Genomic DNA, 72089 nt, shown 5'->3' with positions numbered 1-72089 from the left:
AATTCCATGCTAGGTATCATTAGGAAGGAGACTGAATATAAAACTACTAATATTATAATGTCATTATACATATCTATGGTGCAGCCACGTTTGGAGTACTGTGTACAGTCCTGTTCAAAAAAGATATTATACAACTGGAAAAGGGCAACCTAAATGATCAGGGAGCTAGAGCACCTTCCTTACAAGGTAAAGCTTACACCATTTAGAAAATAATGTTTAGAAAAAAGGTGACTAAGGGAAGGCATTTGGAGCTTTTTAGTTTGGAAAAGAGGCAACAACGGGAAGACATGGTAGAGGTATTTAAAATTATGCATTGTGTGGAGAGTGGATAAAGAGACGTTTTTCTCCCTCTCTTCCAACACTAGAACCAAGGGTTATCCCATGAAACTGATTGCTAGGACATTTAGGATGGACAAAAGAAAATACTTTCCCACACAGCACATAAACTATGAAATTCTCTGCCATGGGATGTGGTGGTGGCCAGCAGCTTGGATAGCTTTGAAAGGGGCTTAGACAAATTCATGGAAAATAGATATATCAGTGGCTACTACTACTACTAGGCTACCTCCAGGAACAGAGGCAGGATGCCTCTGAATACCAGATGCAAGGGAGCAACAACAAGAGAAAGGCATGCCTTCTTCTCGTGCAAGTGGGTTTCCCAGATGCATCTGGTGGGCCACTGTGGGAAACAGGTCAAAGGGCCCGGGACCCAATCCAGCAGGGCCCTTATGTTCTTAATGTCAGCTTAGAACACTCTAAATGTTGTTTATGGGTTTTGGAGTTGCCTTTGACTATGGCTGAGGAGCTAAAATTGGTTCAAAATGTGGATGCCAGGGACTTTTATGCACAGCAGGTTTTACCATGAGTTTACGGGGAGAATGTACTGTGAACCCGAAGTTGTCTCCAAAAATCGACACAAATCATGGATTTTTTTTTACCTTGGATCTAAACTGGGTTATACTCTAACGCACAGTGAAAAACCTGAATTGTGTGTGAACTGCTTCCCCATAACTCGCAGGGACTAGCCAATATGTTAAAGCACCCCCTCCATTCCGGAGGAGATGAGAGTTAAAGACCCCGTGTAAAAAGCTTTCTGGTTGTTAAGCCACTTTGAGCACTTTTACTGTGGAGAGGCAACCTATAAATACTCCGTATAAATTGATAAGCTGGTGATGGAATACACATATTTAAAGTGACTCCCAAGTACTCCTTTAAGCCCCTACAAGGTATTATTTGTTTATATGTAATAAATTTTAAGGTCTTAAAGGAGTATAAATACTCCTATAAATATAAAGAAGAATTATTCCAGAGCCTGCAAATGGACTGGTTGTTCATTCATTCCGAACTGAATTAAAAGTGCTGCATTTGACCTTTAAAGCCCTAAACAAGAACAACCAAAAGGCTGAGATCAACATCAAATGCTCTGCACTGGAAGTACAATACAGCAGGTGCACATGACTGAATCACCTCCTTCATCTTGGTTTCAGAATGGTTGTTCCAGTGATAACTGGAATTGTCTGCAGATTTAAGTTGGATTTTGAGTTGTGTTTTTGAGCTCATTAAGATAGGTTCTGTTCTTGCTGTAGTTTATATCATGCTTTATTGCTGATATCTTGGTGATTAATTTTAGTATTGTTTTGGAATTGTCCTTGATAGTTGATAAAATAAAATAAAAATAATAAAGCTAACTAGCTGGGCCGATTTAGTTCTCGGCCCCTTGTTCTCAGTCCTCCCCCTCCAATGTTTTTTTTTCCTGGCAGGCTGCCACTTTTTCCAGCCCCTCCACCCACCGCCCGCCCACCTCTGCTTTCTTCCCCTGCCAGCCAACCACTGCTGCTTTCTTCACCACCACCACCCCTCTTTCTTCACACACACACCGCAGCTTTCCCTGGCACTGCTTTCTTCAATGCCACCCGCTGCTTTCTTCACCCCCACTGCTGCCTTCTCGCTTTCTCCGGTGCCACTTTCTTCACCCCCTACCACCACACTGCCTTCTCGCTTTCCCCAGCGCCGCTCTCTCACCTGTCTATCCATTTCTGCCCAATCGCACACACACCCCCGGCAACTATGGCCTGCATTCAACTTCTCAGTCCTTCTATATGTAGGATTGCCAACGGAGGACATGATTTATAGAGGACATGTGATTATTTTGGAGACCAAACACTTTTTCTTTTTTCTTTTTTCTGCTTTAGGAGAAATAGAGACTATTTTAGGGTCCAAACAACTTTTTTGGCATGTGTTGTGGTGTCCAAAGTTCTGTGGAGCAACTGGAACATTTTGTTCATTCATAACACTTTGCACTCATGAACAGATTCTCTTCCTTTGTCTCATTCCCCTACCGGCATCTTACTGACCAGCCATCCAATGGTGAAGCCAAAGTGGAGGTTCTGTTAGAGGTTGTTGATTCTTACCCACAATAGGTAAAACAGCAGAGCACTAAGGAATGAGCACACACTCCAGTTACAGAGTAGGTAGCAGAGGATGGTTGGGATATTGCAGCTATTTAGAGAAAACACATGGAGATCCTTGTATGACTAAACACTAAATATTTATTGGTTAAATACACTTAGATAGGAAAGACCTATATCTAATCTAAAGGACTACATCAGTGATTCTCAAACTTGGGTCCTCAGGTGTTATTGGACTTCAACTCCCACAATCCCCAGCCTCAGTGGCCTTTGGTTGGGGATTATGGGAGTTGAAGTCCAATAACACCTGAGGACCCAAGTTTGAGAATCACTGGACTACATAATGGATAGGTAAGGCGAGAGAGAGATGTTGCCATCTGCTCTCTAGGAGGAAAGGAAGGATTGTGACTCAGCACAGGAAGTGCTGCAGAGTCAGTTCAGGGGTCATAGAGTAGGGACATATAGGGAGACCCTTACTTACTGTCTCTACTCCCAATGCCCCTAGTGGGCATTAGGACAGTTGGTGCAAAAGGTCGATGCGCTGGAAGTTCATCTCCAACGGATTCTGCTTCAGCAGCAGATTGCAGAGCCATGTGATGCAGGAGCACAGATAGGTGGGCCCAGCAGGTGCAACTTGCTTCCTTCATGTGGCAGCGATGGTGGTGATGGTGACAGTAAGAAGTTCGCAGTTAGCTACCTAACTTTACTCAATTAGCAGCTACCACTCTTGACTGAGTAAAAATGCACCTATTAAAGTGATGAATCTCTTCTATTTATCATGAGGAGAGCAACTGGACCTGTCCAACCCCAGCACGGCATTCCTTCAATGGCTGATGCTGGTGTTACCTTGCATTTCTTTTTAGACAGGAAGCCCTTTGGGAACAGGGGAGCATCTTATTATTTATTTATTTATTTTTCTTTGAATACCACTGTGAAATCTTCTGTTGAAAAGCAATCTATAAATGTTTGTAGTCATAGAAAACAGCAAGTGAGTAGGAGACTGTCCATGCACTGCCTAGGATGCAGAGGTTGGCTCAGTAGCTAGCTGGCTACCCTGCTTTGAGTCAAGAGGTGAAGTTGCTGGCCTAGACCGCAAACTGAGCAGACATACAGCTCACCTGGTCATCAGCTTCACAGTGGTGAGCTGTATTTACTCTCAAATTATCCAATTTCTTTAATCAAAATATGCATATATAAAACCAATAAATGTATGCAAATTTTATGCAATTGGAGAGTTTGGGGAGACTTTTTTTTGGTGAAAAGTGTCATCTATTTCCACTTTTTTGGTGATGGGTATTGATTTTTTTTCCACAATCTGGACCTGGCAACCCTATCTACGTATGTGCTGTCGCATAAGTGGGAGTTTTCCCACTCTGCCCACATTCCAGAAGCACTCTGGAAGAGAGGAAACACATTGCTGAACATGTTGCCCTTAAAACACCCCATAATAATTCCTTGTTTATGTAGACAATGGTCAACAGCCCTTCTACAAAAAACCCCCTAAGTTGCAACTTTAAGAGACACAGATTGACAGACTGACTAAATGTACTCGAGGAAGCCCAACTGAAATTAAAGACATGCCTAACTTATCCTTTTAATTTCAATGAGATCTCCCAGAGTAAATTTAGTCAGGATATCAACTAGTGGCTGAAAACACATTCATATCCTTTTTGAATAAAAGTTTTTTTTGGTGGGAAAGATACTCTTGGAGCATTCCTTTAAAGCAATAATAAACAGACCGCATAAGCAAACACATCTGTTTGCCACTTGTCTAAAAGTGAACATGATATCTGCCTGAAAGGGCAGAGAGATTTTTATGTCAGGATAATGAACAACGGGTGTCACCCACCATTAGGATCAACAGCAAACATTGTGGCTTCTGGCAAGAGAAATAAGACACAAGGGTCAGCTACTAACAAATACATGTTGCTCTCTGTAAACATAGGGCAGTGGGAGGGCATGGGATCCCTGCATTGATCCCAAAGTGTTTCCTGGTCTAAATGTAAGACTAATGTTGATTAAGCAGTCTTTTGTTTAATCTCTTCTAATCACAGAGAATGAGTTTGCAGTCTCTGCAGTGGGAATTATCTGTGACTCGCTGCAAATGAGAGCAAATTGAATGACAACTGGCAGTCTAGTCTAATATTATGAGTTTATAGCTGAATTTGATCATGGAGAGGAAATAGGAAAAAGAAACATGTGGACATGCTTTGTCAAAAGTGGGTCCTCAATGGAGCTCTGGAGGCAGTGTTCTTCATTGTGTATGCTGTTTACTGAGCAGAACAATGAGCTTGAAATGGTTGCACAAGTGGAAGCAGTCCTCTCACCTTCTTAGCAATCCCATTCTGGTTGCCATTGTGAGATATCAAGATCTTTCCTGGTGTATGGAGATAGTACTGAGAATAGTTTAAAATTCAGACTCATACACAGCCAGACTGGGTGTGTGTAAGGCCTGGTTTTCCACTCTGGGATCACTGGCAAAAACTTGGCCTGAATTAGCCTCATATACAAACTAGTTATAACTGCAACAAAAAACAAACAAATATGAACTGTATTTCTATACAGAATGGCCTGGGAACTAGTGGCAGCCTCCATCAACCCTAAATGTGGCTCCCTGACTAATTGTTTATTGGGCCTGTGAGAAACTTTGGCCAAAGCTGAATATTCTGCACAGACCCCCTGGCACTATGTGGGATGACCATACTCACTATGCAGTGTTGAGCTTTGCCCAGCACCATGGGACTCCTTTAAGGGAAACGGAGCCCTCTTGAGTCCCTGCACCATCTGGAAAGGCTGGGTGGTGTAGCCCTTCCCAGGGCTTTCCTCCTAGAGCTCTTAAGAGAGGTCTCCAGCTTTCTTAAGGGGCCCTCCCAGCACGGAGGGGGAAAGTGCAGTACTGTGTTGAGGCAGCAGAATGGGAAATGGCTCTCACATTAAGGCTTTTTGCCAAATTGGCCCCACTTGAAAAATGGTAAGATCACCTTCCGGGAGACCTAAAACGGTCACCATGCAGCTCTGATGAGTACAGACTCTAAGAACATAAACATGAAATGTTTGTATTAATTTGCAGTTGAAGGGTTCTAGGGCTGACACACCACCCTCCATATCCTGCCATTGTATTTCCTATGTGTAGGAAGCACTCCAACACCTACTCTGATGGTCAGTCTGTGTTTCTGCATGGGAGTCCTGTGCAAAGAGCCATACGATTATTAAATCGATGAAAGGCTGTACTATAGCCACAACGCTTACTATCATGGGCCTTTTTGCATCCTTGCATATGATGGGATGCTAGGTATTCACCTTTCAACAGAGAAGGGGTGTTTTTAAAAAAATCAAGAACAATGTACAGTTGTGTTTCACACTACATCTGAATTTCCTCAGGAGTGAAGAACTTGCTCATTCTAAACAGTGGGCAGACTGAGTCACGCAGTGGTTTCCCTCTGCAAAATGAGCCTGGGAAAGCTGGCAGGGGACTCATGTACATCCCTGACCTTATTTATTTGTTTGATGTCTATACCACTTTTAATTAAAATAAGTCCATAGCAGTTTACAATATAATTAAAACAATGCACAATTAAAATACAAACAGTACAGATATTAAATGGAAATATGAAAATAATATCTCTCTATTTAAAAGTTTAAAAACCTATATAAAAAAGTAACACAAAAAACACAAAGTAACAGCAGCAGCAGTTAAAACCAGTATTCTCATATAAAAGCCTGGGTGGAGAGCCACATTTTAACTTGTTTTCTAAAAACTGTGATGGAAATTGAGGAATGGATGCCAGCCGGGAGAGCATTCCAAAGCCTGGGGGCAATTTTTTAATGTATGTATGTATGTATGTATGTATGTATGTATGTATTTATTTATTTATTTATTTATTGTTGAATTTATATACCACCTTTCATTAAAAACAATCTCAAGGCAGTTTACAAAAGTTAAAAAACATACAATAAAATGACAATTAAAATATTAAGTTAAAAATATAAATACAAACAAAATTTAAAATCTATAAAATACAAGCATAAAAACTATAAACGGGTAAAAACACAGAGAAGCAGCAATAAAAACAATCATGTAAAAGCCTGGATAAAAAGCCAAGATTTAACAAGCTTTCTAAAAACTGTGATGGAGTCTGAGGAGTGAACAGCCACTGGGAGAGCATTCCAGAGTCTGGGGGCAGCAACAGAGAAGGCCCTGTCCCGAGTGCACGACAGCCGAGCCTCCTTCATTGTCAGCACCCGGAGCAGAGCCCCCTCAGATGACCTCGTCGGTCGAGTGGACAGCAGCCCTTGGGAGCAGGCAGTCCTTCAGATATCCAGGGCCTTCTCTTTTGCATGTTAATCGGAAGAATAAACGTTTCCCTTTTTAGTCTGAGGTAAACCACAGCTCTGTGTTATCTAGGTAGGAATTATGGAACTGTGGTTTATTAGGCAAGTCAAACTGTCATTCTGAATAAACCACAGTTCCCTGGATTTGTATGTAATCTGATCTATATCAACCTGAGAGTAGATGCTTTCACTCTCCTCCTCTCACATACAAATGAGGAGAAGGAAGAGCACATGGCTCTCCCAGGCTCATTCTCATGATGAGAAACCATGGTTTCTTGTAATGTTTAAATTTGTTCACTGCATGGGCATCTACAGGATGTTTCCCAGGGGTGGGGGCAAAAGTTGCAGGCCTAGACTAACTTATCTGGGAGTAAGCCCTATTAAATTAAATGAGGACTTCTCAATTGGAGGGGGGCAACTGCCTCCCTTGCGCTCCCCAATGCCCATGATCCACTGAGTGCCTATTGTTATAAACAATTCAGTACATAGGAATCCACAAATCCCATTGCTCCAAAAATAAGGTATTTATTTGTCCTTATACACTGCTGTAATTGTGAAGTAAAACAACCACAGCAACATCAGCACCAGATCTTAAATCCATGAGATTTTGTTTTGTTTTTTGCCATTTGACCAGGAATTAATCCCTTAGGTTTTGCTCAATTCCAACCTCTCTCCTCCCCCACAGCATCATCTCATTCCACATGAAAACTACCCCTCTCCTCATTCTCCCACACTGAATTCTGAAATAGATCCCTGGACTTTATTCTTCTTTGTTTTTGTTTTCTTCTTCTTAAAGGTTACCTCTTAGCAAAGGTAGCTTCATTATTGGCAGCTACAGTTCTCTTAAAAGCTTTGTGATTCACATTATAAATAGGACAAGTTCATTATACAACATAATGTTTAAAAAAAAGAAAATAGCAATTGGATTTTTATTTTATTTCTACAATACCCTCTGACATGGAGTTTGTTTTCCAATGCACAAAACAACATCTGCAGGTATCCACTCCCCCGCCCATGAAGAGATTAAGCCCCTCTAGCTTATTCTGCACTCTGTTTGATCCCCTTTTATCTCCTCAGCCATGTTCCCTATAATGAAAGTGACATTCGAGGGTGGCTGTTTGCCTGCTTTCCATTTCTTTCCAATTAATTAACATCTTAAAGGCTGGAGTGGAACTATTCTAGTTACATTTTGCAATTTGCCTATGCTTTGTTTTTCTTTTAGACCATGTTCGGGTCAGCAAATGTTCAGTTATATAATTTGGATTGATTAATCCACCCTGCCCATTACAATTCCACTTTAAGAAGACAGAAATGCAATAAAACCAGTTGTGTAAAGAATCCATTGCATCATATACCTGTGACCTCAAAAGGCTTCTGAGAACTCTTTTTGCTAGCATCTTTCTAATAACATTTGGGGATAGGGTGCCAACATTTCATTGCCAGAATGAGGGGCACAAGTTTGTGGGGGCTGGCTGTGGGGGCTGGGAGGTGTATGCAGTGGTAATCAAGAGCCTGAGTATCATTGACGTATATGTAATTGAATTATATGCTATTGAATAAATGAGGGACAAATGCTGTCCCTATAGGGACCAACATCAGTTGGCAACCCTATTTGCGGGGAACAAGTGTCAATCTACCATAAACTGCATGCTGTTATATTTAGCTAAGTTGCTTGCTTTTGATTTTTTGAAAGATATTACTTACTGTGGAAGCATAAAACATCATTCTGCTCATTGCATGGCAGCAAACTCAGCCTTGCCACTCAGGGCCATAGTCGGGATATGTGGGTGCACTGCTTCTCCTGGAGCACTGATTTGTCTGAACTAATTCTTTTTTTAAAACACAGCCCTTTAAATCTGTACCACTCTTATAGGTAGCATTACAACTTTAAATCTGTGCTGCTGCCGCTACTACTACAACTGCTGCTACTGGCATTACAACTTCATTTTAAGTAATGAAAACTTATTTTTAGGACTGGTAGGTTTCTGGTATTGTTTGATACTATTATGATTATTTATTCTATTTCTTCCAAAAATGGCTCAGGGCAGTTTAAACAGAGAAATAACAAATATATAAGATGGATCCCTGTCCCCAAAGGGCTCACAATCTAAAAAAAACATAAGATAGACACCAGCAACAGTCACTGGAGGTACAGTGCTGGGGATGGATAGGGCCAATTACTCGCCCCGCCCCGCTAAATAAATAGAACCACCATGTTAAGAGGTGCCTCTTTGCCAAGTTAGCAGGGGTTAGTGTTTTTAATCCCTGCCTGGCCAATCCAAGTTTTTCCCCAGGCTCCATCCTGATCTTATTTATGATGGCAAGCAAAGGCAGGAAGTTTGAAATAAGTAAGAGAGATAACTTGGAAGTTCTTATTGATGGAAGGATTTTTTTTCATTAGTAGGAAAAAGTTTCTAAACCTAAAAATAACAAATGTATTATTATTATTATTATTTTACATTTATATCCCGCTCTTCCTCCAAGGAGCCCAGAGCAGTGTACTACATACTTGAGTTTCTCTTTCACAACAACCCTGTGAAGTAAGTTAGGCTGAGAGAGAAGTGACTGGCGCAGAGACACCCAGCTAGTATCATGGCTGAATGGGAATTTGAACTCGGGTCTCCCCGGTCCTAGTCCAGCACTCTAACCACTACACCACGCTGACAATGAGGGGAAGAAAAATGTAAGGGGAAGGGAAGAACATTTACTGCTCTGATTCAACATTACTGATACTAACTTCATAGATATGGATTTGGGAAATCAGGAAAAGGTTTTTCCATTAATTTATTTGAAGCCCAACCTGGACATGTGACAGCCTCACCTCTTAAAGAAGGGACCTTTCCTTTGTTAAGAGGGAACATTCATCAATGTGACCCTGTAGCTCTCAGATATTATATTGTACATGTGTGCAGGTATCTAGAAAACATGCAGTGCTTGGAGGAGACAGACAACACACTTGGCTTCTGGTCAGAGCCACCACTTGGTTAGTTTTATAGCTGTTACCATGAACTAAATCAGGGGGACCAGTACAAAGGGAGCACTTTGCACAAACAACAATGAGCCAATGAGCTAGTAACACAATAAGAAGGGCAGATGTGCATAGGTTTTCAGGCTCCTGATAGGTATGCTACCTAGGACTCCAGGGCAAACCCACTCTAGGGCAACCCATCAAACAGCTCCACTGCTCCAACTGGGGCTGAAAGGACAAGGCACTAACACAAGAGGGGCTTTCCATATATAAATTAACATGGGGGTTTTCATTGCATGTTGATTGGTGCCTCCTCTGCATAGCTCCTGTGCGGACATCGTGGGTGTGTAACGACTGAGTTGCTAGGGACTCCGTGACAATGGCTATCATTCTTGTCTCTTTTTTTCAATTTCTGTGTTTTGCGTTTGACATTGCTGCTGGGAAGTATAGAATCCCAACTATTTATGCTGGTCTAAGCTCCAGTGTAGAAGCGGTCATCTTAAATAAACCAGAGGATTGCCCTCTCTGCCCTAAATTTACATTATGGCTGAGAAAAAACTTGAGATAATGCTCAATTTCTAGGAGATAAAATAGACAGAGGATTACCAAAAAAAGCAAACAGACCAGTTTTGTTCACAGAGGGCCAAAATCAGTTGACTGCTCAGTCCCCAAGCTGCTTTGCTAGCCAGATGCAAGATATGGGCTTCTCTGTCAATATTTAATTAAAAGCTGACACATTTATTTTGTTCCAAGCACAGTGTGTGTTTATTGAAAGGGCATTCCAGAGGGAAACAAAGGTTGCTGATCTATTTCATGGTGACAAGGCAGAGAGACAAGAGCAAAATGATGACTGTAGAGTTCAATTGCACTTTGTTGTTTGGCCATGCAAAAGGAAACTCAATTTCCAAAAATATTTTCTAGCGCATTTTTAAGTGCTCGCTTTCAATTCAGTCGTTGACATACAGAGCAAGAATGCACTGGTGCAGTAGGAGAGCATCCTAATAGACCTTCCCAACTAACTGCACCCGTGCAACAGGGAAGGAGCAATTGTTGACACCCTCCCCTTCCCCTTCTAGGGATGTGCAAACCGGCTCGACATCAAACAGGTTTGATGTTGAGCCGGTTCAGTTCGATGGTCCAGGTTCGAACTGAACCACCCACTGTTCAGTCCAACCCCGGACCGAACACCTCCCACCTGTTCGGGGATTCGCGAACAATTTTTTTTAAAACTGGAAACCTTTTTTAAAGCATTTACCCCTTCTGGGGGAGTTGTTGGAGGTGGCACGGGGGGGTGTCCATGGAGGTTTCCACTCCCCCTGCCAGCCTCAATGAAGCCCAAACTGGCCGATTCGGCCGGCTCTTCGGCCCTTCCCCCTTGGCGTGGTGGCCATTTTGGAGGCCGCTGTGCCTGTGCAATTGGCCTCTGAAAGGGCTGCATTGAGGCCGGCGGAGGGAGGGGGAAACTCAATGGACCACCCCCCACCTCCTCCAACAACTCCTTGGAGGGGGTAAGTGCCTTTAAAAAAATTTACAGTGACAAAAATTGTCCGTGAACCCCCCCCCCGACCGAACCAAACGGGGCGGGGGTTGATGGGGCACAACACCGAACTGGCCCAGTTAGGTTTGAGTCCGATCTGGACTTGAACCAAACCATGCCAGCCGGTTCCATGCACGTCGCTATCCCCTTCCCCAAGAAGTGCTCTTTGTCACTCAAAAATATGTGCCTGAGGGCTGTGCAGCCCTTGAGGACATTTTCACATGGCACTGGGGCTTTCTGGGGGAAGGGAGGATTTTGAAAACTGCCACTTCCCCACTGCACCCGTGCAGTTAGTTTGGAAGTCCAGTTAGGGTGCTCTCTCAGTGCACCAGTGGTTTCTTGCTCTGTATGTCAGCCAATGAGTAGATAAACTAGAAAGAAATGGGAAACTGCAATCACATTTATTAACAATTTTTTAAAAAATACAAAAGGCCTTGCCTTATCGATAAATACAAGATCTGCCCCCTTTTGTATTTATTAACTGAACCAAGACTCATAAATACTATCAATAAACAAGCAAATGAACAAACAATGCAAAGGGTATATCCGCCCATCTCTTCAGAGAGAGAGAGAGAGAGAGAGAGAGAGAGAGAGAGAGAGTATAACCTTAAACTAAATGAGGAAATGAATCTAATGTGTCTGCAAGAAAAAGTGACCTCCCCTGTGTCTTCTCTGAAGTCTGTTTCCCAATAGATGTATCCCAGAATGTTTTTTAAAGATTCTAGAGGGAAGCTCCAGAAGTTAATATTCTTTGTTAAGACCTGTATCTCCAGCCCTCCATGTTTGAAAGGAAAGCTCAAGATGTAACTTATAAATGAAAATCTAGCTAGCTGGGGGAGCTGAGCTATTCTGGGTTGTTGTTGTTTAAAAAAAATATTGTAGTTATTTTTATTCTTATTTAGTGATGGACAAATGTCCCTGGATTTGATTTTGAATGGCTCACCTCAAAACTTTATTTCATCTCACTTTAACTGGGGCCCAAATTAAGCTCATTTAAGTTCTCCTCTATTGTGATATAAAGCCCTCAGTTGTGAACTCTGGAGCCCTTGTTATTGGGGTGGGGGCGGGGGGACTTTAGGACTAGTTACCAGAAGGAGCAAGGAGCAAGGCTGGATTTTCCTTTCCTCAGCTGCTACTTAAGAAAAATGAACTGAATATTTTCAGTTAATTGAATAATTTTGCACTGGGCTCTGCCCAGAGACACACTAACCACTACTGACTTTGCACCAGGACATATCAAATATCCCCAGGCTTCATGTCTGGACCCACCAAACCCCACTATGATCCACCCCTTGGCTCCACTGCTGGGCCTGGACTTGAGATTCTTGAAGGACTTCGTGACATGCCATTGGGGGTTGGGTACAGTCATATGGTAGGAACATAGGAAACTGCCTTAAATCGAATCAGGCCATTGGTCCATCTAGCTCTGTATTGTCTACACAGACTGGCAGTGCCTCTCCAAGGTTTTAGGCAGGGGTCTTTTCCAGGGCGCTTTTCAGGCTAGCTGCTCATCAGCAGCAAAGTGCCTCTGTTCGGGCCTTCGGGCCGTAGACAGCAGGGGGAGCAGTCTTTTAGCAACTAACAACCCGAAAAAACCCAGCAACTTTTTCACGCTGGATATACAACATCCTTGCTCTATATCACAGCGATTAAATTTGCAACAAGGCACTGGGAATGTGAATGGCACCCTGCTGTCCCCGTAGGGACTGCAGTGTCACGACACAGGAAGTGTGGAAGCACACTTCCGAGATTTGTCCTGGCCCCGTTGTAGAGTCTAGTCTGCAAAGCACCCTGGGAATGAAACTGGGACTTCCTTCATGAAAAGCAGATGCTCTACCACTGAGCTACTGAATGGCCCCATCTCCATGAATGCTTCCTTCATAGTTCCACAGTGTCTTTATTGCCATAGTTCTTATTGGTCTCCCTTGCCCTTTTCTAACACCTCTTCCCACTGGCTGTTACAGGTGAGTAACAGCCAGTTACTCTGGCTGTTGGCAACTTGGGGTATGTTTTATTTATTTTATTTTATTTATTTTACATTTCTATATCCCGCTCTTCCTCCAAGGAGCCCAGAGCGGTGTACTACACACTTAAGTTTCTCCTCACAACAACCCTGTGAAGTAGGTTAGGCTGAGAGAGAAGTGACTGGCCCAGAGTCACCCAGCAAGTTTCATGGCTGAATGGGGATTTGAACTCGGGTCTCCCCGGTCCTAGTCCAGCACTCTAACCACTACACCACTGCTGGCGTGTTGGGGTCTCTTGGGACAAGTTGCCCCCTTCAACAATGTAGCCATCAACATTCTTAACCTAAAGTGATAGCAAAACAAAAATTTCTGCCTTCAAAAGCAGTCTTTCTTACAGGTTGTGTTAGTGCTCTTACCTATTTGTCTCTTGGTCAGAATCACTATAAAATAAAGTATCATTCAACTATTTACTTTTAAAAGAAATCCTAAGGTAAGGCATCCTTGACAGCTATAAAATCAGCATATTCAATACAGTTTCCATGATAGCCCGTAAAAGATACTGTACTCCAGTCTGCTGTAACAACGTTCAAGTGTATTAACCACAGAACTATATTTAGCACACTATGACATCTTTTCACACTCCATAAAAAGTGGGTTTGGGGGGGAAGAATTCTGAAACTCACATCCATGCTTTGAAGCTCAGCTGTGTGCGCCCTTCAGAAATCTATACTGTCATTGCGAAGCCTTTTAGGCATGCGCTACTTAATAAACCAATGGAAAGAAGATCGTTGGGAAATGTAATTAGAAAGGATTGAAATGTGACTTCTGAATCAGGCACATTTGAACCATTCCCAACAGACAATGTTTTTTATATATGAAAAAGGTCAAAGGTCAAAGCAGCACATGTTACAATGCAAGCAGTAACTTTGCCTTTTTGATGCACCTTCTCTTCAGCTTTGTGAGGCTATTAGCACAGAATGTTTTTATGCAGGTTGTTTTCTTCTGGCAAACTAAGCCCAAACGGTAAGGTAACATGCGTAGGTTGATTGTTAAAGGTGTAAAGCAATGAAGCAGCAGGAGGCATTTGGCTTTATACAATTATAACATTATTTCTGTATAGATACGCTCAAAGATTCTAGTCGGCAGATACGTTGGACTTGCAGGTGAATCTGGCAATGACTCCCAAATGACAGCTGTCATATATTTTCATATTCTGGGATGCTTCTGCAATTCTCCTCTCCTGAACTTCTCCCAGATTTTGAAGTGCTGGATTACTTGATTTCCTTTCAGAAGAATCAATGTATTAGGAACCCTGAACTATTCCACTGTTTACTTCTGAATTGTGTACAAAGCATGTGCTTGAGCAGCTGTAGCTTTCAGTTCTTTCCTTCATTGCAGGGGTGTGAATGGATAAAAAAAGCCCAGGGTCCCCAGCTTCTGAGGGCCCTCCAGGTCCATCCCTCCCTATTTTCTTCATTATCTCCCTCACTCTGAGGGGCCACCAGGGAGAGGAGTGAACACGGGCCCCCTCTCCCCTAGCTATGTCCCTGCTTCATTCACCCCACCCCACACATAAATGATGCTCAAAAAATCAACCCTTGGGTGAGATTACACAATTTGTCAGAAAGTAAGTCGGACGGAACAGGAGGTTGCTGGGGAGTATGTGCTTCCAACGGGCATGTCATCTGAGTCCGCTCAAGTCCACCCAATATTTGCCTTCCACCCAATATTTGCCCAACATTCTCTGCCTATCAGGAGCGTAGAGAGACTGGCAGCAGCCCGTGTGCAGCCGCGGCCACTGCCGCAACCCCCTTGCCCCACCCCCTGCATCTGACATCAGACGCAGGGGCTTGGCTAGCCACACCCCCACGTCTGATGTCAGATGCGGGAGACATGGTCTCCCTCCCAAATGGGGCCGTGTGGGCCCGTTTGGAAGGGAGATTGGCCTGCGCTGCGTTGGGCAGCGTGGGCCAGAGCGACTCTCCCTAAAGGCAAGGAGAGCCATTCTGGCCATGCTGCCAATGCAGCACAGGCCAATCTCTCTCCTAAACAGGACCGCACAGCCCTGTTTGGGAGGGAGATCGATTGGCCCTGCTACGTTTGCAGCGAGACCACGAGCGGCTCTCCCTGCCTTTAAGGAGAGTCGCTCCAGCCCACACTGCCCAACACAGCCCCATTTGGGACCGAAATAATGCCCCTGTGTCTGGGGCCGTGCTTGCGGCCCCTGATTGGTGGTGGCCCAGGTTCTTTGAACCCATTTGCCCAATGATGGCTCTGCCCCTGCTCCCTTTTTCTACCCATCATTTGAAGTTGGGCTGGGAATGTTGGGAGAATGTCAGGCAGAAGGCTTGGGAACCAGACTTAAGTTAGTTTAGATGACACACCCTCCAGGGATGCATGTTCCATGGGAACCTCCAGTTCCCTCCTCCTTACTTTCTGGCAGATCATGTGAATCCATCCTGTATGTAATTGTACTGAGGTGAATTTGCATTCATAACTACTGTACTTGCAGGTCAACTCTTTTGTTCTCCAGCAGTCCAGGTCTCCTCTGAATAAGGTGTCGGTGGTTTTCTCTCTCTCAGGGTATTGCAGAGCTATTACAAAGCCATTAAGTCATCAGAAGTCTGGTAAATAGTCGTGGCCATCTCAGGAAAGTGGAAGATGACTGATGGGAAAGTGGAAGGTGACTTCACTCCCCTTCTCCCCCCCTGCAAGGTGGGGGTTGAATAAGTGAAAAGAAACAGGAGCTGCAGGCTAGAGGCACAGAGAAGGGATTTTTGGAGAGCCTGAAATGCATAAGGTAACAGGAAAACTGAGGCACTTTACAGTGCAGGGTTCTCCTCTCTGGGAATCTGGTGTAGCCCACTGCTGTTCTTGAAAGAAAACTTTGTTATTTCAAATTACCTAATGTTCAGCTGAAATGTTTGTAAATAAACCAAATATTACAAAAACACCTAAAGCTCCTGGTGATCTCTCCTCCAAAGGAAAAGAGAATCTTAGTAGCAATGGACTCCTGAAACTTCTCAATATTCAAAGAAGTGTGAGCTGGGGATGCCAAGCAATAAATAGAGTTGTATAAAGATTCTTTCTGTGTGGTGTTTTACCAGTGTGGAAGAATGCACATACAGGAAGCGATTGTTCAGAAAGAATCCTGGTTCTGTCACATGCGTTAGGCTTGCTGTTGTGCAGTGTTTCATCAGTGCTCAGAAGTGCATCAGTAATGCAGAGGAGGAAACGGTGTATATGAACATAAGGAAAGCGCAGAAACTGCACATTCTCCAATTCTGGAATTAATTTTACAGGTTTTCTAGCTCAGCTCAGTGGCAGCCAGTGCCACTGGCGCTGGGAGGCAGAGAGCAGGGCAGGTGAGCACAGAACGGCCTGCAGCTGTTTCTCTTTCCTTTGGCCCAAACCAGGCTTTAATTGAAGCCTCACTGGCTGGTCAGTTCACCCAGTCTCCCCAACCCAGCAAATGACTAGCTTACATAGCTCCAGTTAAAGCTGTGGTGGGGGTGGGTGGGATGGAGAGTGGAGGCAGCTGCAGTCCATTCTGCTAAGACATCTCACATCTGAGATTTAAGTCCCTCCTCTTGGGTCCCAGAGCATGGTCTAAGGGCACATGACAGAGTCACCTTGCTGAAGCTAAACAGTTCTTGGTGTAGTCAGTGCCTGGATGGGAGACCCATGTCTGTGGGGATGGGGCCGCATTACTGTGGTAGAACATCTGCTTTGCATACTGAGAACCGAGAATATAAACACCCCTTAAAAGAGTCAGATCTCTCCCAACACATCTCCATACTCGGTTTTGCTGCTCATGATCACCTGGCTAGCCAGGGACTATTCTAATCCAGGGGTATCCTATTCCAGAGTGCCCTGCAGTGGCTGGTTTGCCCAGCCAGTACTGATTAGCCTGGGACGTAAGATTTATCCCGTCTCTCCTTGTGTGGAGAGCCATAATGGGGTTAGCGGGGAAAGTGGCTCCCTGCAGACAATCGCTGAACCTTCCCTGGGCAGCTGGATTGGCCGCCCACACGATTACCAACTCCGTTGTAGAGCTGGTTGGGGTGGGGGGGATCAGGGGCCTCCTGGCCCCCAGAAGTCCCAGAATGCCATGTGCAAGTGTACCGGGCATTCTGGGGAGCCCCCCCAACACCAGGAGGCTTGTTGTAGCCTCCCCGTCGGGGGTCTCCTTGTGAGTCACGGCGGCTCGGCAGCACACAATAGGGGAGAAAAACGGGGTTAGCAGAGCACTTGCTCCGCTAACCTCGTTTTAACAGGGGGCATTTAGGAGGGCTGGCTGCCAGGAGCTGCACAGCTCCCAGTGAAGCTCACGAGCAGCAGAAACCAGGCTGGGCTCCCTTAGCCCAGCTTCTGCTGGTCGTGAGAATAGTCTTCTTGTCTGCCCACCCAACTAGAAACCGCTCAAACACCTGAAGTGGCCTGGAGTACTTTGAAGTCTGGAAGGGTTGGGTGCAAGGAGGAAGGTGTAGAGTATGAGTTCTATTGTTAACCAGTGCTCTTGGGAGACCCACAACAGCGAGACCCCCATAGTAGGAAGGTTTACCTCAGAAGAGTGCAGTCAATCGGAGAGCTGAAACATGTGGGTGTTTCTGTTTTCTCCTGTGGACTGGCCCTCTCACGAGAAGCCTAACCCCCAACCCCAACCAGCAAGCCTGCATGAAGATGAGAGTATGTTGGGCCTTTCTCTCTGCTTTGCCTGGGTCTGCAAGACTGGTGGCACCCTTCATTGCAGTGAAACAAACCCCAGTATCCTTGGCGGCCTTAATATACATATCCCCGTTTAGGAAGTCAATCAGATCTATTCCTGGAGTACCAGCCCAGCCCTGGCCCTTTCATGGCATTTCACTTGGTCTGGTCCCACTCCACCCCGGCACATCTGTGTACATTAAGACCAAAGAAATCGCACTCCATGGATAAGGTCTGAGAGCTCCAAGAATTAAGTGTTAGGTCAGTGAAAGAGCTCCTTGTACCTGTGTCTATTCTCTTTCTTTTACTTAAAGCATGCTTTCCCTAATGCCATTCCATCCCTTTAAATGCAGGAACTTTAGGGATGCAGCTTCCCTGTTGCTAAGCAGCAGCAGGAGGAGCAAGGAGACAACAGAGGTCGGGGTATCCGCTCTGAGAAGTGGCCAGTGAAAAACTTGGCCACCCTAGAACTAACACATTTATGGCTGCTCTTAGCCAGCTTCTCTATGGTGGTGGGAGGAGCTTGTGCACGAAATCCAGGATAGTGGCAACAAAATTTGGATGACACAATGCTGTCTTCGAACCTCAGGTTTCAGCAGCAAAACTCACTACAAACCGAGGGTTCAAATTTTTTAATGATGATGATGATGATGATGATAATCGCAAACACTGAAGTTAAAAGAAAAATTGGAAGTGAATACATCAGGAGAGTTAGAAAAATCCTCAAGTCCAAACTCAATGGCGGGAACACCATACAAGCCATAAACACCTGGGCTATACCTGTTATCAAATACACTGCAGGAATAATAGACTGGACCCAGGCAGAGCTAGAGATGCTGGATCGTAAGATCAGGAAAATCATGACCATCAATCATGCTCTGCACCCCCGCAGTGATGTAGATAGGCTATACCTCCCTCGCAGCTCAGGTGGAAGAGGAATGCTGCAAGTCCATCAAACAGTAGAGGAGGAGAAAAGAGGCCTTGAAGAATATATCAAGGACAGTGAAGAAGATGCACTTCAAATGGTCAGTAACGCGAAACTATTCAACACCAATGAAAGAAAGCAGGCCTACAAGAAAGAACAAGTCAAGAACTGAGCAGAAAAATGGAAAAATAAGCCCCTACATGGTCAATATTTGCACAATATAAGTGGAAAATCAGACATCACCAAGACCTGGCAATGGCTTAAGAATGGTTACTTGAAGAAAGAAACAGAGGGTTTAATACTGGCTGCGCAAGAACAGGCACTAAGAACAAATGCAATAAGAGCAAAAGTAAAAAAATCAACAACAAACAGCAAGTGCCGCCTTTGTAAAGAAGCAGATGAAACAGTGGACCACCTCATCAGCTGTTGTAAAAAGATCGTACAGACTGACTACAAACAAAGGCATGACAAGGTAGCAGGGATGATACATTGGAACATCTGCAAAAAATACAAGCTACCTGTAGCCAAAAATTGGTGGGACCATAAAATTGAAAAAGTTGAAGAAAATGAAGATGTAAAAATATTATGGGACTTCCGACTACAAACAGACAAACATCTGCCACACAATATACCAGATATAACTGTAGTCGAGAAGAAAGAAAAACAAGTCAAAATAATCGACATAGCAATACCAGGGGATAGCAGAATAGAAGAAAAAGAAATAGAAAAAATCACCAAATACAAAGATCTACAAATTGAAATTAAAAGGCTGTGGCAGAAAAAGACCAAAATCATCTCAGTGGTCATTGGCGCCCTGGGTGCAGTTCCAAAAGACCTTGAAGAGCACCTCAACACCATAGGGGCCACAGAAATCACCATCAGCCAATTACAAAAAGCAGCTTTACTGGGAACAGCCTATATTCTGTGACGATATCTGTAACAACTGACAATAAAATTCAGCCATCCCAGGTCCTTGGGAAGGACTCGATGTCTGGATAAAACAAACCAGTCAATAACAACTGTCTGACTGTATAAACAAGAAATAATAATGATGATAATAATAATAATAATTCGATTTCTATACCACCCTTCCAAAAATGGCTCAGGGCGGTTTACACAGAGAAATAATATATAAATAAGATGTTTCCCTGTCCCCAAAGGGCTCACATTCTAAAAAGAAACATAAGACACACACCAGCAACAGTCACTGGAAGTACTGTGCTGGGGGTGAAGAGGGCCAGTTACTCTCCCCCTGCTAAATAAAGAGAATCACCACATTAAAAGGTGCCTCTTTGCCAGGTTAGTAGGGGTGGGAGCAAATTCAGGTTTGGGAGCAAAAATGGAGCTGAAACCATGGATTCACACTTTCAGACGGTCACTAACTCAGACTTCTGGCACATTCACCTCTGGTTTGGCATTTTCTCTAACCGGGGCCACTGTGGCCTTGGGCAAATCAAGTGTTTCAGTCTCAGCTCCCTAGTATAAGGTAAAGGCAATTCACCAGATTATCTGTATTAGGGCCAGTATCAGGGTTTAACATTGTTTGGAAGATGCCAAGGTCCCAGGGCCCTCAGAAGGACCTTCTGCTGATCCCTGGGACCCATGGGGGGGGGGCAGCTTGCCAAGGGCCTCTTGAAACCTGGTGCTGGCCCTGATCTGTAGCCTAAAATAGTTTGTGCATTTCTGAATAGAAGCCCAAACACACTCAAATGTTTCCCATTTCAGCGGAATCTGAATTCATTAACAGCTCCCTACCATGGCTTCTAAAGGGCAGCATGGTGCTTCAGTGCCTCCTGCTAGCTCTACCTGAGGCACTCTGTTTTGCCCCCACTCATTTGCATATTCTCTTTAAATGTGCTGGAGTCAAAGGAATGGTGGGGAAAGAGTGCTCTTAATTAAATCAAAGGATAGCATATAATCAATGTAGCAGTTTTAATGAAACATGCCAATTTGTCCCACAACTAATTAGCCAGAAGACTTTTTTAGGAAATATTTTTTAAAAATGTTGCATGAAGAGATTAGCGTGCTATTCTGATCTCATCTTGATCTGCTTTCCACTCACTTGCGTTTGCCAAGGAAAGAATGTTTCAATGCAGGCCAAAATGTATTTCCCAGCTGCAGTTTATCATGAAGTGCCTGTGAGAACACATAACTCTCCTATCAGAAATAGAATCTCAATAGCTGGATAAATACACGGTGCTGTGCTTATGCTGCGTGCAGTGAGTTTAGCATTTAAGCCCTGGCAACTTTATGGAAATGGAAAGCATCAGCAAGTATCGGTTGTGCCCCAAACGGCTGTCTTATTATGGAGGGTGTGAAAGCAAAGGACATTTAGCTCAAAAGCTTAGAGCAGTTCTTTACTTTGAAATATCCTGAAGGAAAGCCATGCTGACCATCAGGATAGCAACAATAGTGGCAGATTGCCAGGGGAAGAGGACAGGATAGGGCCCAGGCTGTTACAGTTCCTGTTGCACATTGGTGCTGAAGTCCCCGCTGCCATGTGTGATGACACTGATGTGCAAGCAAACTGCAAGCACATCCTTCAACCATAGTTATATGGCAAAACAAATGTGGCAACATCCTGGAGAAGTGCAACTCTCTTGGCAACAGCCTCCAAAACTATATGGAATAAAAATGTGTACAAAACCATCACATGACACAGAAATATGTGAAGGATGGCAGGGACAGAACTGAAGACCCCTGCTAATTGAGCAAAGAGGCACCTTAAGAGGCGGTTCTTTTATATTTCGCCACGGGAGAACAACTGTCCCTATCTAGCCCCAGCATAGCATTCTTCCAGTGGCTGTTGCAGGTGTCTACCATATGCTCTTTTTAGGCTGTAAGACCTTTAGGGACAGGAGACCGTCTTATTTATTTAGTTGTCCGTCTTATGTCTACTTATATCTTGTAATTTTATATTTTAATATAAAATAATATAAATATAAATTTTCTCTCTAAGATCATTCATCAAGTGATATATAATATAATATAATATAATAAATATAATATAATATAATATAATATAATATAATATAATATAATATAATATAAAAGTTATATGGCAAAACAAATGTGGCAGCAATGTGGCAAGTGATATATTATATTAATATAAATATAAAATATTTTTATATTTTATATCCTATATTTCTTATATCTTAGTAGACTGTCTTATCTTATTTAGTTGTCTGTGTAAACCACTTTGAAGACTTTGTGGAAAAGAAATATATAAGCAGTAGTAGTAGTACTATGTAACATAGTATGCAACAGGTCTTGTGGTAGCAGGCATGACTTGTCCCCTTTGTTAAGCAGGGTCTGCCCTGGTTTGCATTTGAATGGGAGACTACATGTGAGCACTGTAAGGTATTCCCCTTAGGATATGGGGCCGCTCTGGGAAGAGCATCTGCATGCTTATTTCCTCCCTGGCATCTCCAAGATAGGGCTGAGAGAGAGACTCCTGCCTGCAACCTTGGAGAAGCCGCTGCCAGTCTCAGTAGGCGATGGGTAGCTCTCACTGAGCTAGATGGACCAATGTCTGACTCAGTGTAAGACAGCTTTCTATGTTCCTTACATGTCATGCCATAGGCAGAGTGGCCAATATTATCCATCTTATTTATTTATTATCCCTCTGTGTAAACCACCCTGAGCCATTTTTGGAAGGGCGGTATAGAAATCAATCAATCAATCAATCAATCAATCAATATGAATTGAAACTTCAATTCTTCTGCATACGGTAGTAATGTTTTATAATGAATAATTTCAATTACCAGTAAGCACAGCTGAACACACTGGCTTTTCTTCCCTCATAAAGGACATTGTTTTAGGATATATTGGCTCAAACCACTCTCTGTAGTTTACACAATTACATATACAGATTGTACAATTATGGCATAAGGCTGCATTCCTCAGTGCCCGGACTGTTTGGAGCTGTTATACTTGCATTGACATGATTTTATCCTTTGTACATGAAGAATTGTAAAGTCAAATATTTTTATTTAAACAGGAAATGGTTTGACTGGATTTTGTGGGTTTATGTGATTTGTGGCATTCATGATCTGGAGCAATGATGCTGAAACATACCTTGAGGTGCTAGATATGGACATGGCTACAGTCAGTAGCCTTGTTGCTCAGAAAACACAGACAGGTCTCAGTGAAAAGATAACGAGGCTGTTCTCGTCAGCTGACAAGACGAGGCTAGGGTAGCTAAGCTGCCTGTGAGAACCACCAGGAGCCCCATATCTCCTGGCAGTGCCTCGGTGGCCAACCTGACTAGGGAGCCCTCCAGTTAGCCGAGGTGAAGTGCACGAGCTCAGGTTAACCTCAACCCAGGTTAACCGCTTGTGTGTCAATCTGACTGCTCCCAACCAGCTCACAGGAGCGGGCTCCCGGCCATCACCGGCGGCGGGGGGGGAGATCACCACTGGTGCGATGCATTGTGGGATATGTGGGGCCAGGACAATGCATCCCAGCCCCTGTGCCTCTGTGCACCATCTGGGAGTGTGATCCACATGCCCAGACAGTCCTGGGGATTGTCTGTGGGGAAGCTGGGCTTTTGCAGCCTTCCCTCCAGCCTACCACGTAGTCCGTTCAGGGGATCGTGAGAAAGGGCTCACTGAGGCCTGTTTACTACATAAAGATATCCATGATTCTGAGAAAAAGCATGATCAAGTTTTAAAAGCTTTCTTAATTTAAATTGGAATGATAGAGCAAATGGTAGATAGATAAACAGATAGATATATCCATCCCTTTAAAAGCTTCAAAGCAGCGAGGAGGGTGAGAAATGGAGTAGCGATTGAGATAAGGGGTAGCAGAATTACACAATGCAATTAAAGATAAAAGCAGGCAGTAGGGGTACTACAATATGTGGAGTAACTGGAAGCAATAAACTTACAATTATTCAATTAGCAATTTGCTAATTGGTTGACTAAAAAGGTACCCAATGTCCTCTTCCAGACCAACAACCAACTACAATACAAAGACTTTTATCTGATTCCAAATGCCTTTGGGGATCTTCACAATGTTCAGCTAATCGGATGTTCATATAAATGAAGGTACTATGTGCCCAGATCCAAGGCAAAACACAGAAAGTACAATGCATTTGGAATACTGTGTATTTCAGGTAACAAAGTGTGGTAATGGGAGTTGCTTCATACGTTTCATTTTGCTGTTATTGTCACTGTATCCCCCCCCCCCATCACTAAGTGTGTGTTTGTGTGTGTTTTACATAAGAGGCACTCCCAGTTTGCTTTTTTTTAAAAATCCAAGTAACAGAGTTCATCACATCTTAGGTTGTAGCTTATTTTAGCTTCATGTCACTGGGGTAACTTCTGGGAGAACGGGAACATAATGTCACTTGATTAATGATCTTAGAGAGAAAAGAAACAACTTCATATTAGAAGAATACATGTTATTTTGGTACAGTGTCAGAAGTCTTGGGCCTCTGGCTGTCGCCCAGCTCGTCACTTTAATTATTCATGGTTTAGCACCAAAGAAACAAATGTGAATATTTATATTACTTCTAAATATTATAGTGCTCTGCTGTAAGTTTCCATTATGCTCCTATAATTTAAGAAAACAAGCAAGCACTTTTTAACAAAAACATTTACACTTTGAGAATGTTGCTAATTTGTTTGCTGTTACTGGTGTCCTTCTTTAGGCAAAAAATCCCATTCACTTAACTATAACTTATGCCAAATTACATGTTTTGCATGAGATCTGTGATCAGATCTCTGGGCATTTTCATTTTTATTTAAGGCAGCCAGGGCACTTTCCAGACTAGCTGCTCAATAGCAGCAAAATGCCTCCATTCAAGCAAGTCGCATTGAAAACGTAAACAGCCAGGGGAGCAGGCTCGCAGCAACTAAAAAACCAAAAAGAACACTTCCTAGATCCGACTTGACCCCGTTGCAGGGTCTAATCTGAAAAGCGGAGCTCTGAATTTGATCAGAGCAGCAGCACTGGGGAAGAGGGTTTTAACCCCTCCCCACTCACAATTTTCCTGATCAAAATGGCCCCCTCCCCAGCAGCTGTTTGCCACAGAGCGGGGGGATACAGGTTCCACCATTGTTATTTTTTCCAGCTACATGATTAATTCAGAGGACAATTTAGTAAAGGAAAACAGCTTAGCAAAGAAAAGATTAAAAACTTTCCCCCAGTGCTGCTGCTCCAATAAATTTAATCCTCCCCCCATCCCACCCACCCCCAGCCCCACGTGGTTGCTTTAAAGTGGAAAAAAGAAATGAGGAGATCCAATTGGGAATGTACAGTGTGATGTTGCCAGGACCCACCCAGAATCTGACTCAGAAGATACCCTCTCAGAGAAGGTGGAGTACACCCAGACCGGGACCCCTGACCCTGGTGAAAGCCCCCTTCCTCCATCAGGCCCTGAGCAGCCACAGCTTGTTGCCTCAAATGAGCCCTGGGGACCTGATGCACCCCAGTGGGGCTCCTGTCCTACCCTAGAATCTCTCACCCCATCACCACATTGACCCCAAGACCCTAGGAGGAGGAGTGATGACGTGTTGCGACCAAGCTCATGTTTTGGAGACTGAGAACTTGCTTAGCTTCTCAGGGTCTCCTTCCCAATGGGTCTACTCAGGAGAAGGGCAGCTCACGTGCTAGCTTTGGATCAGGGCTGGCCTGAAATCCAGGGAGGTACTTCTGGCCACCTGTCCATTTGGAGCAAGTCTTTGCTGAGATCTTAGCTCTTTCTTTGAGCTCTGACTCCTGCTGTCCACAGACAAATGTGTAGTTTGGCCTTTATATAGCTTAGAATCTCTGTCCAGGCACAGAATGAGACCAAATGGACTCCTTTTGAAACAGAAATATGTTTTTGTAAATTATTATCATTGTTGTCGTTGCTATTACTGTTTGTTTATTTATTTATTTATTTATTTATTTAACTTTTGAATCCCTTAGCTAAATGGTTACAAGTTAGTATCAGAGCTCATTTTAAGTATGTCCATTTGGAAGAAAGTCCTACAACTTAATTCCAGGTAAATTGCCTTGAACTGCAGTCTTCACTCATAAATTGGATACATATAATTATTTGATTTTGGTCCATTTTTTATCCTTTGAACACTTCATTCAAACTGATGTAAAGTAACACAAAAATGTCAATTTTGAACATTGACTATAAATGGTGACAACTAAATGAAACCAGAACCAGCAGAAAGGAGTCTGTCACTTTCTAGCAAAATGTTTTGCTGCCATCTTCTGGAGCTGAATAATGCTACTACCATTTAAAACAACAACAAAAACTAGCCTTATTATTCTGAAGGAGTCACAATGCATTGTGAAACTTTTCAATGGACTTCACAGGACTGGGAAATAGAGTGTAAATAAACTTCAGAAATGTGGGTTCAGACATTTTAGGGATTATTCGTGTCAGAATCTCAGTCCATAAATAAACAGAACATATATTCTGGACAGAGCTGTACATAGTTTCTGTGAAGGTAAAATAAAGGTAAATTAAAGTTGTGCCATCGAGTATGTGTCGCCTCCTGACAACCACAGAGCCATTATTTTTTGATTTGATTTGATTTGATTTGATTTGTATACCGCCCTTCCAAAATGGCTCAGGGTGGTTTACAATTAAAACAAACCACTAAAACAGTAAAGAGCTAAAACAAATTTAAAAAAATATAACAATTAACAATTTAAAAAACATTTTAAAACAACAATTAAACAATTACAATGATTAAAAACCCTGAAATCGGGTTTTGAATTTTAAAATAGATGAAAAATTTAAACCCCCAAAATTTAGGAAGCTGAGAAAGCTTGGGTGAAAAGATGGGTTTTCAGGTGCTCTTTGAAAATTGCCAGAGATGGGGAGGATCCTATCTCAGCAGGGAGTGCATCTCATGACCACAGAGCCATGTGGTTTTCTTTGGTAGAATACAGGAGTGGTTTACGATTGCCTCCTCCTGAGCACTATGAGATTATGCCTTTCAGTACCTTCCTATATCACTACTGCCCAATATAGGTGTTTCCCATATTCTGGGAAACATACCAGTAGGGATTTCAACCAGCAACCTCTTGCTCACTAGGCAAGTCATTTCCCTGCTGTGTCATTAGGTGCAGAAGGTGAAATAGTTAGGTTTAAATCCATTCACCGTTCTGCATGCAGTTTTAAAAATAAATATTTATTAAATTAATTGAGTAGGATTTCTGAAGGCAGCAAAGAAGAACATAAAATGTATTACCTGCCTTTCTGTCAAAAGAAATCCAAGACAGCTTACTGTATAACGAAAGGTGTTGTTGTTTTCAATTCAGCATAACAATAATACACAATAAAAACCTATTTTAAAAAGTGCTGGACAAACAGACGGAAGAACAAGAGCTAATATCAGACAAAACCTGCAAAACCTAGTTTTTAAAAGGTGGACAAGAATTTTCCCCTGAAAATACAGGAAGTCCCAGCCAATCTTGGATGGTTGGTAACACTAGCTGTAGCCTTGCGTCGCGAGGGCTGTGAGGCTGCACTGAAAGGCCCTTCTCCCACTTGCTTGGCACCATGGGGTGTCATTTGGAGAGGGGCTTGTGGTGGAGCCATGGCCTCTGTGCTCACAGATGTGTCAACCTATTGCCCTGGCATGTCCACTGGGCTGGCAAACGGCCCTGCACGTGGACTCATGCGGGGAGGGTCTGTGGGGTGTTTCAGGCACAGACAACAAGCATCTACCCTCCGGAGCCCTGACGGTCCCATGCAATGGGCCTGGAGTCGTGTGGGCCTGTGCGTGCTCCTAGTGGGGAGTAAAGAACTGCCCCTACCCTACTTGGGAGGTTGGAGTAGCTTGGGAGTGGCCAGCAGGTATGGGCAAGTAGCCCCCCCCCCCCAGCATTAGCAGCTGGGGCTGGAAGAACGACTGCTGGGGGGCAAAGAGAGGTGGCTATTCCATGGAGCTGGCCATCCATTCGAGGCAGCCAGTGTAGCACACTTGAACCACCTCTCCACAGCCTGATTGAGCTGCTCCAGGGCCCCCACCACCCCTCTAATGATGTTCTTGTAGACTTGCTTGGCCTCCTCCAAGGCCCGCCTCTCCTCCTCATGCCTTTCCCCCTCTCTCACTTCCAACTCACACAGCCCGGGAGCTCTCTGCATGCTGCGTGGCCAAGGTCTTTGGTGAGCTGGAGGCGGTCAGTGCGCCGCCTGTTGTGCAGCTAGGCCACACACTCGGCATTGGTCATCGGCCTGTGTGGGACTGGAGGCACAGGCGCTGGCTGCTCCACTGGCAGGTAAATCGTCCCCACATAGTGGCATAGGGCCAGGTGCAGGGACATGGCCTTTATGCACGGGAGGCCCCATCAAGAGTGTCTACTGCAAAGTTCCCATGATAGCGCATCAAACAATGGCGCAGCTGCAGGGCAGTAGATAATGGCAAGGACAAATGGGGTGTGCATTGGTGACAGAGTCAATGAGGCTATTCCCACAATCAGGCGAAATCGGGCTAGGGGAGCCTAGCCTGATTTCGCCTGACTGTGAGAACCACCGGGCTAGCAGGCGAGCTCGGTGGCCTCCAAGAGGTAAACCTGCTAAGTAACCCTCCCCTAAGCTCAAGTTAGCAGAATGAGTGCTCTGCCAACCTGGGCTCTATGATCGTGAGTAGCTGCAGCACGGCTCCACGCCACAGCAGCTCACAAGTAGACCCCCAACCGGGAGTCTGAAAAGCAGCCTCCTGGCTCGGGGGTCTCTCCAGCATGCCCTGCGTGCTTGTGCAGGGCATGCTGGAGCTTCTGGGGGCAGTGCGGCTCCCGATCCCCCCAGGCCCCCGCCGGCTCCGTAATGGAGCCGGCAGTCATGTGGGCGGCCGGTTCAGCCGCCTAGAGCAGACTGACTGCTCGTCTGCGGGGAGAGTGGGCTTAGCCCACTCTCCCTGCAAACCCCATCCAGGCTCTTCTCATTGATCGTGAGAAGAGCCTCATTGAGTGCTCGTAGGGAGGAAGCAGGCATAGGTGTGAGAATGGCCAAGGGTGGCCTTGGAGGGCCCCTGGATCACCATCTGTGCCCTACTTTTGGAGCAGGACAAGGTTCCTCTTGCCTACCACCCCCCTCATCCAAGCATCCCCACGAGGGAAGGGGCAGGTGTGCTAGTAATAAAACTGTGCACCCCATGGCAGCAATTTGCAGGCATTCAACAGCCTCATTTTGGCTATGTTGCACTTTTTCCAGCAAAGAACTAATTTGGAGAAGATGCAGGGGGACCACAACAAGGGCACCCTTTGCCCCAGGCTTTTCACAGCAGCATAGTCTTTTGTTCTGCTTCTGGAAATGTCTGCCCTTGCTGTGGATACACTGGCATCCCCTGCCCTCCACCTTCTATCTGCCTGCCCGGGGCCCCAGCAATGGTGACCGCTGTTGGTCCATACCTGTGCGCCGTAGGTAACACTCTTCCTTGGCCAGGCTGCGCTTGTTGGGTGTGGGTAGGAAAGCAGCACGAGTTGTTCTGATACGTACAAAAGGACTGAGCAGATTTTGTGCAGCACCACTGTGTGCTTGAGGGTGCCTGCTGTGGTGTGCACTGCTGCAGAACAGCGCAGTGGGGTGCGCACCCATTTCTTTCCGTGGATGGCCGCCTGCTTGGCTGCAGCGACGAGACATGTGCAGCCGTGAGTGGGACTGCCTCCCCACTGCCCACCATTCCAATCTTTATTGCCCCCCAAATCTGGGGGGGGCAGTCCCCCTTGACAGCAGCAAGAAGCTGGGAGTAGCCAAAAAGGGTCGTGTCTCTTTAAAATTTCCACATGTGTCACTGTTGCCAGGCAGAATGGGGAAGAGAGGGGAGGATGGCGCTGTGGCCAAGAGGTGGACAGCAAGAGCCGCAATGTGCATTGAAAAGCCACATCCCTGGGCAAGTCTGTGCTGCTGCCTCAGTGATCACGCTTTCAAAATCTGAATGGTTATGGCAGTGTCCGGATTCTGACATAACCCTCTGGCAGCCAAACCGGAGGTCTTGGCAGCAAACCTTTGTGCAAACCAATGGGTCAAATTAGAGTTTGGCGAGGCAAACCATTTAGCTCTGGTTTTGCATTACGTCTGAACCCAGCCTTTAAAATATGCCCCAGTGCGTTCAGTAGGACATAGCTGCATGATTGCAATCCTATGCAAATGTATTCCAAAGACTAACTAGCAATAGCAATAGCAATAGCACTTACATTTATATACCGCTCTATAGCCTGAGCTCTCTAAGCTGTTTACAATGATTTAGCATATTGCCCCCAACATTCTGGGTACTCATTTTACCGACCTCGGAAGGATGGAAGGCTGAGTCAACCTTGAGCCCCTGGTCAGGATTGAACTTGTAACCTTCTGGTTACAGGGCGGCAGTTTTACCACTGCGCCACCAGGGCAAAGAAAAGTGCTACTAATGAGTAAACATAAGAACCCTGTTGGGTCAGACCAAAGTTTCATCTAGTTCAGCATCCTGGTTCCCACAGTGGTTAGCCAGACTCTTCCAGGAAGTCCATAGCAGGGCATGAAGGCAACAACCTCCCCTCTGTTTCCCCCCACAGGGGAAAATAGCACACTCAGAAGTATAGGCATTCTCCATGACAGCCCCCATGGCCATGCCCACCCCAACAGCCAGAGAAGTTGAGAAGTACCGGTGCTCCGTCCCTGCACATCCCACCTCCACTACACCCCTGCCCCCGCACCCATCCCGCAACTGGCAATCAGAGCATACAGCTACCAATAGCTGCTAATAGACCTACAGTATCCTCTATGAATTTGTCTAACCCCCTCTTAATGTCACAAAGCAGCCATTGCTACATCAAGTGCTAATGAATTTCATATTTTGATTCCATACTATCTGAAGTAGTATTTTCTTTTGTCTCTCTTGAATCTACTGCCAGTGCATTATAATGTTATAAGAGAGGGGGGGGGGGGAATCCATATCATGCTTTTATAAACCTTTATCATGTCTTCCCTTGGACATCTTGGAGAGCCAGCGTGGTGTAGTGGTTAGAGTGCTGAACTAGGACCGGGGAGACCTGAGTTCAAATCCCCATTCAGCCATGAAACTAGCTGGGTGACTCTGGGCCAGTCACTTCTCTCTCAGCCTAACCTACTTCACAGGGTTGTTGTGAAAGAGAAACTCAAGTATGTAGTACAGCGCTCTGAGCTCTTTGGAGGAAGAGCAGGATATAAATGTAAAAATAATGATAAGTCATTTTCCTAAACTATAATGCCTCAAATCAACTCCCTTGATAATTTTCATTGCCCTTTTCTGAACCATAATGCCCTTTTTGAGATGGAGCAACCAGAACTATACACAGAATTCCAAACCTGGCCACACCATAGATTTATATGAAGGCACTGCAATATTGGCTATCTTGTTTTCAGTCTGTTTCCTGGCCTGGGAAGAAGAAAGAAGACGAGCCAGTGTGGAGTAGTAGTTAAGAGTACTGGAGTAGGGAAACCCAGGCTCAAATCCCCTTTCATCAAGAAGTTCACTGGGAGACCACCACGGTGACAGTCATTATCTCTTAGTTTAACCTACATCACAGGATTGTTGGGAAGACACAATTAGGAAGAACAACTTTGCACACTGCCCTGAGCTACCTTGAGGAACTGAAGTGTAATTAATACTTATCCCTAGCATGTAATAGTTTGTTGCTCTCACTACTGCCACAGAATTGATGTTTTCACCGAACTTGCATGGCAAGCCTTTAAAAATATACCGAGGCAATAGTCAGTGCAAACAGTTACAACGAAATTGAAGCGAAAGATGAAATTACAGAGTGATTTCCAGTTTGTACAACTTATCAAATCGAACAAAATCCTAAACGAAAACAAAAACGTGAGATTGTTTTTATTGGAAATGAAATTCCATGCACAGCCGTAGCAGCTCAGAGTCTTCCTCCGCCCGCTTTAGGCTCTCTGGCCATTCCATCATTACACCTGCGCCAATCAGGCGGGAGGCCGAGGAAGTAGGGTCTTTATTGCGTCGTAAACTGCGTCATATTGCGCTGCTCCTAAAGTCCGCAAACCAGGCATTCAAACGAATCTGGGAAAGTGGGCGTGGCTTGGTTTCCGCGGCAACTCCCAGCTAGTCTGTGTGCTGTCATCTCCAGCGTGCCGGCGGTTGCTAGGTAATGCGTATGACGAAGAGGCCTACCTGGCGTGGGGCTGCTCTCGGTGCTTAATAGACCTGCGGCCAGGGCAGGGGCAAGACCGGAGTGGGCGCTGCGCAACCCTCTCGCCAGAGACAAGAACCTTCCTGCGACACGAGGTACGGGCCTGGCTGGGACGGAGGTCGAGGGAGGCGGGGCCAAAAGCGAGATTATCACCCTGAGGACTTGTATACTGCCCCAGAGGCGCGATGGGTCAGTTTACTCCGGGCTTCCCGCCCTGGACCTTTTCGGGGAGGGGGCTGGCTTGGGGTGCAAAGAGAACGTGCAGATTTGCGGGTGGTCAGTTTATCAGCACTTTCTTTCGGAAATCCCCTTTTTCAGTGCTAAATTGGACTGGGTTCCAGCCAGGAGAGTGATTACTCCTCGAGGCTTGCTTCAATCTGCAGTGTTTTGTTTTGAATTTAGTAAACTCTTTATTGAGTTTTGTGGACAACAACTAGCAAAGCTATCCGGTCCGCCTCTCCACCCCACCCCACCCCACCGCCCAGTTTACGGAGCAAAAACTAAATCTATGGTGCAAACAGGCACCACTTCAGTGGTGACTGTCTAGCCGCGGAATCCACCCCCAGTATCGCTGTCCTTCCAGTGGCTGTTTGTGGAGGTTCTCCCTTTTAAGATTATGAGTCCATTCCTTTTGTTATGTAAACTGCTTTGTCGGCTTTTTGTTGTTGTTGTAAGGTGATATATCAGTGTTCTTTGTCGTCATTATTATAATAAAAATGGAAGCAACTTGGAGTTCTGTTTTTATACTCGGATCTGTCAAGAAGTGTCTTCACATTGGAAACTTTCTGAAATCTTTAGGCGGCAGCATCAACATCAAAGCTATAGACAAATGACTACAATGTTAACTGAATAAAGAGGCACCTTTTTAGTGGTAATTCTCTTTATTTATCAGGAGGAGAGCAACTGGCCCTATCCATCTCCGGCACAGCATTCTTCCTTCTTATGTTTCTTTTTTCTTCTCAGATTGTGAGTCCTTTTGGGGACAGGGAGCCGATTTATTTTTGTTTATATCTGTGTAAACTGCTTTGGAAACTTTTGTTGAAAAGCGGTATATAAATATTCATTGTATTGTATTATAAATGTCTTTGCTTTTTTCATCTTACATTTTCCTCCAGCCGCACCTATCTGAAACATCCTTGGTAAAACCTATGGAGTATGCTTGGATATATTCTTATAATAATAAATTTCTAGCTCTGATTATTAATTTAAAATGGGTGTCATGTTTTAAGAGGAAGAAACCTTTTGTGTTTTCTCCTTTCTCTGTAAGTACAAAATGTATCTTTGTATATTCTCTGTATGGCCAACTGCCCTCTTGAGACCACTGGCTTGACAGGGTGAGCTAGGTGTGGGCATCTAGTCTAAATGAGGGGAGTAAAGAAGCACAGAAGTAAAAATGACCTACTTTAGAAGCCACTCCAGAGAAAATACACCATTTCAGTCTATGGCATGTGTATGCTTAAAGAGAAATAATGGCATGTATTACTTTCTCTAATAGAAGTTGGTCCATTTTTCCCCTTTATGCTTCTCTTCCAAAAGATGACTGAAATACAGTTGATCTTTTGTTTCTGTTCACCTGGCAATGTGATAGAAAACATATTCAAGCTGTAATCTTAAACACACTTATTAGGAAGTAAGCCCCTTTGAACCCAGTGAGACTTACTTCTGTGTAAGCATGTATAGGATAGTGTAAGTGTAGTTATAGAGCTGTGGCTGTACCTTTTCGTTTAGATGCAGAAGACTCAGGTTCAGCTTCTTGCAGTCATAAGTAGTCACTGTTTTGGTAGCCTTGGGGAAAAACATCAGCCTAGAAATAAATAAATAAATATTTTTAATTGCGGGGGGGAGGCTAAATTGAGAAAGAAAAAATAAAGTCCACCTAGCGGTGGACTGAAGGCTGAAGAATTGGGCCAGTTTGAGATAAAAAGAGAAGATGTTATAAACTGTCTTGAAAACTAAAGATTAACAAGATTGCCACGGCAAGATAGAGTTCTGAAGGAACTCAAATGTGAAATTGCTGATCTCCTAGCAAAAATATGTAACTTGTCCCTACAATCAGGCTCTGTACCAGAGAACTGGAAAGTAGCAAAAGTAATTCAGATTTTCAAAAAGGGATCCAGGGGGGATCTGGGAAATTACAGGCCGGTTAGCTTAACTTCTGTGCTGGGTAAATAGATGGAAAGCATATTTGAGGACAAAATTGTTAAGCATATAGAAGAAAAAGCCTTGCTGAATGAGAACCAGCATGGTTTCTGCAAGGGCAAGTCTTGCCTCACTAACCTTTTGGAATTCTGAGAGTGTCAACAGGCATGGGGATAAAGGTGATCCATTTGACACAGTATACTTGGACTTCCAAAAAGCTTTTGACAAAGTTCCCCACCAAAGACTCTTGAGTAAACTTTGCAGTCATGGGGAAAAGGGACAGGTTCATATGTAGATCAGTAACTGGTTGAAGGACAGGAAACAGAGGGTAGGAATAAATGGACAGTTTTCACAATGAGTGAAGTTTAAAAAAAAAAAGTCCCCCCCCCCCCGTCCCACAGGGATCTGTACTTGGACCAGTGCTCTTTAACTTGTTCATAAATGATCAAGGAGCTGGCGTAAGCCATGAAGTGGCCAAATTTGCAGATGACACTAAGCTATTTAGGGTAGTGAAACCCAAAACAGATTGTGAGGAGCTTCAAAAGGATCTCTCCAAACTTGGTGAGTAAATAACAAAATAGCAAATGTGATTCAGTGTAAGCAAGTGTAAAGTGATGCATATTGGGGCAAAAAACGCCATCTTCACATATACACTGATGGGGTCTAAGCTGTCAGTGACTGACCAGGAGAGAGATCTTGGGGTCGTGGTGGACAGCTTGTTGAAAGTTTCGATTCAGTGTGAAGTTGGGGATTGAAAATCAAAATGCTAATATTATAATGCCCTTACACAAATCTGTAGTGTGGCTACACTTGGAATACTGTCTGCAGTTCTGGTCACCATATCTTAAGAAGGACATTGTAGAACTAGAAAAGGACAACCAAGATGATCAGGGACTTGGAGCACCTTCCTTATGAGGCAAGGCTTCAGCATCTGTGGCTTTTTAGTTTGGAAAAGAGGCAACTATGGGGGGACATGATAGAGGTCTATACATGTATGCAGGGAGTAGAGAGAGTGGACAGAGATAGTTTTTTCTCCCTCTCACACAACTCTAGAACAGGGGTCATCCCTGAAACTGAAGGCCGGGAAATTTAGGACCAACAAAAGGAGGTACTTTTTCACACAGCACATAATTAATCTGTGGGATTCTCTGCCATAGGATGTGGTGATGGGCACTAACTTGGATTACTTTAAAGGAGATTTAGATAAATTTATGGAGGCCAGGTCTTTCAATGACTACAAGTCTGATGGCTATAGACCACCTTCAGCCTCAGAGGCTAGATGCCTCTAAATACCAGTTGCAGGCCAGCAATAGCAGGAAAGGGCATTCTCCTCATCTCTTGCTTGTTGGTAGGGATGTTCTCGAACAGGTTTGGTGCTCCCTTTCTGGAGTGCCAAACTTGTTCCAATGCCAGCATTTGAGCCAGCTCAACAGGCTGTGTGTGTGTGGGGGTGTGTGTGCCTTTAAGCGAACAGGTAAGGCACTCCTTACCTGTTCGCTCCCTCTCTACCACTTTCCCCTGCTGGTGCTCAATTTTGCTCAGTTTGAAAGTGGCTGGCGGGTGGGGGTGGGGAGCAAACAGGCAAGGCATTCCTTACCTACTCATTTAAAGGCACCCCCAGGGAGTGTGTGAAGTGTTCATATACATCCCTACCTGTGGGCTTCTCAGAGGCATCTGGTGGGCCACTGTGTGAAATAGGATTTGGGGCCTGATACAGCAGGGCTATTCTTATGTAATATCCCAAATATTTCCTAGAGTTTTGATAGGAAACAATTAATGGAGTATTCTATATAGCAAGCAGAGGAAAAGTTAGATTAATCTGAACAAAACAGTTCAGGAATAGGGCATCTCCTTTTCCACTGAGAACAGAACTAGAATTAAATAGTGTTTAGGAGTTGTTAGACTGGATTAACTGTTTATGTGTACATGGATTTAGTATACTCAGAAGTTATCTGCTATTGACAATTTGCAAGTGCCATGTAATAATTAAAACATGGAGGGAGACATAAGTAATAAGAACTTACCTCTGTGCGTTCTGTAATCTGTGAGGGTGATAGAAGCATCTCTGGTCCATTCACCTAACTCAAGATTCAAATGTGTTAAGAAATTAGTCACTTCAATACAGTGCTTGGTGGTCTTGAGGGAAGAGGGTGTCGGTGCTACTGTTAAAATTACTTTCTCTCTCATTTAAATCAAACAAGAAGATTGACCTTCACTGGATCACAAGTTGAGCATATAAGATTAATTTCCTAAAATCAAGCAACATGTCTGATGAAGATACCATTACTACTTTAGCCTACACCAAGAGCCCAAAGCTCTCCAAAAGAACCACTTTTCAGGTAAAATGTTTTGACCTGCAAATCATAGAATGTACTGCTGCATATTTAATAGACTAAAGAATACTTTTACTATCAGTAAAATTAAACTGATGTTTTCTTATCAGTTCTGCACTTTGTTGAAGAATAATATTAGCCTAGAGTTTGTATAAGTTCACAAAAACTGGAAATGGTGGACAAGAAGCATGTGTAAATCAAAAAGTGGTCATACCAGGTATATGAATGAAGACATATGGGTTTTTCAGAAAAATATGTGAGCCTCTTACTGGTGGGCTGATTACAACAGGGGCTTAGTTTAACAATGCTGTCTCATTTGCAGATGTAAACTGCCTTTTGATATAAACCACCCTGAGCCATTTTTGGAAGGATGGTATATAATATAATAAATAAATATACTAACATCGCACCTGTAAGAACATTTTACACTTGCAAGAGAGGGAGATTCCCCCCCCCCTCCGGTTTTCTCTTCCCTACACTGTTCCTCAAAGCCCCCTGAAAATATGTCCCTGAAGGTCCTCCAACCCTCTGACATATTTTCAGCTGAGCATCGGGGCATCAGAAAGAAGAGGGGATTGAGAAAAATCACCCCCTCATACACACATGCAATATTAGTATGTGAGCTTATGAAGATGCTGCTCTGGATTGTACTTCTTAAGCATTAATGGTAATTGTTAAACATTTTACACCCAATGGCTCAGTGGGGAAATGCTTGACTATCAAGCAAGAGGCTGCCAGTTCAAATCCCCGCTGGTACACCTATATCGGGCAGCAGCGATATAAGAAGATGCTGAAAGGGATCATCTCATACTGTGCGGGAAGAGGCAGTGGTAAACCCCTCTTGTATTCTACCAAAGACAACCACAGGGCTCTGTGGTTGCCAGGAATCGAAACTGACTTAGTGGCACACTTTATATCATTTTAGGCTCAAAGCAGTTTACTCATTTTAAAACAATAGTTGCATTTTATTTTTTTAAAAAAACTATAGTAAAAAAAACCCCTATAAAATTCATGATTTAAAAAAAAAATCCAGCTGACATCAAATATTTTAGCAGCTGCAGATAAACCCTTATTCAAGTTAATGAACATTTTTTTTTTTTACATTTATATCCTGCTCTTCATACAAAGGAGCCCAGAGTACTATATACTTGAGTTTCTCCTCACAACAACCCTGTGAAGTAGGTTAGGCTGAGAGAGAAGTGACTGGCCCAGAGTCACCCAGCTAGTTTCATGGCTAAATGGGGATTTGAACTCGGGTCTCCCCGGTCCTAGTCCAGCACTCTAACCACTACACCACGCTGGATCAACGTAGCTAGGCTATACACTGCTTCCTAAAAGCCAACAGTTTATGCATCACGAGGAAGAATGTTTGATATCCTTGGGACAGCCTCTGAAAATATTTTGCTTTGTTCCATGCTAGTTCTTTTACTAATGGAATTTTCTTTACCAGTGAGATTCTGAGCAAAGCTTTTGCTGTAATTCTAATCCTGCAGAGTACAACAGTGCCTGAAATTTGCAGATTGTAGACTGAGAAACACATGAAATATCAACACCAGCATGTGTGTAATATTGCAGTTCAAAAATTGAAGCAAAAACAAAAAGGCATGATTAAGTGAATATTTAGAGATTTAGTCCTGTTTAGCAACAAGTTGAATGCTCTCATGTCATCAAAAATATTTGAGCTAGAATTAATGTCAATTATGGTAACAAGTGCTATACTAGTACAAGAAATGGAACTCTGGAGGGTCACCCCCCGCTCCCCGCCGCCAGTATACAGTAGACATGTAACTATGCAAAGTGATTCTGGAGTCATGTCAAGAGATGAATGGGGAGGAAATTGTAGATAAAGATAGATTACAATCATTTTGTTTTCCTTTTCTCTTATTTAAAAGAGTTTCATAAATAAAATATCAAATTGATAGATTATAAATTAGTCACTGCCAGATTATGTTTTGCATAACATTAGAAGTTAAAAGAAATTAGCAGAAGTTAAAAGAAATTGGCAGAATGGGGAGGAAAACTATATCATTTTGGCATTATAACAGCTTATGTAAGAGATAGGAAACAGAAGAATACCTTTATAAATAATTGGAACAAGTTTATTGAATATTAGCAAAATAAATAGCACTCAGCACCTTTTTTTGGACATGTTTGTTTGTTTATCATATTTATTTATCATATATACCACTCTCTCTGGATGATGTACATAATCCAAATATAATAAATATAAAACAGAATTAAAACAATTTCATATAATAAAAACAGTTAAACAATTTAATTAAAAGCCTGAGAAAACATTTGTGTCTTGAGGATCTTTTAAAAAGCAGTCAGAGATGGAGAAGCTCTTATTTTGACAGGGAGTGTATTCCAAAGCCCTGGGGCAGCCACAGAGAAGGCCTGGTACCAAGTCGCCACCAGACAAGCTGGTGGCAACCATAACTGGACCTCCCCAGATGATCTTAATAGGTGGCAGGGTTCATGACAAAGGAGGTGTTCTGTTCTGTTATGACTTAAAGAAACTTATTTATACAAAAGTGCATTTATCTAAATGTAAAGTAGATTTTTTTTTATTTCTGTGAGTATAACTAGTATATGTTTTTATACATTAACATTACAAAATATTTGGGTTAAATGGTACAGTATTGCATATAGATATATTTTTGGTACATATAGTAATGTCTATTATGTATTTTAGGAAGAGCTACAGGGAGCTCTTTTTGCTCGTGCAGCAAGACAGCAAATTATAGAATATTCAGAAGATTTTGAGAGTGATGAAGAAGGTATATAGAGTAACAAGATGCCTTAGAATAAGTTTTTTGTGTGTATCTTCCACTCCCTTTGTTCCATATGTAACAGGCCAGTAACAACTGTATGATCCTATAGGGATGTGCCCAAACTGTGGTTTGAAGTGCGGTTTGAGCACTCCCAAGGAAATTTGGAAGAGAAGTTTAAGACATAGGAGAACAGATGCTTACCTGCTCTCTGCTGCCCCTTCCAACTCCCTGCTGTGGCGGCATGTGTTCCAAACATTCCTGTGCGCTGTCAGCACACACATGGTGTACATGCATGCGTGGGTGGCATTTGTGTGGTCAGCAACACCATGCTGGCCACGTAAATGGCACCCTCACATCTGCAGATGCCATGTGCATGCTGATACCACACAGGGATTTTTGGAACATGCGGCGCCCCAGCTGGAAACTGGAAGGGACGGTGGAGAGCAGGTAAGCATCTGTTCTCCTATGTCTTAAACTTCCCTTCCAAATTTCCTTGGGAGTGCTCAAACCACACTTGGAACCACAGTTCAGGCATATCCCGAGATCCTAAGCATGTTTCTTTATAAGTGACTCTCAACAGGACTTGTATGTGTGCTTAGAAGTAGCACACATAAGGTAATACCCCCTAGCCTATAACAGAGCTTTCATTGAATTTAGAAGGTTGTGGCTCAAATATCTTATTTTATCCAACTCAAACTATTAAAATTTCACCCCATTTTTTCCTTCTGCCATGATAGATGATAATAACAACTTCAACGAAGGAATTTTACTTTGATAAAAATTTACACTTTTCTGTTAGAGATATATTACTACTTTGGGATTTGTTGTTTTTTGTTTGTTTTTCTCCCTGCATCTTTCTCATCTTTAATCTATTTGGATATCTATGGTTCAAAGGTGCATTTCAGTTAACTTTATATTTTACTGTATTGCCCATTTTCTTCAGGTTCTTTGTACTGAAGGAGAAGTTTTATGAAACACATGCATACATTCATTCACAATTATCAAACTATGAATTACTATACAGCATGCTTTATACATATTTCACAAAACTGGGGGCAGAAGCTTACTGTACTGTTTTATAGTGGTCAAATGTGTGTCAGGAACAAAAGTACATGGTAGAATTATGCTTTGAAATTGATAGGACTGTTTCATACATGAAATGCCAATACAATCTGCCTACAGGTTTAGTGGAGGAGCTTCCTGAAAGTCTGGAAAACACCCCAAAGAAGTCAGTTGCCTTTGCAGTACCTCTGTCCAGCTATGATCTTTACCATGTGGACACTCTGAAAAGTGAAAGTGTGGATGACTTGACTTCATCAGATGATGATGAAAGACTTCACCATGTGTCCTTGTTGGGGAGAGAGACTTTGTGTGAGGAAAGGCAAGCGGATGACTTGCCTTCATCAGATGACAATGAGAAAGCTCAACACGTGTCCATGTTAGAGAGAGAGAGTTTGAGCAAGGGAGGGCAAGCTGTCCCTGTTGCACTAACTGAGTATTCTGATTCATATGAAGGGAGTGCAGCCAAAAAATCAATTCCATGTGAAATATCTCTGCCAGGTGACTACTCATTGGAAAGAGAAACTGCTGATGATTTGGCTTTGCCAGAGGATGAAGAGATCTCTCAAGAAACATCTATTTTGGAGAATAAATATCTGAGTGAAGACAGGCAAGAAGATGACTCAGTTTCTGAAGAAGGGTTAAGTTCTGGAGAAGAGTATGCTCAACAAGATGAGGCTCTAGTGATGGAGCGGCAGTTAGAGAGGGATGACATGAATAGGTGGAAAACTGAAATCAAGCCAGTACCAAAGCCAAGGGAATTCAAAACTAAAACGGCGTCAGCATCAGGTAAAACAATAGTGTATACATTCTGCTGCTTGGATTGTGTACTGCTCAAAATTAAAAATTATTATTCTATTACCTTCATAATGAACATTGTATAACTTCTGAATGTGTGTATTTTAAAGTGGGGGACCCAGAGTGTCTGATAATGTTCTCCTGGTTGGCTAATGGTTTATGGTATATTCTGATGTCAGTGTTCCTGGGGCAAGGAATTCTCCAAGGTAACCTTTCTGCCCCCCAGCACTAAATTCTAGGCATGGGCATGGCCTCAGAGCTGGGGAGGGAAAGAATTTCATTCACTCCCTTCTTCTCCTATCAGCGGGAGCAAAAAGGCCTCAGCTCCTCTCCGGGAGACAGTCAGACCAACAAGCCCATCCCGGCTGATCTCTTTGTCCTCAGCAGCCCCTGGCTTAAATAGGGCCCTGCATTACAGACACTCCTCCCCTGCACCGTCTTCCCTGGCTGGGCTGGGGCAGTGACCAGCCAACCCCTGGCTCCCAAAAGGGACTTGTTCTCTAACTCCACGCCCTTCCTTAATATTTCTGCACCTATTTGCAGCTGTGGAGTTAATATCGTTTCTATTCCCTCTCCACCAAGCTGCGTCTCCTGGGTTGTCCCTGCCCATCCCCCAGCAGCTGTTGCATGTCTCTCCGAACCCTCCTTGACTCCTGAGAGGCAATTACTAGGATTGCCTTGGCGTTTGGAGTCCCCGGTTTCCCTTGGCACCCTGCTGTTTGGCTGGGTACACAACCCTGTCTTATGGGGGAGGGTAGGAACTCCCGACTTCTGACATAAATGTAACTTTATATTTCATTGTACCTTATAAATAATTAAAATGTCACTTTGTAGTCTGATGTGATGTTACACTGCAAATATAGTACTGGTAAATATGTGATGTTCAAGTACTTGAACATCATATGTTATCCAACAAAAACAACTTAATGGAATCGTGGTGATCTAGCAGGTTTAGGGGAGTATTAACCCTGTTGGATAAGAAAGTGAATGCCAATTCATAGGGGTGCACAGAACCGGTTCGAACTTGAACGGGACCAGCCTCATAAAAAGGTGGTCTGGTTTGAACCAGTTTGACTGTTTGAGGGGCTATACTTGTAAAAGGGAATCTGGTGAGGATTCCCTTTTACAAGTCAAAGGGAATCCTGCCTTTAAAAGTCTTCTAAGGGCAGCTGGGTGGGGTTCCATGCATACCCCTACCAAATCATATATTGCATCATACTACTGGAGGTGGTTGTGAAGCCACTTATGAAGAAGTCCTCTTTGGAAGATTACAGTAACTATCAGCTAGTCATAAAGATTCCTGGGCAAGGTGATCAAGTGAGTGATAGAGATGTGCACGAATCTCGGTTGGTGCCTTGGTTCGAATACGCAAAGGCCATGTGCATGCCAAACTCACTATTGCTGGGGGAGCGCTGCAGCATCACAATATCAGCAGCAGCAGGAAGCTGCATGGAGTCGCGTGCAAACTGGTAAGAACCTGCTGTACATATTTTTAAAGGTCCTGCTTGCTGCCACCGCACTTGAATCATTGAACCAGTTCGGCGACAACATGAACCAGTTCCTATTCAAACTGGAGCATGAACCAAGGTTCGTACACATCTCTAGTGATAGTCATGCAGCTTCAGGCACTCTTGAATGATACTGATTATATAGATTCAATTCAGTCTGTATTCAAACCTGGTTTTGCCACAGACACTGTCTTGGTTGCCCAGGCAGATGACCTGTGCAGGGAGGAAGATTCAGGGAGTGCAACCCTGCAAATTTTGTGGACCTCTCAGCAGCTCTTAGTAAAACATTATTCATGCACAGCCCTAAGATGGATACCATGAATAATGTTTTACTAAAGGGTGCTGAGAGGTCATAAATTTCAGTTTGTGCATATCCCTACTCTCTGATGTTGTGTACAGCACTGCTCTGCATGGAGGTGGGAACAGTCGCCTCCACAAAGGGCTGGGGGGGTGGGATTCGATTTCAGCCATTCAAAGTCGATTAGTTGCACTGGCCTAATGATTGCATGTAACTTATAAAACTATTATATTATAGTATATTTCTGTTAGGGCTTCTGGGGGTGGGGGGAAGCTTTCTCTTACTTGTTAGTGTTGGTTCTTTGTGAATGTTGAATTTCAATTTAAATGCACGACTGGGATTTAATATTATCTTGGATGTTTGTACGCTGAACGCAGTTGATAAAAGACAGCAGTTATAGGAGGCCTTAATTTTTCCAATCTTAATTTATTCAGTATTCAACTTCTTAAAAATGTGAGTTGACAGTTACTTTCTCCATATATTTTCAGCTGAGAATATCAGCATTCCTGCTCTGGATGATTATTTGAAGCCATCTCCTCAGCCCCGGAGTGTGTTAAGAAAAAGCAGCCATGTAGAGGACTATGAAGGAATCAAACCAGAAGACAGAGCATCGCACAGCCACAGATCTTCACTTTCTGCACCATCTTCCATGACAAGACTAAATGATCAAGTGATGAAATCTGAGAAAAGAGCATTGTCTGAAAGCCCTGGTCCTGAGGTTAAAAAGTTGTTCTATAGCTGTTGTATTACAAAGGGCATAATCCTATCAAAATAAGATGAACTATGGTTTAAATCAAGGCTGCTCAACTTTGGCCCTCCTGCAGATGTTGACCTACAGCTCCCATAATCTCTGGCTATTGGTCACTGTGGTTGGGGATCATGGGAGTCGGAATTCAAAAACAGCTGGGGGGCCTAAATTGAACAGGCCTGGTTTAAATTATCATGACTGAGGTGCAACATGCCTCAGCTTGCTGAAGTTCATTCACAACAATCAAAACCATAGTTTAGATGATTCTCTGAATTGGACCATTAAGAACTATCATGTTTTTAGGATAAAGAATTTTGGTTTTTCTAGGATCTTGGGGCTGAATTTCACTGTGATGGGCTTTATCTTATTCTTTGTTGGTATTTGGGGCAGGGGTGGGGGAAATGTGACATACTTGCTGCAGGAACTTCTGATGAAATATTGTTGGAAACTTTTTCTTGAGTCAGATGAATAGAATTTCATCTAGTATGAATAATTCACAAGTGTTTATACTCATTCTGTCACTTTATACCCCAGGGTCCCTGGATAGCAAGCTCCTCATCGCTATTCCCTATTCATTTTTCATCAGTGGATGAGAGAACTGGAGATTCCAATTTGACAATATCTGGGGAAGAATCCTCTTCAAAAGGTAAAGAATATGAATATGTTTTTTTGGAACTTTTTTTTGTAGTTGAGGATATCATTTTGTAAGACAGCTATTTAAGGATCTAAATGCAACTTGCCTTGAAGTAGTTTCTGTGCATTTGTGGGTAATCCTCTATGTATTTTTAACACAAAGCTGACGTTAACGAGGCTATTCTCACAACCAGCCTAAACCAGGCTAAGGGAGCCCAGCCCGGTTTCGGCTGGTCGTGTGCTGCAACAGGAGCCATGTGACTCCCGGTGGCAAGCCCACTTAAATGCAACCCCCCCACACCGCCCGCACTGTCAAGCCCGCTCTCCCCGCAAACCTCATTCAGGCTCTCCACACTGCTCATGTGGAGAGCCTTAAAGCATTTCTGCTTGGGTTGTCCTTTGATTTTCCATTACATAAGAGGGCTTTGGAAGGTTATGCTAACAACCTGAAACAATAGTTATTCCTGGTTTCCTTATTAGTAGGTTGTTGAAGGGCTTGTTATACATGAACTTAATTAAGTGTGGTCTTGTTTGAGAAATACGTTCCTGTGCCTGCTTGGGGTATGCTTCTTGTTATATACAGTGGGGCTGTTCTCACGAGCAGCCAAGACAGGGCTTTGCTGCTTGTGAGAACTACTGAGAGCCGCGCAGCTCCCAGTAGCAGGCCCTGATATGAAGCCCGGCTGTTAAACAAGGTTAAGGGAGTGAGCACTCCCTTAACCCTGTTTAACTGACCCTGTGTCAGCGCCAGCTGCTTTTAGCTGGTGCTAAGACACACAGGGTTGACTGCCCGTCACCGGGGGATACTCAAAATGCACTGGGCACTCACACGGTGCATTGTGGGATTTCCAGGGGCCGGCCCCCCACAACTCCATGCTGCCTGGGGCAGCAGTGGATCGTTGCAGTGTGTGCACCCAGCAACTGGGACCCAGTCTGAAGAGGAGGTAAGCTTCTGTAGCCTTCCTCCCCATGTGCCTTCCCACCCAGTTCCCCAGTCATGAGAAAGGGCCCAGTAACTTGATGGTTCTGTGCCACGATCTAGTCTTTTAAACTTTTGTCTTTTAAATCTAGTCTTTTAAACGTTTAACAAGGCAGTTCTTCGTCCTAATTGTTCTACTCGATCTTAGCCGTTGCTAACTGAGCAAAGGGGCACCTTTTTAAAGTGGTGATTCTCTTCCATTTCACAGGAGACGAGCAACTGTTCCTATACAGTCCCAGTACCGCATCCCTCCAGTGGTTGTTGCTGGTGTCTACCTTTTATAGTTCCTTTTAGATTATGAGCCCTTTTGGGACAGGGAGCCGTCTTATTTGTTTTTCTGTGCAAACCGCTTTGAATACTTTTGTTGAAAAGTGGTATATAAATATTTGTAGTAGTTGTAATAGATATGTCCACTCGTACAGTGCATTGACAATGTCTTGTATGTCTTTTCAGTGTATTGGCTATAGGCTATTTCTTATTTATGTAGCAATATAAAATACTTTTATGTAAAATACTTCAGTGCTGAAAATACCAGCTGTGTCCAAGTGGACACAACCCCTGCATACCTAGGAATTTCCACAGAGGTTAACAGAGTTCTGAATCCTTGTCATTTCTCTCCCCCACCCCACTGCCACATGTAGACAGGGAGTGAAACTGGCCATTGCAGGGAAGCAGAGGGTAGTAGGACTGTGCATGGTTCCTATATCCCCATCCAGCTCTTAGCTAAGTTACTCAGGCTTCCGGGTTGATCCCATTCCCTAGAGTATATTGGTACACATGCACTGAGGGGTGAAGGAGGAGTTATGGTTTAACAGAGCCCACATGTGGAGCCTGCTACATGTAATAATTACACCTGTGGGAGGAAGAATCATAGCCCACATTTACTGCGAAACATCACAATAGGACAATCTGTTACCATGAAGTTTAAGGGTAAGGGGAAAAGGAGACGAAAGATGCCCAGTAACCCCAAATCCAAGAAATCTGGAACTTTGCAGGAGACTCTGATGGTACCCAGGATCTTTCACTTAAGATAGAGTAAAACCACAGTGTGACAGAAATGGAACTACAATGGTTATTTATTTTCATATAGGGTTTAACTGCTTCAACAGATAAGGGAGATTGTGTAATTATCTGGTATGAAAGTAGACAAACCATAATGTAGAATGTAGAAGGGGTTTAAAAATATATAGGTATATGTTTGAGATACACTTAGTTTTGCCTATCTCAAGTCATTCTTGAAATATTTTTGTCTCGTATTAAATTATTTCTGAGATATATTTTCCATTTTATCCTGTCCTCTTCCCCATCATCCCTCTTATTTCCTGTTTAAGTTTGTTCGACAGTAGATGAGGAACAAAAAGACACTGACAACTGTAATGAACTGAAATTGCTAGAGAGTGGCAGAGAATCTCCTTCTGTGATAGAACTAATGATGACCACGGTTTATGAGAAAACGAAGAAACTACACTTGTCAACTGAAGACTACTTGGAAGGAAAGATACAGACCTCTGAACGCAGTGAGGATGAATTAAATGAAACAACAAAGGATGATAAATCTGATCAGACAGTAGCACTAAGTACTTCAAAGGCTGTCCTGAATGCTTCAAAGGATTCATCTAAGGTATGGTTCATAAATGTTTATCATTCTCATATACTAACAGTGGGAATCTTAGACTGATATTATCATATACTAACAATGGGAATCTTAGACGTGTGCGTGTGTGTGTGTGTGTGTGTGTATGTACCTAGGCATGTTCACTGCTACCAGCTTGTGGGTAGAGTCAAAGGATTCTCTTGGTATTGGGCATCAAACATTGGGCTTTGGGGCTTATTTGAAAACTGGACCTAACCGTTTCTTCTTTCTCCACTCAAGACAGATATTTGATAGAACAAAATCCTAAAAGACAAGATACTCACTGGAAATAGTGCAGAAAAGATAAGCTTGGATCCAAAGATCAAGCTGTACAAGTGGAAGGGACTTGCATTTGTTCAGGGGAAGTCACTGATCCCCCCACCCCTTTCACTGTCTGCACAGTGTGCTCACCACCAAAAACGTGCTTTGGAGGGTTCTGTAACCCTCTAGAATCAGTTCTCAGGAGGCTACAAATACTGGGGTAAATTGAACCACATAGAGGTTCTCTGATCCTTCCTATATTTTAGTTCATATTTAGCAAAGTTGAGTATTTCACAAATGTATATCATGACTCTTTTAATTTCAGAATGGATTTTATTCAGCAGAATCTGCAGCAAGATCTCAAGAATAGGTGCTGCATGGTAGTTCTGTTTATCAGGTTGTACATTTTTTTTTGTTCTCTTAGGAAGAAGTTGAAGAAAAAGATACAGTTTCACAAAAAGCAAAACCTTCAATAGGCAGGTAGGAAATTCATATTTGAAGAGTAAGCTTTCAGAAATATGAACTGCATTGGCCATTAGGCCAGTTATGAGGAATCAAAGCTAAATCTTGGTTCTGTGTGACATCCCTGAGCCTTGGGAGTGTGCAAAAGGCCCTAAAGAATTCTGCTTCCAATTGCAGTTAAAAACAAACCAAGATCAGTCGTAATGCCTGAATGACTGACCATGATTTATTGTAAACAAGTTCCTTGAAAATAACTGAGATTTGAAACCCACTGAAATTTTTATTTCAGGTCTCAGTTTATTTCAAGAAAGTTGGTTAGTATAAAACAAGATTGGTCAGTTCAGATTCACAACTGATCTTCATTTGTTTTTAATGGTAATCGGAAGTAGAATTCTTCTAAAGCTCATGTGGGGGGTAGGGTTGTGCATGATTCATGGCTTGTGGGCAATGCGTGGAACCAAAATTTAACTTAAGTTAAACTGCAAGCCAGAGTGGTGTAGTGGTTAGAATGTTGGACTAAGACCAAGGAGATCCAAGTTCAAATCTCCATTCAGCCATGAATCTTACTGGGTCACTCTGGGCTGGTCATGTATATCTCAGCCTAACCTACATCACAGGGCTGTTGTGAGGATAAACATAACCATGTACACTGTTCTGGGCTCCTTGGAGGCAGAGCGGAATATAAATATGGTAAATAAATAGTAATTCCACATGACATCTTACCCAGCCACGGCTCATTGCTTGCTCTCTTTATTATTTGACAATGGTAGACATGACCACTGTGGGAGGTGACACAATTTTGAATGCTTATGATATACAAACAGCAAAGCTTCACTGGCTTTCATTTCTGTTACTAGATTTGTGAGTGACTCGCAAGACAGTACCAATTTTCAGCGTTCTCATTCTAAAAGAAGAAGTTTTAATACCTAATTAGCTAAAATAATTGTGCTTTCCAGAATTATATGCTTGTTGAATAACAGAACCTGTATTACTTACTTCATATAGAGAAACAAAAAGAAGGTAATTTGAATGGCTACAGTCTTTATGAGTTTCTCTGAAAATGTCACTACTGAGTGTTTTTCTTTAAAATCCATCCAGATGGAATTTTTGGCTCTGAAGTGAATTCCAAATCTCGGAGTACAGTTTTCAGACTTAAATGAGTATATCAGGAATAGTTTTCCTCATTCCCTTTGAAAACATCTAAAGACTTGTTTTGTTCTGTTTTTTGCATCTCCTTCAGCTTTTGAGTTACTAATAAGGTCAAACAAATTGTTTGTCTGTGAATGTGTGTCTTAAGTCATATAGCAGTTTTTAAAAAGACTTCCAGTAATGCTAATAGAATGAGAGGTAGGGATATGCATGAACAGCTTCTGCAGGTGCTAGCAGGCCAGGAAGTGGTTCTCTTAAGGAGCAGGTAAGCATGTTACCTTACCTGCATGTTGACCATGTGCATGCTGACACTGCACGCAGCCTGCTGGAAACAGTGCCTCAGCTGCGCATGGCCTTTGCTTAAGCGAGCACCACACCCGGAAAAGCAGCAGGGCAGCAGTGGAGCAGGTAAGGACCTGCTTACCTGCTCCTAAAGGGAACTACTCCCTGCCCTGCCAAACTGGTTTAGCTGTGGGTTCCTGAGCCAGTTCAGTGCTTCCCGGCTCGTGCACATCCCTACTGAGAGGAAGCTTTTGGAATCCCATTCCAGGTCACCCCAGACCAGGAGCTCATTGGTTGAGAAGAGACACTGCCCTCACCTGTTTCAGCCAAAAGGTCCTAAGAGCAGTCTGTCTCTTCTGTGACATGTTGGGCCTTTGAACCTGAAAACTGTGAAACTTGTTTCCATTCTCTGGTGGAATGCTATGAGCAAGTTTCTCTCTGCAAGATATAATGGGCTCTGCATAACATCCTTTTAACGTTTGAATCCTGGGTTGGAGCTCAGCCAAGTGGAAGCAGCTTTTGAGACTAACCTGAGAATAGTCATATTTTCTCAGTAAAAAGGGGGCATGACCTGCACTTACTTCAAGCTTTGAAAACTTGGTATGACATTTTTCTTTTACAGATCTTTGAGCTCTACATACTTGAAGAAAACTGGGAAACCTTCTCCCATCTCTTTAAGTACATCTTCTCAGTACTTGGGAACACTGAAGTTCTTGGACAACAAACATTTACAAAAATACAGTGCTGAACTTGATAAAGCAGATAGTTTGCGGGCAGCTGTTTATCAGGTAGATATTTTACAGATCCTAATCCTTTGTGAAGGTATCCTGTCACTCGTGATTGTTTTCCTGTTTGCTTTAGAGCAGCATGAACTTGCTTTGGTCAACAGATCACATTCAGAAAAGATGTGGATGCACTAATCTGTATTTTATCTGTATTTGCTGCAAAATAGTGAAGACTAGGTTGTTTTTAAATTTGGTCCTTGAGTTGTTTCACTGGGGGCTCCTGTTGTACCCCCACAGCCCCTAGAAGTGTGAGCACTTTGTTGGGATGTCAGCCAGTGTATCAGCATTTGTTTTCCAAACTCCTGATATCTAAGCTCATCTCATAATTTGAAGAGGCTGTCTCATAATTTTGGTATATGCAGGACCCGGATCAAGATGTGCTTTTGGTGCAAACAAATGTTTCTTTACAAATAACAGGCAGTAATCCCTATCTTTCCAAATCCCATTTCCTCATGTGGTGTTGAGGCTGCTACTGTCAGCCACTGATCATATCACAGTAATTTGGTTGCCTCTATAGTAATAAGTCATTTCATCAAGTTAGGTCTAGAAATTGACTATAAATCTTGTGCTACAGCTTTGTTACTTTTCTTTCATAGGACTGGCTGGAGAAGAAGAGAATCTTTCTGTTAGAACTACAAAGAATAAAAAGAAACAAAGCAGAGAACTTGCGGGAGAAAAATGAAAAGGTTTACTTTGAAAGTAACTTATTTCAAAGGGTCTTAAGCCATGGACAGATATTCAACCAGGGCATGTATGGAAAGCAGGGGTGGGTGGGGTTGAAGCGTGCCTCCCTGCCAACATGTGTTCATTAACATGCAAAGGGCTTTAGCACAGTGCATGAACTGCCTTTTACAGCCTTATGTAAAGGCGTTCTGAGTTCAATTTCCTTTTTGTATGATTATCATATAAAAAACATGTTTAGATTATGAAGTGCATTAAAATAATTAGGGAGGGAGTTTTTCCAGACTTCCAGTAATTACTCCCCATTACTGTGGGAGTAATATGGACATCTGGATCGTGATCCGTTGCATTCATAAGGAATGGGTTCTGCGCCTGTGCAGGGACCTCGCAGATAGATTAGCAACTTGTGACTCCCACTCTGCCCTGCATGTGTTCTGTGCTTCCATTGAAATTGGCAGTTGGGGCACCATTTTCTCAGTTTCTATTTGACCGCCAAAGCGCTGACACCTCGTTGCTGGCTTCTTGGGTCAAATTGATTCTATAGTGATAGAGACTGGGGGCGGGGGGGAGAGCGATTTTTACTTCTGTTGATATTGGACTGTTTGACTATTCTTTTGTTGTGTGGACTAAGTTTTTTGGTTATTTGGACTAAAATCAGGACACTGTGTGCCGCAGGGCTTTGCCTCAGGGCATGCTGTTTCAGCATTGGAAACTAAAAAAACATTTAAGTGCTGAGTGGATTGCTGAGCAAAATTGCCATCCACAGACTACCATGATTTGTGCTTGCTGTGTTTAGGAGAGCAACACAACCCAACAGCTTGTAAAATTTGCTGCTCGTTCTCTAAACAGACTTTGAAGAACCGAGCATTGTGATTGAGAGCAGCGCTTTATGATTAGGCGCTCTGGCCACCGAGGCCAAGCTTCCCCTCGACATCGGGATCAAAGACTGGTGCGGCGGCGTGCTCAAAATCTACTGAACAGTTGGAATCTGCTACTACTCAGACTAAAACCACTGCTGAACCAGAGTTCAGGTGGCCGAAAGAGGACTCTAAGTCGGGGCATCGGTATAAGGAAAAGAAGTGGAGACACTCCTCAGACATGGAAGGACATTCTCTGCCCCCCAAGAAACGTTGGAGCAAGTTGAGGTTGAAAACCTTCACCAACTGGACTGCTGGGCAACGGTTGATCATCGACACCAACTGGCAGTCCGTCAACATTGAGAGGATCCCTGTCGATGTTGACAAATCCGTCATCAACATTGGAGGCTCATCCTTCGGTTTTGACACAGGCTCCAGTTGCAACTACAAGATCGATGTCGACCCTGATGTCAACCATGGCATTGACAGGGGTTGCACACTCCCTGTTTGTGGCGGATGTGCCACATAAAATTCTACAACTGTCTCCAGCTCAGATCCAGTACAATCCCCTTCTACCCCGTTACAGCAGCAATGCTATGATAGGGGAGACTACCTTAATTTAACATCAGAGGAGCAGGATGAGGCTTCTCTGGATCCGAATACTGCTGCCTCATTGTTGGCCATGCTGGACTCTTCTGACAATACCCCCTCAGGGTCTGCATTCCAGAATTTTTTGAGTAGCGGCCTCAACATCAACCAGGAGGCTGATGAGGTAACGCACTCGATTCCGAAGACACCTTCAATGTCACCACTCTGAATCTTGGCCACTGTGTTTTCGATGCCAAATAAATCGATGTCTCCTTTACGCGATCCAGGAGGAGTCCCCATGGTGTCAAGACCGCTCCTGATGTTGCCACAATCGCTACAGCCACTACTGCAGGCTATGCGCTACTGACATTGAAAACACCAATGTGCTACTTCCCAGGGGCTTACGCAGCACAAAGAACTCACACACTCTTGTGAATTTAGACATAATCCAACCACATCATATCCAGAGGATTATGCAGAATACCAATTGTGGAAGGCACAATGGGGAATGCAGCGACCGCTGCATTTTCTCCCTGCAAGGCAACCGGATTCACAGACACAAACTACTTCAGTTGCTTGCTAGACTATTACTTCAATACTGGATCAGCAGTTGCCTCCTGTGCAGTGCCACAAAACCCACTGGGCCAACCGCCTAGCCAACCAAAGGGAAAGGTGCCTCCGTCAGAAGGCAGTGGAGATGGTTATACTTCAGAGTCCATGAATACGGATTCTGAGGGGGCAGGCCATTCCTCAGACCTGCCTTCAGATGTGTCCCCCAAAGTCGCTCTCTCCATCAGAGGAGTTAAAGGCCTATCATGCCCAGGTAAAGGAGATGGTGGAGGCCTTGGGCTTAGAGCGGAAGCTTCCAGAGACAGACCTGAAGTATCCAGTCTATAACATGATGGCAGCAGCAAAAACATATCACCTGGTCGCCCTTCCAATGCTGCTTGTAATTATCAAGGCAGCCAAGGCATTCTGGGAGGTGCTGCAGATCTCAATGCCCACTTCTAAACGTCTAGAGGGATTATATAGGATCCAAGAGGAAGATAATATGTATTTTTTGTGACATCTCACACCAAACTCCTTAGTAATTGATTGTGCATCACATCCAAGGGTGGACACAGGCATACTACACCTTCAGATAAAGAAGGAAGAAAGATGGACGTTATGGGGAAGAAGATATATTCCACCTCCAGTTTGGTCATAAGAATAGTGAACTATGCCACCTGTATGGCCAAGTACATTAGCTTTTTGTGGGATGTCTTGCTGCAGGATTCTACTTCCATGGCTCCGGGGGAGTTTCAGGACAAGTTTGTGGAAGTCTATGAGAGACTACAGCCATAACCAGGCAACAACTAAGCACGTTCAAACACCTGGCTGAGATGGAATCGTGGGCCATAGCGACTGCCATGACTTTGCACTGCCATGCTTGGTTGAGATCAACCAACTTAAAACAAGACATGCGCGACTGAGTGGAGAATTTGGTGTATGATGGAAAGGGCCTGTTTTCTGAGAGCACAGACACCACTATGGAGTCTTTAAAGAAATCAAAGTATACAGCAAAAACATTCCTGATATCAGCTACGTTCTCTTCAACTGGGGTCCGTAATCAACCCTATGGACGACAGTGCACTAAATACAAACGATAAGACAAAATTGATAATAGACGCCAGTATTGACCCTACCAAAAGAACAGAGGCTTTGGTCAGAAAAATAAGGGCCAAAACAACAGGTCTGCTAAAGACCAAAACAAGCAGACTCTTTGATCTGCTCTACTGTCCACTGCCCAAAGAACAATGACCACCTGCCAGAGCTCACAACACCTGCTTTGTGGTTGCCAACAATTCCATCAGATTGGCGTGGCATGCCCAAGCATGGCAACACATAACATTAGACCAGTGGGTGCTCTGAATTATTGAGACTGGTTACGCCTTAGAGTTCAAAACTTTGCCTTCATTCTCAGGCATAAAATACACAAGAGCAACTCCTACATTACTGGAAGTGCAGGTGCTGCTGGAAAAGCAAGAGATCATCCCTGTGCAGTGGACAGAGAGACTATCTGGATTTTACTCCTGTTACTTTCAGATCTCAAAGAGGGATGGGGGAATTCGGGCAATCATGGACCTTCAGGGTCTCAGTTGTTTTGTGTGGGCACGCAAGTTCAGAATGATGACGTTGCAAGAGATACTGCCTCTCCTGTGCTGGGAGGAGTGGGCTGCAACATTAGATTTGAAGGATGCATACTTCCACATAGGAATTCAAGAGAACCACCACAAATATCTAAGATTTACAGTGGGAGATGCAGTGTTCCAATATACTGGATTATCAACAGCCCCACGTGTGTTCACAAAAGTCATGGCGGTGGTAGTGGCATACTTACGCATGGAAGGAATTGTGGTTTCCCCATATCTAGACTACAACTACTACTACTACGAATAATACAGTCTGCAGAAAGCCACAGTGGTTGATGGGGTTAATGGCATCCTGCAATGCCACGGTGCGTTACAGGCACCTGCGTATGAAGCCACTGGCAGAAGTGCTACCTCAAGAACTTCCACCCCAGCCACAACAAGCTGCTGACACTCCCACTGACGGTACTACATTCTCTACGCTGGTGGTCGGAGGAGACTAATCTGTTCCATTCGAGCCGTTAACCCCCACTCAGTGGTTAACGACAGGTACATCCTTGTGAGGATGGGGGGCCCATTGTGTTGAGCATCAGATGCAAGGGTGATGGACAATACAGCAGAGTCAACTGCACATAAACTACTTGGAGCTTTTAGCTGTGTTAATGGCACTAAAAGTGTTCGAGTGGCTGCTTGGGAACAGAGTGGTGCAGTTTCAGCTGGAAAATACAGTGGCCATTGCATATCTGAACCAGTAAGGGGTGACAGTGTCCCACTCACTCTGTGTCTTGAGTATACAGATTTGGGAATGGTTCATCTGCCGGGGAGTGTACCCTCTAGCCATACACATAAGAGTTGTGGACAATATACTGGCAGACGACCTCAGTCGATCAAAACAATTCTACCAGCACTACGAGTGGGAGATCAACAGCATCTATCTGCAATGGATTTTCAACTTGTTGGGACATCCAACCGTGGACTTGTTTGCGACTGCTGCCAACAAAAAATGTCAGAGATACTGTTCACATGCAGGGGTCGGCAGACGATCCCTAGGGGATGCATTTCAACATCAGTGGAGCAAGGGCATCTTATATCTATTTCCGTCTCAGCTGTTAATCAGTCATGTGCTGGCGCAGATCATGAGGGACAATACAACCTGCGTATTGGTGATGCTATGGCAGCTACGGCAGCCTTGGTTTGCACCGCTACTCAAACTCCATGGTTACCATCCTAGGAAAGCCACTCTGAAACAAGTTTTGCTGTACATGACCTCTTTAAAGCTTGGTGGCCTGGCAAATGTTTCCCTGAGGGTGCATCTAACTGCAGTATCATTGAAGCATAAGGGATGGGATGGATTAACAGTATTCTCCCATCCAGACTGCAAAGATTTTACAGGGAGTGAATAATTTATATCCTTCAATAAGGAAACCAAAAGAGCAATGGAATTTGTCCTTGGTGGTGTTGTCCTTAACTGAAGGCCCTTTTGCTCCGATGAGGAAAGCATCTCTCAAAATGGTCAGTTTAAAAAGTTTTCCTGATGGCCATCACTACTGCCAGGCGAGTGAATGAGCTAACTGTGTTGCGAACAGATGTCCCTTACACTCAGTTCTATCCACATAAGGTGGTTATGAGGCTGGATCCAAGGTTCTGTCCAAAAATAGTGATGGATTTTCATTTGAATCAAGATATTACTGTACCTACCTTCTTTCAAAACCCAGAGTCGCCTTTAGAAAAGGTGCTGCACTCGGATGTATGTTTTCTGTTCTCCTAATTTGTTTTGTTTTGTTCTAAATAGTATAACAAGAAAACATTTTGTTGCTTACAAAGGGAAAGCCGTGTCAACCAAGCTTGAGACAAAGATTAGCACATTGATTGGTGGAGTTGATTGTGCAAGTGTACAAACAGCAGCGTGTAGACCCTTCACGTACTATAAGAGCACATTCATCCAGAGCATAAGCTGTCTCAGCGGCACATCTGTCGGGGATTAGGATGGCTGACATATGTACGGCTGCGATATGGTCTTCTCAGCAGCCATTCGTAAAACATTACGCCATTGATCTGCGATTGACAGAGCAGATCAGTTTTGGGAGGAGCGTTCCGAAAATGCTGTTGCCATAGGCTTCTGTGACTACTGTTCCTTCTACCTTATTTAGAAGCTGGCTAATCACCCATTCCTTATTAATGCAATGGATCACGATCCAGATAAACAGGTTGCTCACCTGTAACTGGTAGTGATCCATTGTATTTATAAGACCCTCCCCGCAACAGTAGTAAGAAAAAAGAAAAGAAACTTACCTTGTATGGTTGCTATAAGGTTGTCAGGAAATGGCGGTCTGCAAGAAACTGACAAAGTGGTGCCCCAACTGCTGATTTCAGCAGAAGCACAGAGCACGTGCAGGGCAGAGTGGGCATCACGAGGAGCTAGTCAATCTATCCGTGAGGTCACTACCAGATCATCAGATACAGGTGAGCAACCTGTTTTTACCCAATGCTACTCAGTATCCTCCCATACTGCACAGGAGATGGCAATGGTAAACCCCTCCTACCAAAGAAAACCACATGGCTCTGTCGTCACCAGGAGTCGACACCAACTCGACGGCACAACTTTACCTTTACTCAGTAAGTTCGTGCCAGAAATGGAATGTATTAAAGCCCATTTCCCTATCCCTCCATTTCGCCACTCAGCTGAAACTATATAACTTTGGCTGTATATCTTGAGATTGTTCATAGCAGCAGATAAGTATTCATAGCAGGAGATTTGTGGCTGGATCTCCTGATAATCATTTTTACTTTTTCTAAAAATAGTTGGGGGCATTTTGGTTTATTTATTTTAAAAGATTTACATGCTGCCAGTCTTTATAAATCAATCCATGCATCATCTCTCCAAAGTCCACAGCTGAGATTTTCCCAAGTCCAATGCCTTAAAAGAGGTTGCTAAGAATTGAACTTGGGACCTTATAACTAACAGCACATATGCACTAAGCCAGGGCTGCTCAACTTCGGCCCACCTGCAGATGTTGGCCTACAACTCCCATAATTCCTGGCTATTGGCTTTTGTGGCTGGGGATTATAGGAGTTGTAGTCCAAAAATGGGGACTACAGATGGGGAGGCCTAAACTGAGCAGGCCTGTACTAAGCTATGGTCTTCCTCACTTATTGGCAAAACCTGATTTTGCACACGTGTGACTTTTTCCAACAAGGTTTAATTTAAGCAACATTTAACAATCAAACTTAGAAAATCCCCAGATATTTTTTACCATGCACATTTGTTTCTCATGAAGGAAGAAGCTGCTAAGAAAGAAGAAGCAATTGCATCCTTTGAAGCTTGGAAGGCTATGAAAGAAAAGGAAGCAAAGAAATTAGCTGAGAAAAAGAGACGGGAAGAGGAGAAGAAAAGGAAAGAAGCAGAACTAAATGAAAAGAAAAAGGAAGAAGCACAAAAGGCAGTGAGAGATTTTTATCTAACCAGCATGAAATTTGGGAAAGGATCTTGTATCCAGTGGACATGGCAGCAAATTACTATTTTTGTTCTTTATGCTTTTGAGCAATTATAGTTCAATTTAACTGGGAAGAGAGCTGGTCTTGTGGTAGCAAGCATGACTTGTCCCCTTAAGCTAAGCAGGATCTGCCCTGGTTGCATACGAAAGGGACACTAGAAGTGTGAGCTCTGTAAGATATTCCCCTATGATATTCTCCATCCTTAGCAGATGGAGCCACTCTGGGAAGAGCATCTAAGTTCCAAGTTCCTTCCCCGGCATCTCCAAGAGAGGGCTGAGAGAGATTCCTGCCTGCAACCTTGGAGAAGCCGCTGCCAGTCTGTGTAGACAATACTGAGCAAGATGGACCTATAGTCTGACTCAGTATATGGCAGCTTCCTATGTTAATGAATGTAGGATTGTAAATCAATCCCTTGAATAGTTCATGAAGCAAGATAGCTATGGCTTTCTGCACTCCACAGAGTAGTAATCACTGCTGAATTACCAAAATAGGTTTGTGGGTAGATCTTGCAAATTCCCCTAATAATGCGGGCTGGGAGATAGCCTTAATTCTTAGATTAATCAAACCTTTAGCTGATCAGTTGGTGGGAGCCAGTTCAGATCTGTAAATCTGAGAGTTAAGGGCATACTTATTTATTCAACTTTATATATTATTTATATAGATTTCTACAGTTGTCTCTCACCAACCACAAGGGTTCTACTGTGGGAAAACCTCATGGTTGGTGAACTCACAGTTGGGGTGACATAGAAAACAATTGGAAACGGGGTTAGGGGAATTGCGATGGCAGTGGGAGACGGCAAAAGAGTTAATAACGTGCTCTGCTATGAGGAGAAACATGCTACAAACATGCCAAAGGCTTCAAGAGCTCTACCCGCCTTCCAAAAGTGCACTGGAGTTGGGTGTTGGAGAGTCGGGAGGCTGTGGAGACGGCAGCAAAAGAGCTCTTTACCCAGGCCTGCATGCGCAGAGGCCCAAAATGGGTCGAAATCGGCCCAATCAGTATCATTTGAGTAGAAGGCAGGCCCCTGTAAGGAGCTCTTTCATGCCATCTCCACCCCCTCCCTACTCTCCAGTGCCTGGACTCTCCAGCACCCATTTGGGAGGCAGGTAGAGCTCTCGCCGCTGTCTCCACTATGCTTCCGCACAAGTAAGCGGCACTTTTAAGAGTAAGAAACTGATCTCCCAAATCCCCGGAAATGGCCCCCTGACCCTGGAAATGACCCAAATAATCCTGTGAAAAACCAGCCAATTTATTTTTAACTTGCCAAACCGCGAATATTCGAGTCACAGTTGGCGAGGGAGGTCTCATTTTCCCAATCGCGGATACGCAAATCTGCAATTGAGAAAACCACAGTTGACGAGGGACAACTATATATTATTTATTCAACTTCTATACTAACTGGTATACCAACACATACTTATTGGTGTGTTAACTGTAGTAGGGAATTAAAGAGAAAATATATTAAGATGTGCCTTTCAACAGTAAGATGTACGTTCGATAAGCTATAAGGTACAGTATTTCATATCCATATATTGGTGATTACTGAGCACATATTAATTATATAGGAAGCTGTGTTACATGAATCAGACCATGGGTCCATCTAGCTTAGTATTGTCTACACCTGGGTTTCTTAACCTTGGGCCCCCAGATGTTGATGGACTGCAACTCTCATCATCCCCAGCCATGTCCATTGTGGCTGGGGATGATGGGAGTTGTAGTCCATGAACATCTGGGGGCCCAAGGTTAAGAAACCCTGGTCTACACTGACCAGCATTGGCTTTTCAAAGTTTCAGACGATGGTCTTCCTCAGCCCTACCTTGAGATGACAGTTATTTAACCTGGGACCTTTGGCACACAAAGCAGATGCTCCAGCACTGAGCTATGGCCCCCTCCTTGCTGGGAATTACATGATTGCTTAATCATTTTAAGGCAAATGATTACTCAACTAGCAGTTCTTTACTCATTTGGCAGTGAAAAGATCCTAGACCTGAATCCCTAATGGACCTGATATTTTCTTCAGGCTTTTGAGAAATGGAAAGAAAAGAAAGCCGAATACTTAAAACAGCAAATGAAGAGGGAGAAAAGAGTTGAAAGATTAAAGAAGAAGAAAGAACAGGAGGTTGTTGCAGAGAAGAAGAAAGATAGCAAATCTGCTGTTGAAAAATGGTACAGTTGAACAGTTTAGAATTTTATATTCTAGTGTTATGCTTATGTTGGCAGCCACCTGAATCTAGCAGTTTGAGCACATGAGTGAATTATTTTATCTTCTATATATATATAATTCTCTAAGGCTAATCCTTGGCTAATCCCATGTGTGGCAGCTCTCATAAGAGTTTGCGAGCAAAAGCACTGTGGTGACTGGGCAGTGGGGATTCCAATTGCAGATAGGGAGGAGAAGCCTGTGGTGGTTAAGATCAGTTGGAATGCGGCTGTTACTGATCCGAAGATGTTCTTGATTGTAGAGGAGTGGAATCTCTCTCTCTATAAAAGGATAGTGGGCGGGGGTCTGCGAAGAGAGGAGGAGTGAGGGAGGAAAAAGCCCCTTCAAGAGAAGGAGGCTGCTGTTGTGTGAATTACTGTAGATGCGGGAACAAGATCTGTTAACTCTGGGAGGGAGGGGGGAGGGGAAGAAAGACAGAGGGGAAGAGAGAAAGAAGGAAGGGCAAAGGACAGGCCCGAGCCTGTCAGCGGCCTGAGAGGAACAAGCAGCTGTGGCGGCAACAAGGAAGGGCCCGGTCAACTGTTGCTGCTCCTGTGGGGAGGTCTCTGGGGATAGGGGGCTGCAGCTTGGCCAAAAGGTGCCAGCAACGCTGCAGCGGCAACCAAGAGGGGTAAGGTGGATGGAAGCAACCGGATGGAGGAGGAGGAGCAGGAGTGCGGCTCAAGTGAGGGTGGAGAGATCTCTGAGGTGAGTGGGGCTGTGGCAGGGGGTGAGGGGACCAGTCAAGTACTAGCACACAGATGCTCTGCGCAGGTTAAGCTAGTCTTAAATAATAGCTCAAAGGCCTATAGCTCTGTGTCACACAATATTGCTACTGCTAGCACTATGCAGTTAGAGTATTTTTAACTTCATGTTTTAAAAAAAAAATTATCTTCAACTTTTAGGAATGAGAAAAAGGAAGAATTCATGAAGCAAAAAACAAAAGAAAAAATCCAAGAAAGAAAGAAAAAAGTAGAACAAGAAGTTGAGAAGGAAGAAAAAGATAAAAGAGCTATAGAGGAGTATGAAAAATGGCTGGTAAGTATATTCATTTATGGTAATAGTTGAAGACTGGCATAAAAATATGCATGGCACTCACTTCTGAGATGTAAAATGTTGCAGTTTAAAAATGACCAGATGGTGGCAGTCTAATCTCTTTAATAAATTTATTCTACTGGCACATCAAAGAAAGCAGCTGTCAGGCATGTGCATACATAATACCTGGCAATCATTGGGCATATTCTAGAATGGTGGTATTCTGTCCACCAAAATAATATGCTGCCTGCCTTCGCCTATGCAGGGGGAAAATACTGTTTTACATGCTTTGCAGAATTTTCTGGAGTTGTAGAACACACAATTGTAATTGTGTGCTCCACTAGAGGCAATTCTCTGTAGGGACAGGGAATGAGGACCACACATGGTAGCTGCAATCCATCTACAGCATTGTACAACCAAGTGCTTATTATTTAATCTACCTGGAAAAATGTGACAAGTTTGATAGTAGAGTTCTTGTAATAATGTTAGATATGAATATAATCACTTATGGAGGCTGTATTAACTCATGAGAGCTATTCCAACATTTTCTTCTTGGACACATTTGCTGTTTTGCTTCACATTTTTGAGATCTTTTGTCCAGTCATGATAGTTCCAGACTTGCTCTTTTTTTTATGCAAGAGAGACCAATCGTTTCTGTAGAGCAAAACAGCTGCCCAGTGAATATCTTGGTATGTGTACCCACTGCTACAGTAGCGGTTTCTAGTCCTGGTACTATAGTCCGTGACAGTAGAGTCTTCTCTTCTCCCATTCACTGTCAGGAACAGCCACCTCTGAAAAGCCAGGTCGACACTCCCCAGAGCCAGCAAAGCCTAGCAGCAGTAGCAGCTGCACAAGTGAGTGACTGTAGATACAAGGAAACCATTCTATAGATGAGCATTTTCTTTACAGAATTGTTAGCATAATTATAAGTGTGTGTGTGTGTGTGTGTGTGTGTGTGTGTGTGTGTGTGTGTGTGTGTGTGAGAGAGAGAGAATTTTTTTTGGCAGATGTGTGTATTTGAGGAAGTTAGAGGATTCTGGTCACACAGACCTCCCTTTTACTGGAATTGCCTCTTGTACTTCCTGCATGCACACCAAGTTGGGGAAAACAGGGTTGTTGAGTCCTATGGGGATCCTTTATGCCCTGTGCTTCAGATGGGCCTGGATTGTCCCCTTAGTGCAAGCATTCACAGCAGCAGCGTCAGTATTAAATACCTATGCTGCTGCTATGAATGTTTATGCATCTGCTTGATGTGTTTTGAGTGATCAGGAAATACATGTTTTCAGATCATCACCACTAGGGGACAGTATGTCAACAGTACATTTGTAAGTTCCCTTTCTAACTGCACAACATTTGTTACATTTGCTAATCATGGAAACGGGTGCAATCATGCTTATGGTGTTCACCTCTTCAGGCGAATGCTATAACCATGAAGAGTGCAGGCAGGAGGGTGAGTGAAACATCAGGGGCGGGACGTGTATAACTGTGTACAATGTCCTGTCTAAAAAAAAGTTTGAAGAGGACTATAGCTGTATGTAAATCTGTAGCTGAAATGGGACAATATGCTATCTTCCCAAGAGCAATGTTCAAGCTCTTCATTGAATTTATGGTTGATATATGCAGGTGCTGTGTAGGTTGCAGTAGATAAGATGCTGGTATGTGCTGACTTTGAAAAGAAAACCTGTTTTAAAAGCATCCACGAGTGCCTTGGATGTGCTCAAATAATATCTAGAAAATGTGCTTTATGTGTATTTCGTAGTGTTCATGTTCCATGTTTTAAACACCCTAACTCTATTATGAAGTCATACATGGAAAAAATAATTTATTTTACAGTCTCTCTCCTTTCTGCAAAATTATAGCTGAATTCCTATTTGTTGCTGAGCTCCAGCAAATTTACAAGCACATTCTTTCCTTGTACTGTACAATACCTTAGCTACTGTCCTCGGGAATAATTACCATTGAGCAATTTTTCATTTCCAACCCCTAGCTGATTTCAGCCTTAAACTCTCATTTTTAGATCATTGGTTGATCTAAGTACCAAATGACATACAAGATTTGGACTTATAACCAAACTTGCCATGTTGAACTCAGCATGCCTTTTATAGAAAACCAGTGGCTTGCCGTGCCTATAGTCGAAAATGATTATTATTTTGCTTTAGACAATAAAATATTGTCCTGGCTGAGGAACATAATTTTTATATTATGCTTTTTAACTTTGGATATATCCCTGGCACTTGTATTAGCAAATTAATGTCCTAACCATTGCCAGAATTTCCTTTTGAGAAGTGGCATCAATGTGTACAATGCCAGGTTCACAGTGCAAAGAGTGCTGTGGTAATCTGGCAGACTCCTGTTGAGCAGTTTCATAAGAACAGTCACTGCTCAGTCAAATACTGTGTTATGCAGTTTATGTAGAAAAAATGAAATAAGATGGTTCCCTGTCCCAGAAGGGCTCACAATCTAAAAAAACGCACAAGGTAGGCACTGGCAACAACAGCCACTGCAAAGATGCTGTGCTGCTCTGGATAGAGACAATTCCTCTCCCCTTGCTAAATATAAAAGAATCACCACTTTAAAAGGTGCTTCTTTGCACACTTAGCAGAGGCACAGTTCATTTCTTTGAGTTGTCTTATGTGGAGACATTATAATCTCTGTACAGTCTTCCATTTATAAAGGAAAGAACCTTGGAGAAAACTGACTGACTGTATCCAGGTTTCTGTTCGCAGAAAAAAAACTCAATTACTCAGAAAGTTTGAGAGTCCTTCATTGTAACATATAATTTCAGTGTAACGTATTCACTTGAATCCAAGACCAGGTTTCTTCCAGGTTCTTTGATATTAGAAATCATGGTTTTTTTTCTTCAATTCAGAGTCCTCTTCCTTTTGGGTAAATACAGGTATAACCTGTACTTAACCTCTATTTTTTAAGAGGGTCATTTAAATCATCTTCTATTTAGGTAAATATGGCAGGTCAGGTTTACACATAATGTGAGCTGCCACTGTCCCGGAAGGATGCATGAGCCTTACCTCTGGTAATATGCTGAGATTGGGTGTGTTGTACAAGTCCACCAATCTCAGCATATCCTACTCTACTTGTGGCATGGAACTCAACATCTATAACTTTAGATTTGAAGTTAGGGGCAGAATACAGGTTCCATGTTGCAAGTAGAGTAGGCTATGCTGAGATTGGTGGGTTTGTACGAAATGCCCTCAGTATATCATAACCAAGAGCGGAAGTAAGGCTCATGTGTCCTTCCAGGATTGGCAGCTCGTGGCAATCTCAGGTGCCCTGTTATATGTGAACCTGGCCATTGCCTTCCCTGTACATTGGAACCTTGTTACTACATCAGTGACAGAAAATAATCTTACTCTACAATGCTGAAAGAAAGAATTTGTTTAATCTGCTTGGGACCTCAGAGGTTAACAGATGAAGATCAAGTTCCAAATTCGCCCTGTTCTAAACCTCCTGATTTCATTGGAGAGGTTGACTTTTGGTTTTAAATCCCCCATACTGTAAGAAGAGCTTGACTGAGTTGTGAATTAAAATGGCCTTCAGAAAGATACTTCTTTTTAAGACAAATTGAATAAATGGTTATGATGGTCTTGTTTTGGTTCTATTTGGGATATTTGAGTTCAGTACAATTTTGTAAAGGCAGTTGTCTTTATACAACTGTTACTTTGAGTTTATTAATGCAGCTTCAGGAATTTTTAATTGATTGTATTTCTCTCCCTTTTTTTTCCAAATTGAATTTTTATTGATTTTAACAGTAATAATATTCATTCATAACAAACATAATAAACAGAAGTGGACTTCCCACGCATCTCTCTTCGTGAAACATCAGCTATAAAATTTACCCTTGATATAATAATAATTCAAAACATACATTTAAACCCTTACAAACACAATTAATTGATTGTATTTCTCCACCAAACCGTGCATTTGCAAATATTTATAATTAGCAGACATTTGATCTTCCTGTACCATCAAACAAGTGTTTTAATGAGATAACTCATTAAAAAGTTTAATTAATCAAGAAACAAAAATAGTCTCTGAAAGCTTTCTGTTTTAATTTGTATTTTTTTAATTGCTTGGTGCTGTATTTGAAGCTATAAAAATGTTTTTATGACCTTATGGCATCGTTAGTGTGACATGAAAATGTCAAGTTTATTTCAGCTTAATTGTTCTGGTTTTGCGGTAATATAAGCCCATTGTAATTAAACCCAGAAGTCCCTAGATAAATAATAATTAAGAGAGAAATACACAGAAATAGGCATTTTATGTACTTGTAATTTTGTAAAAGAAGAGTAAAGTTGTGCCATAGAATATATATTACAAATTAATTTGGCATTTATCCAAAGGATAGATTACTCACTACCATAGTTTACTTAATTGCTAATAGGAAAAGAAAGAGATGGATGAGATTCAGAAAAAGCAAAAGAAGCTCCAGGTTATCCTTGAAGATGAAACCCCACCTCCCTGGAGCCCACCTGGCAAAGCTGTGTCCTCAGGAAGCTACTGAGATGCCCAAGGCTGGGAGGAAAGTTCTAAAGGTCTGCCGTCGTCTAATCACCATTATCGCATCACACAACATCTGATTTTAACATGAATTGAAATTGGCTCTTGCATCCTGTTCTTTTTAGGTGATGTTTGGCTGCCTGGTATGGAAAAATTGTATGACTTAAATCCGTGGTAATCAGTGCAAAGTTCACAGTCTCCAGAATGCAAACTGCACAGTTAATGCCACTATCCTAAGTAGGTCAGAAGGTTTTTTTTTCACCTCAGGCATTTATCCAAAGCTGCCAGAGCTTAAAGATACAGAATGCAGCAGTTAACACATAAGCTGTATTACAGCTCTACTGATATAAAAATAGACTTTGAATGCTGAAAAGACAAAATATATTTTTCATCTAAGGATGAACATAAGCAGCTGTGATTTGTCGCTTAAGCACATCTTAAAGCAATACCAGATCCTCTAAATCGGAGTAGGCAACCTTGGCTCTCCACCTATTGTTGAACTATAACTCCCAATATCATCCCAGCCACAATTGGGATGATGAAGGCTGTAGTTCAACAACAGCTGGAGAGCCAAGGTTGCCTACCCCTGCCCTAAATCGTAGTGTGCTCCTCTGAATCTGTGTCACGTGAGCTCCTGTTCAAACAAACCAGGCTTTTATATTCTAAAGTACAATTAAACTGACGCTGGCTTGGTATTATCCAGAAAGAAGTGAGTAAGTTATAAGAATTCTGGAGGGACCATTTGAATCAGAAAGGAGTGTTTTCTTATAAAACAATGATCTGAAATAAATGGGGGAGAGGGGAGCTCTTCTGTGAGCATTTGCACAGTGCTCCAGAAGGGTGTGAGCATATTCGGCTCACTGCATCGTGTCTTATTGCATTGCATTATAACTCAAACAAGGATGCCCCAGTAAGACTAGCCACTGCAAGAATTCACATGTGTGTGAGTGGCCATTTTTCTTACATGTCATTAGCAGCTGTAGTTATAGAACTGACTGTGGCTCTCTTTGTGTCAGCTCTCTCTTCCCTCACCCACTACAGTTCACAGAAATGTTTCTCCATGAGGTTGTCTGCAGGGGAGAGCTGGTCTGGTGGTAGCAAGCATGACTTGTCCCCTTAGCTAAGCAGGGTCTGCCCTGGTTGCATATGAATGGGAGACTGCATGTTTGAGCACTGTAAGATATCCCCCTTAAGGGATGGAGCTGCTCTGGGAAGAGCATCTAGGTTCCAAGTTCCCTCCCTGGCATCTCCAAGATAGGACTGAGAGAGATTCCTGCCTGCAACCTTGGAGAAGCCGCTACCAGTCTGTAGACAATACTGAGCTAGATGGACCTATAGTCTGACTCAGTATATGGCAGCTTCCTATGTTCCCTGAGCGTGGTATCATGGGACTAAAAACAGCTGCTTGCATGTCTGAGCAAAGTCTCAGTAATCATTTGTAGCAAATGGCTCCCATATATGAAAATTGTAATGCACATAAATCCCATTTCTTTCTTTGTGACATACAAAATTGTAAAAGTTCTCTGCAGAAAGGGCTCAAAGAAGCATGCTTTGGTGTCTCCTAAATCATAAATTAAGTCAAGGCCTTGTTAACTGAATGTCTCGCAACAAAAGTAGATTCCTCATTACAGGCAAAGTCAGGATGATTAGAACTTTAATTTCTAACTGGGCAAATTCTGCTTACAGATTCTATTATACACTTCCAACATTGACTTACTCCAGAATAAATAACTGTGCATTTTGGATTTCTAACATTAATTTCATGAAACCACTGCTGTTTGAGAGCCATTGTTCTTCCTCCTTTTTGATCATAAAACATATTTAATCTGTGCACAATTGTGCTACCTGCACAAAATTAGCTATGCTATTATGTTTGAAATTATTTCTGAATTGGTGCTCTCATGCTGTCAATCATGTGAAGTACCTGCAGCTCTGAAACAGACTTTAAAAAGGAAACTGTGACCTGATTGTGAACCATTGCTCACAGATGGAGTATCTTCCCAGCTGCAATACTCTAAATTAAGCTTTCTGTGCCTATTATGACAAAGAAATGATGTTGCTCATTTTAGCACTGCTATTGTAACTCCTGTATTGGAAGCTGGAATTGTAGTTGGTTACTGCTGAGCTGGATCCCCAAACACAACTAGATAAGAGCCAGCATGGTGTAGTGGTTAGAGTGCTGGACTAGGACCAAGGAGACCTGAATTCAAATCCCCATTCAGCCATGATACTAGCTGGGTGACTCTGGGCCAGTCACTTCTCTCTCAGCCTAACCTACTTCACAGGGTTGTTGTGAAAGAGAAACTCAAGTATGTAGTGCACCACTCTGAGCTCCTTGGAGGAAGAGCAGGATATAAATGTAAATAATAATAACACTTACCAGGTGCTAAGGTCTTAGGCTAGGTTGGGAGGTGATGGAGGAAGCCATCTCCTCCTTCCCAGGCTAATCTGTGGTCCTTGCAAACATCCATTTTGTCTTTAGCCCACCTATCCTAGAGGGTTCCTGGGTCAGTTGGGCTGAGAGAGAACAGCTTTCTCTGGGTCCTTTTGCCAGTCATCTCCATGGAGGAGAGCTGGTCTTATGGTAGCAAGCATGACTTGTCCCCTTAGCTAAGCAGGGTGCTCCCTGGTTGCATATAAAAGAGAGACTAGAAGTGTGAGCACTGCAAGATATTCCCCTTTAGGGATGGAGCTTCTCTGGGAAGAGCATCTAGGTCCAAATTCCTTCCCTGGCATCTCCAAGATAGGGCTGAGAGAGATTCTTGCCTGTAACCTTGGAGAAGCCACTGCCAGTCTATGTAGATGATACTGAGCGAGATGGACCAATGGTCTGACTCAGTATATGGCAGCTTCCTATTTTCCATGGTGGTCAGAGGGAGGCAAATGAGGATGACAGATGGAAGAAAAGAAAGAAGGGAGCTTCCTAATCCACTGCAGATTTTCACAGGTCTCTACTTGTTCACTCTGAAGCCAGCAACAGCTGTACTTCTTCTGATAATGGCACACAGGTAGGGGGAATGATTATCTGTGCAGTACAAAGAAACTGGAACCAGTATAAATAAATCAGTAATTAATTTCTCCAAAATTAATTCCATTCTTATTTGGAATGTTTCCTGTCTTTAACAGAGGTAGGTACTTCAGAAGCTTTACTTTGTATTTGCAAGTTTGCAAATATGTATGACCTTGTAAGAATCTGGCAGACAATGGTATGCTGGTTTTATACATTCTCTTTGGACTTTGTAAATTATTTCAGGGACAATGTACAAGATTATTTTGAGGTTGTTTTGGCATAGAGCCCCTGGTGGCGCAGTGGTAAAACTGCCGCCCTGTAACCAGAAGGTTACAAGTTCGATCCTGACCAGGGGCTCAAAGTTGACTCAGCCTTCCATCCTTCCGAGGTCGGTAAAATGAGTACCCAGAATGTTGGGGCGCAATATGCTAAAATCATTGTAAACCGCTTAGAGAGCTCCGGCTATAGAGCGATATATAAAGGTAAGTGCTATTGCTATTGCTATAGTCAAAATAGAAACCTTGCGATATACATTTCAACATAGCTCTTCTGACAGTTAGTTACATTTGTGAGCTATTAAAATAGCTTCCTTTTTTGCTTCCCCCCACCCCTTTGTTTTAAAAACAAATAAGATAAAACAGCAGTTTTGGGAGTAACTGCTCCTACTTTCTAGATTCTGTTGTTTATACAGACTTTTTTGTTTCAGCCTGAAATAATGATTGCAGATTTTCTTGCAGAGAGAATGCACTTTAAATACCCCACTTACAACAATTAGATGTGCTGTCTTTTTAAAACAACATTATTTTAAAAAACTTTTGTACCACATTAAAGTGGAATCCTTTGTGTACAGGCATTGAGGCTGACAGCCCAAACCACCAAGTATTAGATAAACAGATTAGCTATGCAAAATGTTATTTAGTGGAAAAAAGAGCCCCTTCAAATGAGACAAATTTCTTACCTGGAAGGCACTTTGATATGGAGAAAACTGTGCAAATCACGCGTGCTTCTTCTGTTGATTTTATGCACAGTGAAATTGGATAGATATGTAGTCGATCAGAAATAATTGCATGTAATGTCCATAGTTTTTCCTACTCTAGGGTTATTTGGGTGAGGCTTCTGATATACCTAAACAAAGGCAAGTCCTTTACCTGGACAAGTAGCTTGTGATGCTTAGATATTAGATGTTAGTGCTGGTTTACTGATTGGGGTTGGCGGGTAGACCAGCCGTCCGCTCTGGACTTGGCTCGTTGGCCTGTCTTGGAGAACTGGTCTACCCACTGATCCCAGTTGCTAGGCCACCTCTCCATGGAAAAACACACCTCAAAATGGCACTCGGAACACTCAAAATGTTTCAAGGTTGACTTGTTGAAATAGCCAGCTTGGCCACTGTTTTGAAGAATCAATTTGAGGATTTTGTTGTTTGTTTTGAGCTTGAAACAAATTGCAAAATATGTTTCATGCACATCTCTAGCATACCCTTTCAAGTTTATATTTTCTACTAACAGCAGTTTTTGTTTGCCTCTAATTCTTTTCCCAGTTGAAAAAAATAGCACTATACTTCTGGCATATTTTCCTATCCTTTATTTTTTCCTGTTGAAGATTAGCATTGTTGGCATTTTAATATGTTCGATTCAGCCATGTTTTGTTATCTCTTCTGAGTGATGAGGTATCATAATTTCCTGAACAAACATAACCCCTAAAAGCACTTTTCTAATTAAAAGAGAAAAGCAAATAATTAAGATGATTATCAGCACTGGATGCTAAGAAATACTGTAGCCTTACCATGATGAGCAGTTGAGTCATATCTAAACATCACAAGCTACTTCTCCAGGTAAAGGACTTGCCTTGATTTAGATATATCTGTGGATACCATAAAATATGTCCCCAATTATAAGAGAAGCCTCCCTACAGATGTGTAGACAGCTGCTGGGGAAATAAGCGTTTCTACAGGATTTCTTTCTGGACCAAACTAGATGTGATATTGGAGTTCCATGATTTGAAATCCCAACATCTCTTTCTGCTCCCCACCCCAATAACTTCAGAGTAGTAAAAACTATGCACATTGCATGCATTTTTTTGTGATAACAGACTACTCATCTATCTAATTTCACTGTGCACAAAATCAACAGAAGATACATGTGTGATTTGCAGTTTTCTCCATATCAAAGTGCTTTCCAGGTAAGAAATTTGTCTCATTTGAAGGGGCTCTTTTCCCCACTAAATAACATGCTTCTTAGCTAAACTGCTTATATTTCGTTTTCGAGTCAAAACGGGGCTGTTTCATTTCAAGCTCAAAACAGGCACTTTATTTTAAGGGTGTTTTTTCTTTTGAGCTCAAAACAGCCCATTTGGAGCTCATATTGTTTTGCACATCTGTAGTGTATGCTTACTGTGCAGGAAAGAAAGTCTTTAAAAGCAACCTATGTGATGTACTGTATGTATTTGACCACAATGTTTTTCTTCAAAAGATGCTGTGAATATATTTATTGCTTATTGCATTTTGGAGAGAAGAAATTTTGTATATAATAAACTCTATTTTGATATTAGTTGTTTTATTAGCTCTAATGAACTTGGTTGAGATTATGCTCAGACTTAGTGGCTGCCATGATGTGCAGTCCAGCAAGGCACTCTACCCTGAGAGGTAAGCTCCATTGGGATTAATGCTTTATATTTTTTCCCCATGAACAAAAGTGCTCAAAGCCCATATGCAAAGGGATGTTCTTTGCCAATGACTTGGTATTTGCAGCCCACTCAAGAGTAAAAACAGCAGATAATAGCATCTCATTTTACATATGCAATTTGAAACCTCCAGCATGGCACACAGCATTTCAAAGAATGAAGTTATGTACAAATAATACCAACCAAACAGCAGGTGGATATACGACGCTTAAGAGTATCATCCTAAAGATTTGTGAGGACATGTTTAGTACTTTTAGAAAGGCCTGGCACACCTATGTATAAAATCCAGAGTGTCGATGCAAAATGGCTTTTGAGACATACTTTCAACTTTTGCTCCTCTTCAGATGCCATTTTTCAGTTATTGTATGTGTTGATTAGAAAAGCCTTGCCTAGAATTTATATGCTTGGAGCAGTTGAAAGGTTTCTGTACTAATAGAGAAGGTTGGTTGAGGCGGTATAGAAATGTAATTAATAATTTCCCAGCAATATTAAGTCTCTTAAATAGTCAGTGAACTAGAAGGAGGATCACAATAAAAGCCTATAGAGAAAAGATCTCACCCTGCTGGTGAGAATTCTGAGGAAGTAACCCAAAGGTTCTCAGATGTGTTCCCCAGTGTTGTTTGGCCATTGTGGCTAGGGATGATGGGAATTGAAGTCCAACAGCATCTGGGGACTCACCCTTGAGGATCTCTGGAGTAAGGAATTCAAAATTCTCATCCTGGAAGAAAGTAAGTGTAGAACTATGGCTCTTCTTAATTGTTGATTAGGCCATGGAAATTCTGAATTCTAATTCTTGGGCTGCTTTCTACACATTCATCTTGCAAAGTAATTCTACAGACCCAAAGGGATTGCTGCAAGCTTTAACTACTACAGACTGCTAGTCCAATCGTGAGCACACTTACAGAGAAAGTAGGTTCTCTTGACTTCAATTGGATTTGGTACTTTGGGCGGGGCGGGGGAAGAACATGGTTTATTCTGAAGTGCAATCTACAGTGTGCTCTCAACAATATGTTTTGTGTGGGCCCAATTCACATAATTACTTTCTCTCTTCTATGAAGTTGCTTTTGCATTCACCTCATGTGGTGA

The 72089-nt window shown here is 43.0% G+C and overlaps 1 protein-coding gene across 7 annotated transcripts; it reads left to right on the top strand.

The window, feature by feature from the left end:
• The first annotated feature begins 31847 nt into the window (after positions 1-31847).
• On the top strand, positions 31848-70870 carry MAP9 (microtubule associated protein 9). 7 transcript variants are annotated; one of them, XM_053255390.1, is made up of 15 exons: positions 31848-32067; positions 36313-36450; positions 39140-39224; positions 40401-41066; positions 43370-43599; positions 44164-44275; positions 46573-46862; positions 47560-47615; positions 49651-49816; positions 50410-50499; positions 57347-57508; positions 59585-59730; positions 60670-60802; positions 61579-61653; positions 65199-70870. In XM_053255390.1, the coding sequence occupies exons 2-15, from the start codon at positions 36376-36378 to the stop codon at positions 65316-65318; spliced, it is 2406 nt and encodes an 801-aa protein (XP_053111365.1). In that variant the 5' UTR covers positions 31848-32067; positions 36313-36375; the 3' UTR covers positions 65319-70870. The 7 variants fall into 7 exon arrangements, with proteins under 7 accessions (XP_053111365.1, XP_053111364.1, XP_053111363.1 ...); XM_053255389.1 differs by having other exon boundaries at positions 31849-32067; positions 36316-36450; positions 57347-57511; XM_053255388.1 differs by having other exon boundaries at positions 31849-32067; positions 57347-57511.
• The last annotated feature ends 1219 nt before the right edge of the window (positions 70871-72089 follow it).

The sequence above is a fragment of the Hemicordylus capensis genome, chromosome 5 (assembly GCF_027244095.1).
Source record: "Hemicordylus capensis ecotype Gifberg chromosome 5, rHemCap1.1.pri, whole genome shotgun sequence".
Taxonomy (NCBI): Eukaryota; Metazoa; Chordata; class Lepidosauria; order Squamata; family Cordylidae; genus Hemicordylus; species Hemicordylus capensis.
This window is presented reverse-complemented; position numbering and strand designations above follow the sequence as displayed.

What these genes read in the sequence shown, in the direction of transcription:
- MAP9 (XM_053255389.1), top strand. Translation starts at nt 36,376, where the DNA reads ATGTCTGATGAAGATACCATTACTACTTTAGCCTACACCAAGAGCCCA. An exon ending in GGAAGAATCCTCTTCAAAAG is followed by an intron (nt 44,276 to 46,572) that starts GTAAAGAATATG and finishes TTCCTGTTTAAG; the next exon opens with TTTGTTCGACAGTAGATGAG. An exon ending in AGGAGTATGAAAAATGGCTG is followed by an intron (nt 60,803 to 61,578) that starts GTAAGTATATTC and finishes ATTCACTGTCAG; the next exon opens with GAACAGCCACCTCTGAAAAG.